This window comes from Rhopalosiphum padi, chromosome 3, assembly GCF_020882245.1.
Source record: "Rhopalosiphum padi isolate XX-2018 chromosome 3, ASM2088224v1, whole genome shotgun sequence".
In the NCBI taxonomy this organism is placed as follows: domain Eukaryota; kingdom Metazoa; phylum Arthropoda; class Insecta; order Hemiptera; family Aphididae; genus Rhopalosiphum; species Rhopalosiphum padi.
The window spans coordinates 5764390-5836478 of record NC_083599.1 but is presented as its reverse complement, the minus strand read 5'-3'; the positions used below and the strand labels follow the sequence as shown (position 1 = coordinate 5836478).

The 72089-nt window shown below is 34.1% G+C and overlaps 5 protein-coding genes across 5 annotated transcripts in view; 3 read left to right on the top strand and 2 right to left on the bottom strand.

Moving 5' to 3' along the window:
- The window catches only part of LOC132924208 (uncharacterized), an 8852-nt gene extending 7266 nt beyond the window's left edge, over positions 1-1586 (top strand). The window contains exon 3 of the mRNA XM_060988376.1: positions 990-1586. Within this exon, the coding sequence (XP_060844359.1) occupies positions 990-1586 (597 nt within the window). The remainder of the gene's footprint in view (positions 1-989) is intronic.
- A 23251-nt stretch (positions 1587-24837) lies between these two features.
- LOC132924743 (uncharacterized) lies at positions 24838-41704 on the top strand. Its single transcript, XM_060989191.1, has 8 exons — positions 24838-25397; positions 26170-26271; positions 26582-27071; positions 27151-27208; positions 27748-28929; positions 35198-35343; positions 36076-36293; positions 40858-41704. Exons 1-8 carry the CDS (start codon positions 25117-25119, stop codon positions 41702-41704), a joined length of 3324 nt encoding a protein of 1107 aa, XP_060845174.1. The 5' UTR covers positions 24838-25116.
- Positions 30324-32041, top strand: LOC132926634 (tigger transposable element-derived protein 6-like). Its single transcript, XM_060991008.1, has 2 exons — positions 30324-30473; positions 30551-32041. The coding sequence occupies exons 1-2, from the start codon at positions 30351-30353 to the stop codon at positions 31952-31954; spliced, it is 1527 nt and encodes a 508-aa protein (XP_060846991.1). The 5' UTR covers positions 30324-30350; the 3' UTR covers positions 31955-32041.
- A 226-nt stretch (positions 41705-41930) lies between the features above and the next one.
- On the bottom strand, positions 41931-42822 carry LOC132924742 (uncharacterized). Its single transcript, XM_060989190.1, has 2 exons — positions 42493-42822; positions 41931-42398 (listed from the first exon to the last, which is right to left on the bottom strand). The coding sequence occupies exons 1-2, from the start codon at positions 42820-42822 to the stop codon at positions 41931-41933; spliced, it is 798 nt and encodes a 265-aa protein (XP_060845173.1).
- Positions 42823-60119: 17297 nt separating this feature from the next.
- LOC132924740 (uncharacterized) lies at positions 60120-63717 on the bottom strand. The gene is made up of 4 exons (XM_060989189.1): positions 63597-63717; positions 63320-63496; positions 61256-62173; positions 60120-60565 (listed from the first exon to the last, which is right to left on the bottom strand). The coding sequence occupies exons 1-4, from the start codon at positions 63715-63717 to the stop codon at positions 60120-60122; spliced, it is 1662 nt and encodes a 553-aa protein (XP_060845172.1).
- Between the last annotated feature and the right edge of the window lie 8372 nt (positions 63718-72089).

Below are 72089 nucleotides of genomic sequence, written 5' to 3'. Positions count from 1 at the left end.
ATTATTGTATTTAAATGTAATACACGGACCAAGGAGGTTACATTGAATTGCTGAAATTACTTAATTTTCATTATACAATGTTTTCTCGAGTGGATTATTATATTAGATGGCGAAGTTATGCTTCATTGATGAAATTGATTACATTTCTGGATGTCTCGGAAGTGGGTGCCAGTATTTCATTAAGGGTATCCAGAAGTTCCTGTTTGATGCGTATTTCATTAAACTGTGGCGACATTCGAAGAGGACGTGTTTGACCGTAATGAGTGTTCCGCAAGTAGGGCAAAAAGGTGGGATTGCTTTGGACATGAAATTGTGGTCGTGGGTAATGCCGGTATGACCTATTTGTAGGTGGTCTAGAATAACCTTTTCCTTTCCGGACATCACGTAAGATTCGGGCCATGGTAAAGTTGTTCGCTTAATTTCTTTGAGGTTTTTATTATTGCAATTAGTCCAGAGGTTTTTCCATTGATTCGTGTGATTAAATTTTATTGAATTTAGGAAGTATCTGTTATGAAAGGACATACTTTAAAGACAGAGTCAGTAGTTTCTTTGGCTTTTAGGTTGAATTCTTCGTTATCGATTGTGCCGACATGGGTTAAGTTAGGTTTTGGATTATAATAATATATTTCATCTATACAAGTTATTCTCAATTAAGCTTAGTACTCTGTTATAGATGATGAAATTAATTTCAGTGTATATATTATTAAAAATGGAAAATTATATTATTGTACAAGCTAAATTTTGATTTTAAAATAAACGGGCATTAGTAGTGCTGGGGTAACGCTATTGTGGACATAGGGAAACAGTGTTTTCGCTTGTTTGAGAGTTAATACAAAAATACAGTGCATAATACTAAATAAATTTGAAATTCAAATTGAGTGGTTAGGTAAATTATAGCAGTGAAGCGGTAACAGACCTAATCATTTACCATTGTATTCTATCAGATAGAATCTAACTTAACCTACTTGACGAATTCGTGATTATTGTAGGTGTTGTCGCCGTTGATCAAGCGTAACGGACTGTGCCATTATGCGGACCGATTACACCTGTGTTTTAAAACTGCTGTTCATGAAGTGGACGCTGACTTGGGTGCATGGTTCGTAGATAAAGTTATAGATCACTGGTCGGCATCTACGGCTGAAGTGCCATTGTTGTGCCAAACATTAGCAGAGTTATATTTTCAAGCGTGTGGCCCGGAGGGAAGACGGCAGACTCGCCAAAATGTAGTCAGGCACATGGTTGGCTGCTTGCTAACGGCGGCCGTGATTGTTGTTGATGGTATGACAGTAGCTGCGTGTCTGGCGTACACCGAGTTCTGCGACTTGCTGATCAACGACGCCTCCGCAAACGATTGGAGAAAATGTGACAACGGTGAAGCAATAGAATGCGTTGCCAAAGGGCTAATCGCCGTTTACCGTGATCACGTTGATTACAATTGCGTCAAACATGCAGGCCATTTACTTAGGCGATTGGTCAGCGATGAACGATGCTTGGTCGACGACCCCTGTCGATTAACCATCCTGCAAGTTCTGACTGAAGACCGGCTACAGACGATGATTGAAAACCTGATCGATAACACGTTTTGAAACATTGCTTAAATTATTTGAAACGTGTTTCAAGTATAATAATAAAATCAGTGGATGTAATATGTAATATTTAAAATTGATTGTGCTTACATTAATTAATAAAATCATTACATAATTAAATTATTAGCTTTTTTTCAATTTCAAATGAATGATTAATAGCTGTAATGTATGTATTAATATATGCCATCGGTGACTCAGTGTGTCCAAAAAATTATCATTGTTATTATTTCATATTGGTATATCAGGTTACTGTGAATATCCGCAATTGGTAAATGCTGAAAATCACCTAGTGAATGTCTACATACACCTAATATATTGGTAAATGTTGAAAATTCAAAATAATATAGACATTTACTAGTGGAAGTTGACGTTTACATCAGGAATTTGGTCAATTTTGACATACACAACACAGTTTTGGTTAATATTTTCATTGGTACGTATTCGCATATATTATAGTTGAGTTTATAATAGATTATATCAAATAGATAATAAAAACCATAAATATTTAATTAAATCAACGAAAACATTATTATTATTTAACAACATAAATATATTTGTATTACTTATCATTAATATTATGATTATTTTATTATATAGGTACAAACAATTATTATTTTTAAAACTTACCAATCAATTTTAAAATGAATTTATCAAGTAGGTATCCAATTCTTATGCATACAAATATGGTAGGTATAGGTACCACATATATTTAAAATATTTAAATAAAATACATTAAAAATTACAGTAGGTAATATAAAAAGCACATTTTGATGTATTACGTATGACTTATTTTATTTTACAATTAAATATGATGGTCCTACTTGTTTTACTTAATATTCATAAATTCATAATCCAAACATTATATACTGAATTAAGATTTAAGATTACTTAATCACATTTCAGTATTTCACAAATCACAATTCATATCGAAAATATGAACGATAATAAAATATTTCAAAACATGGTAAATAGTTGAAAATACTAAAAAAAGTTTGAGGTTAACTTAAAAGTAAAATAATGTACGTACACCATAATATTAATATTATACACAATATAATACGTATAGTATGACATTTTATTTTTTCCTGTGGTATGACTGTCACTGTTTGAAACAATTCTCTTATCCAGTATTTGACATGAAATTAATTCTTGCTTTCTGTTATTAATTATTTTTATTATTAACTGTTATAGTTCTTCAATAATAATTATAGTTATATATTATATTATATTTATAATTTGACAAATTGACAATATTGACAATAAATTACCTGCCTTCCGACTAGTGGAGTAGTGACTACTATGGCTATCGTTTAACCAAGTCGAATGTACATAATTTATAACTATTGGTCTTTACGAACTAAACATTTTATAGCACCTCCAAATAAGACTTAAATTTTAAGGACCTATATCTTGTTAACTGATAATTCGAAAAAAACAATTTAAAAGGAAAATTTATAAGAAAAACACTAAACATTTTTGAAAGTTTAAACATCTGTTGCCATTTAAAAATCAAAAATTGATCGTAGTTTTACTTACAAAAATAAGGGCTAAAATAATAAGGGTACATTATAAATGTTAAATTTAATATTAAAAAAAAAAAAGTGGGTCAAGTGGGTATCCGTATCGCTCTGCTGTATAATAGAGATGGAGAGTAGGTCACTGGTCGTGTGGATGTGTTAAATTTGAATGCAATGACGGGTATCATTCTATACGAAAAACGATTCTGAACGGAGATGATTTGTCAGTCAATGATAATTAGTTGGATCTATTATATTATTACCTATATTTAAATTGTAATATATCGTTATTTTACGCGATTTCGTAAAAAATTAAATTTCATACGCTCATAAAATGTTTTCTATATTGACAATGGAATTTTTTTTACGGTTACTTGAAGGAATAACCTAGTATTGGATTTTTGAACCTTAAGTATAAATCACAAAAATTTTATGAATTTTCAACTTCAAAATTCTTCGCAAATTTTCGTGATTTTGATATATTTTGTAAACATTTGAACTTTAAACGCTTATAAACAAAAATTGTGACAAACGATTTTTGATTTTTTTTTACTACGATAAGTACAATTCATAATAAACCTTGTATTAAATTTTAAAGATTTTTTGGATAGCCAAATTTTTTTTATCGACATTTTATGAAAAAAAACTTAGAAAAGTCGAAAATTTCAATTGTCTATAAGTAGCTTAAAAAATTCTAAATATTTTGAAAATGTAATCATAAATAGATAACCATAATATAAACATTTGGTGAAAATTTCAAGTATTTAAAATGATTCGTTTTCGAGTTACAGCAAAATCAAAAATTCGATTTTATCAAAGTGGTTATGCGTAAAAATTCCCGTTTTTCCGTAATTTTTTCAGGGTTTTTCCCGACGCTTTAGAAAACTATTGGAACTTTTAACCCCCCAAAGTACCAACTAGATGAAATTTCCTTTTCAAAGAGGGGCTGAAGTCAAAAATCGAAGCATTAATACTACGTCAAAAAGTGACGACAGACACAAAAATAAAAATAAAAACACACATCATTGTAAAATCAATACATTCATCACTCCGTTCAGAATCTAATATACTACAATAGTTAATATAATGAGCACGTAAAAACATTACCAACCCAGTTCGTTTATATTATATTAAAAAGCTCAAGCAATAGCGACCCGTCGCGGGTCTCCCTTATCGTGACGTTAGCGCCAATGTCCTGAACCGTCAAGCCACATGAGCGTACCGTGCGTACGGTGTCCGAGTAGGACTTGCCCTCGGCCGGTCTGATGAGGACAGCTGGCGGCTTTTTGGACTTAGCCGGCGGTTTTGTCTTTGCTGGCAGCTTTGAGATCTCCGCGATGGCTGGGGGTCGGGGATCGGTGGCTATCTTCTGCCTCGTCGGGCCCCTCTTCACCACACTGGACCACGGGGCTTCCGCGTCGGTCTCCATGGCCGACTCGACCTCTGTGTCATTTGCTTGGACTAGGTCTTGAGAATTTCCAGCCTCTCTAGGCTTCCGCACTCTGCTTCTTTTTTTCTTCACTGGCTCTGCCACGAAGATGGCATCCCTATCCCACCAGCTAGGGGTAAGGATAGTGTCGGTGCTGGCATCGATCATGGTAGGCTTGTGAGGTGCATTGGGCTTATCTGGATCGTCGATCACCGAATCCTCTGTTTCATCACTCTTAGGCTTCTTTTGAGGCGGCTTTACCTTGTTGGTTGACAGCAGCTCGTCCAGTGTCTTAGACATGTCGGCCAGCAGGGTCGCAAGACGGTGTATACAAGGGACGTCCTTGACCAAATCAATCTTGGTCACGGAGACCGCCGATTTCAACTTTGACTTTATGAACTTGAGGCCAGCCACTAGGTCAGGGAGGTCCTGAGCGGTGGTTTTGGTTGGACTTTCCTCTTTCCCACCGTTGGTAGTATCCCACTCGTTACGAGGTACTTGGTGGTCGGGGACGCGTTTTCAACGTCGATCATCTCGACCTCTTTCTCCAAGTAGAGGTCGTTTGCGTAGTCCGGCATGCTGGTGGTTGCCGGGGGAGGGGCATAGCCCCCAGCAATTGGCGTGATTCCGGGCCGCAGCCGCGATGTTCCGTCTGCCCTAACTCCGGCCCTGGAGGGGATAGAGGGTTGGGCTTTTCGGGTGCTTGTCGGTGGTGGTCGTGGGATGTCAAGGGTCGTGAGGAAGGGGGGCAAATTTTTGCTCCCGAGCCGTTCCGGGATCTCCCTGCTAAAAAATCGGCGAAAGACCGATTCGGGGGGGATCGGCTGTCTTACCTAGAGACTGGATCCAGCGGTGCCCCACGGGGGGGTAATTTAGTCAGGCCGACTCAAAACCGACACCGGCCTGAACGCGAACTTTTTATAAGGTGCGAGTGAGGAGACGCCACTTAGCTCACTATGCGGGTGCACATCACTGTCACGGAGAGCGGGCCTCAGAGCGCGGGGCCACTTGGCTCGGTATGCAGGAGTAGTACACTAAACTGCCATTGGGGGCGGGCTTCGGAGCGGTAGGTGTGCGGACAAGTGTGTCTTGAATTACTACCGACGCGAGACGCAACCTAACTTTTTTTTTTTTTTGTGAGCAATCATGGCGTGGAAGAGTGGGTACTACACCCATAGTTGAGCTGTCCTTCCCCTCGACCTCCGTATCGTTTATTAAGAAAAATATTTTAACAAACATGTTATAATCGGTTTGGTGCGTTTTGCACTTACAATAAAAAGAGGGCTCTATCCCTCTAATATTTCGCCTTCGGCGTACATAACATACAACTTAACTATGTGTTATTTATCTTTTTTGTCTGATTCGCTCCTCTTCATCTCTGGTTGAGAGGAGTTTGTTGATGAACTTACTTATTGACTTCCACTGGTCGGGGCCGCTCATCATCATTACTACTATCGTTTCCGGTCGCAGCTCCTGGCCCAGTGTTCCCTTCAGCGTCCTGCGATCCATCCACCATCGATCACAATCAAATATTGCATGATCAACGTCATCCGTTGCTGATTGGCAGTCAATGCAACTGGGGTCCTCTAGATTTCCCATTCGGTTCAAATAATGTCTGAAACATCCATGGCCCGTTAGCATCTGGATGAGATGGAAGTCGAGTGCTCCATGTTTACGATTCATCCAGCTCTTAACGTCCCTGATCAATCTCCAGGTCCATCTTCCATTGACTTCCTCGTCCCATTCTTTCTGCTATTTATTAAGGACTTCTACAGGCGTATTTCATTCTCAATCTCCGCCTTATTAGGTTCTTTCTGATCTCATATCTCTTCGTCCTTTCCCATGCAAGGAGGTGAGTAGGTATAACTCCGGCCACTACCATATTTGCCGGTGTTGACACTGTTCTGTATGCCATAGCTGTCCTTAGCGCGATATTGCTTTGAGGCCTTAGAATGGTTTGGAATGTTTGGATGTTTCTCTCGAACTCCAGAGACGCCGACCAAATAGGTGCCGCGTATAGCAGCTTTCTCAGCACCACTGTAGTCAGTAGATATCTCTTTTGTTGGCCTAAGCCTCCTACGTTCGGCACTATTCTAGCTAGTGACTGTGATGTACTCTGCGCCCTTGAGGCTGCCGTCTCGAGGTGTGCGCGGAACCCGAGGATTCTGTGAAGTTCTACTCCTAGATATCTTATTTGCTCTTTTATCTAGACTCCCATAACCTAACCTATCCTAATCTAACCTTTTTTTATTCTGTGTGGAGTCACGGCGCTACAGGGGGGCACTTCACCCGTGTCGGGCTGTCCTTCCCCCTGCATCCGTATCATTTATTGTGTGATAACAAATAATTACATTCTGCGACATTTAAGACTGAGCTTCGCTCTACAATACTAAGAGGGCTCTATCCCTCTAACTTCCGCTTTCAGCGCACAATAAAATTAGCTTAACTAACGTTTGTTTATCTTCTATGTTACAACACTTCCACGATTCGTCTTCGCTCTTCGGCCTGTCTTTCTCGTTCTTCAGTTTCTCTCGCCGATTGGATATTTCTCGTGAATTCCTTCACCGCGTCCTACTTTGTTCTATTTTGCAACATGCAACCAACCAACGTCTCCGGTTGTAGATCGTTGTTTAAAACCACTTCCGGTGCTCGCCGCTCTCTCTACCACCTGACACACCGGAACAACACGTGTTCCGCATCGTCGACAGGTTCCCCACAGTCGAGACAAGACTGTTCGTCGATTTTCCCGAATCTTTTTAGGTAGAACCTGAAGCATCCATGTCCTGACAGGAATTGTGACATGTGGAAATCTACGGTCCCGTGTTTCCGTTCCGTCCAGGCATTCAGGTCTGCAATTAGTCTTCTGGTCCATCTGCTTTTTTCAGTCGTATTCCATTCCTTCTGCCATTTCCTCATAGTGGCCTCACGTACTTCTTTGCCAACCACTGCCTTGTCGTTCTCTCCTCTGCGCATGTACCGTTCTTGTCTCTCCGACGCCAATAGGTGTGCCGGGATGATGCTCGCTATGACCATTGCTGCTGCCGTAGAGACCGTCCTGTATGACATTGCAGCTTGAAGTGCCAGAACTCTCTGGGGCCTCTGGATTATATCGACGTTCCTCTGGTGCTTGAGAGCGCTAGCCCATATAGGCGACCCATACAGGAGCTTATTCTCGACCACCGTGGCAAGTAACCTCCTCTTTTTTGTTCCAGCGCCGCCCAGGTTAGGCATTAACCTTGATAACGCTAGGGCCGTAGTCTGCGCCTTCCTCGCTGCCGCCTCCAAGTGTGCTTTAAACCCTAACACTCTATGGAGTTCCAGACCCAGGTATTTAATCTGGTCCTTTATTTCCACTTGTTCTCCTCGTAGTACTAGGTTTGGCCTGTCGTAGCCTCTCTTGGTGGCCACCACGAAAGGCGACCATAGTTGTCGAAGACTTGCCCCTCACGTTCCCTTCGGTGTCCACTCGGAGTAGGTCGTCGTACATTAAGTTCCACAAAAGTGGTCCGTCCGTGCATGGATCCTTGTTGAACGCCGCAGGTAGTGATCCATGTTCCACCCTCGTACTCGATCGTTCTGTCTTTGAGGTAGCTCTGTATCGTGGAAATGAGGTAGCGAGGCATGCGTTTGTCATGCATCGACTCCTCGATCTTCCTCTATTTTGCGGTGTTAAATGCATTCGCCACGTCCAGAGCCACGACCACGCAGAGCTCTCTTTTGCGCAATGGCCCAGAATCCGGCTGCTTCCACCACACTCATAACCTTTCTGACGGCGTCCAGCGTGGATCGACCCTTCCTGAAGCCGAATTGCCGCTCGTTCAGGTCATCATTTCCTTCGAGGGTTTTCTCCATTCGGCTTTTTATGAGTCTCTCAAACAATTTTCCCGTGGTGTTGAGCAGACATATAGGCCTGTGGGAAGACGGGTTTTCCAGTGGCTTGTCCCCTTTCCTTAGTAAAACCAATTTGGCCACTTTCCATTTGGATGGAAAAACGCCTTCTGACACAGACAACAATTAAACACGTCCCTCAGCATCTCCGGTTTCCTAGCGGCTAGTTCCTTGATTACCATGTCTGGCATGACAGTGTATTGATCAAGTACTTTTTTTTTTTTTTTTTTTCATGTTATCGATATATGGGGTGGGACAGACCTCTCGGTCATTTCACCCCCATATATCATCGTTTATTGGAAAACAACTAAACCAATTTACAATCATTTACAAATTATAGGTATGTTAGTACATAATATGTGAGGGCCTCTAACCATCCTGTTTTTGGCCTTCGGCCTACAATATTTATAATCTTAACTAAGATAACATATTAATTAATTTTGTTGACGTCTTCGTTCTTCCTCCTCTTTCTTCCTTAGCACCTCGTTTATAAATGTCGCTCCTATTGCCCAGAATTCTTCGCTTTGAAGCATGTAGTTGACAAAATTGGACGAAGTGATGGTGGTCACATATAAGGTGTTCACCCTGGACCGTCTGCTCTCCTAGGCATCGCAAACAAATAATGTGTGATTGGCGTCATCAACGGGATGTCCACAGTACCAGCATTCTGAGGAGTTCAGCTTCCCAAATCTTTTGAGGTATGCGCTGAAGCATCCGTGCCCGCTGAGGGCCTGCGTTAAGTGGAAGTCTATAGTGCCGTGTTTCCTTTTCACCCATGTCTCTAAGTCTCCGATTAGAGAGTAGGTCCATCTTCCCTTGGAGCTGCCGTTCCATCTGTTTTGCCAGGCTTTCAGCGTGTCTTCGGCGTGCTGGGTTCTTGGATTTCCTCTGTGTTCGTATATGTTTTTCTTTCCTTAGCCATGAGGTCCAGTGGGGCAATGCATGTAAGGACTCCTACAGCATCACTGGATACCGTACGATATGCCGAAGCTACCCTCAGGCAGATCCTTCTTTGGATTTTGAGCAGTGTAGTCCAACCTGTTTTACACATATCTTGTGCCCATATAAGAGCGCCGTACAGCAAAATAGAGTGCACGACGTTGCTGAGTAGCTTCCTCTTCCGCGATTTCGCAGCGCTTATATTGGGCATTATTCTAGCCAAATTTTGCATAACTTTGCCAGCTTTTGCCGCAACTGCTTTTGCGTGTGCTGAAAATGACCACTTGCTGTCGAGCTGCAGCCCATGGTATTTCAGGTTCTTGCAAGTGGTCACTTGGTGGCCATCGATAGTGATGTGCATGACATTGTGCGTTCTGGTGTTAGTGATTATCATTGCTTCACATTTCTGAATTGCGAGTTGCAGTCCTGCATTGGCAAGCCAGACCTTGACTCTATTGGCTGAGATAGTTAGCAGTTGTTCCAGCTGGATACTGTCTCTGGCTTCGGCCACCAGGGCGACGTCGTCCGCAAATGCGAGGAACTTGACCCCAGTGGGAAGTATAGTCCTCAAGAGCCCATCGTACAGTATGTTCCACAAGGTTGGCCCGAGGACCGAACCTTGTTGGACTCCGCATGTGACTTCGATCTCTGTGGTACCCTCGTTGTCTGTTTGAATAACTAGTCTACGATTGTCTAGATAACTGCTGATCATTTGTTGCAGGTAATCAGGAATGTCTTTCTCGTGTAATGCCTTCATAATTGCATCCCAGGGGGCAAAATTGTAGGCATTTTTGATGTCCATCGTGAGGATACCTACTTTTAATCTTGTTATCTTGATAGTCGCTCTCAATGCGTTCTGGGTCCGGTCCGTTTCCTCTTTCTTTGGAAGACCCTGCGCAGATGGTTGGCTGTTTTTCGGAGTGTGCTGATTTCAGAGGTCCACCAGTGGACTGATTTTCTAGCTCTCTTACCGGCTGGGGTTACAGTACGGCAGGCGTGTATTGCTTCTGTGAGGGCCGGGCACCTTCTTCGGCTTCGTTACAGGATGTAACTTGGTTAAAACTTTCAGTGGTAAGTGTTGATTTCAGTATTTTGAAATCTATTTTCGGGAATCTAGATTTCTGTGCATCAATTTTTGCAGCGCCGAGATATACGTCGAAGACTATATAGAAATGATCACTTTACGACTCTTCGTCTAACACTCTCCATCCTGATACCTTACGGGCTAAATTGGGAGTTGCTAGTGTCAGGTCCAATATACTCCCTCTGTGAAAGGTGCTGCTATCGCCCTTATTGCAGATAACCAGCCCTAAGGTGTTTATCAGGTCGGCCAAAGCTTCTCCTCGCTGTTCACTTCTCGGCGATCCCCAATCCGTATGTTTGGCGTTGAAGTCGCCTGTTATGATAGCCTCAGTTCGTTCGCTTCTTAGGCTGTACTCCAGTCAAAAAGAAGTCCAAGTATTCAGGGAACGTGGAGTTGGGTGACCAGTAGCACGAATAGAATCTAATTCCATGCGCTGAGACCCACCTAAAACCCGCTTCCCCGGTACTTTCATATTCAAGTCTTGATCGTTTAATGTTTACGATTGCGGCTTTGCCCATTGTGTCCATGTACCAGTTTGGACCTTCGTCTCGGTTAGGTTCGCTTGCGAATATGAAGTCGGATGACTTTTCAGCTGCTACTTGATGTAGCAGAGCCTGAGCTGCTTTGCAGCAGTTCAGGTTGATTTGAATGCATTTAATCATTTGTTTGGTTTTCTAGGGTACTGCCAGTTATGACTGTATCCCTATCCTCGATTTTTGGTTTAGGCTTATGTCCGGACAAGGCCAGTTTGTAGGCCACACACTTACCGCTGCCCGGAAAGTGATCAGTAGCTTCTTTAATGTCCCGACAGGCCACACATTTTGGTAGGGCATTGCAAGTCGTTGCCTTATGTCCTTCCTTGGCGCATAGGCAGCAGGCCTCCGAGCGGTCTGGTCCTTTACATTCTTGTCTTATATGGCCGTATCCTAAGCATTTAAAGCACTTTGTGGTTTTAGCTTTAAACCTTACTCTGGCGTTTACCCACCCTATTTTTATACGACCTTTTTCGACAATTTTACGGGCATCCACTCCTTTCAGCCGGACGGTTGCTCTCTGTGTACCCATAAACGACGATTTGATGTTTCTGACTTTGACTGATTGATCAAGTACTTGCCAGTCGCGCACTGTATTACTGCTCCTTCCAGATACAAAGGTTATGTCAATATGTGACCTGGATATACCTCCGGCATATACCCTGAAGAAGGTTGGTCTGTCTCTATTGTTGCACACGGCGAGGCCCAGGCTAGCTGCCATATCACCTAGGGCGCGCCCTTTCGGTTCCTCAGTGTTGTCTCCCCAAGCCGGTGACTTAGCATTGAAGTCCGCTGCGGCTATTACAGTACCCTCTTGTTGCCTGATACTACCCTCGAGTCTGTCCAAAAACTCTACGAATAGAGTGTACACCGTATTTGGGGACCAGTAGCAGGCGTACACCGTGAGATCCTCCACTTTCACCCATCTAAATCCTCGGTTGTCTTTAGGACTAATTTTTTGTATTCGTAGGCCTGAGTTGTATATTACGATGGCTGCCTTCGCTTCGATTTCGCTAAACCATTCTTCGGCCTCTAGGCCACAGCGGTAGGGTTCGCTGAGGACTAGTATGTCGATGCCCATGTTAGACGCGGTTGCCAGTGCCAGGTCCTGCGCCGCTCTGCATACACCCACATTGATCTGCAGTACCCGGATCATTGTACTTGGACAGACCTCTCGCCTACCCGGAGCCTTAAAGCCTCTTCTGTCCTTCCGTTATCCAGTTGAGTGGCAAACTCCTTCGCGACTTTGGTTGTAGCCTCGCATTTTGCCGCTCGGTGGCCTGTAATTCCGCAGCGCCTGCAGCATTTGCTTCTATCCGGTCCTTTGCATTGGCCGGCCAAGTGGCCACGCGAGAGACACCTGAAACACCTGCCCATACCTCGGTCCTTCCAGAGGCGTACTCGTCAATTGACGTAGCCAACCCTCAATCTCCCTGCAGATATTACGCTGCTTGCTACTCCCACTGGGAGTGACGCGATAGCCCATTTTTTTCCTCTGGACATCTCCCTGATCGAGACTACTTTGACCTTCTCGATTTCTACGCCGATTTGTCTGCAGATGGCATCTTTAATCTCCTCTGGTTCTGCCTGTTCGTCGAGGTCTTGGACAACTACCCTCTGGTAGTGGACTAACTCCTTGACGACCGACCTGTCACCCATAGCCGTGCCTATCGCCTCCACCAGATGCAATGATTCGGTCCTTGGGTTTAGCCTTACCAGTAAGTCTCCAACTCTAGTCTTTGTAGGACAAACTATGCCGTCCGAAATTGCCTTGACCTGTTCGTTTAATTTTAGTTTTTTAAGCGCCTCCGAGTACGAACCGTCATCAACGCGCACTATAATAGCTGGTGGTTTTTTCCTCGAGGCCCTGGCGATATTTTTCTTCTTTGGTTGCGTCCTTCCCTCATCCACAGTACCGTCATCCTTCTGCTCCATCCTGTCCTTCTTCGCAGGGGGCTTTCTCCTCACGACTTTTGTCCACGTAGAAGCATTACTTACACCGGGTCTGCCGGCAGCAATTGCAGCCATCAGCTCTTCGTGTTCATTCAGTTTAGAACTAATAGCCCGGATTTCAGCCAGTACCGTCCCTTCCTCATCCGTAGCGATGGCCGCTACCTTAGACGTAGCCTTCCGCGGGTTTGTTGCACTGCCACACGTTGCCTTAGCAGCCGCCTCCTTGGCTCGCCCGTGGTTCACCACTTTCACGTACTGAGCCACTAGTATATTCGAATTCACGAGGGTCTCTTTAACTCCTTATGCACATTCCTGTTCGCTTGGGCGAAAGCACACATAGAGTTAATGTACACACGGATTTTTCCCAAGAGCTCGTCTTCGGAGAGGGCACCAATGTCAATGACCTTGCTAGTGGGTGGCTTGTTGACCTGCTCCGTATTTTTTGTTGCTTTCGTATTCAACTCTCCTTCTGGGGCCAGGTTCCGGTGCGTGCCACATGGCACGGCTGTCTCAGCAGTCGCAATGCCGGAGGTGGAGGCCTTGCTGGCCACCTCCCCCCCTCTGGGTTCTGGCTTGCTGATAACGACTTTTGGGGTGAACCACCCCCAACCGCCGGCTCTGGGGTTTCCGAGGTCCCAGTAGCAGTAACATCAAGTATCGTCCTTTGTGCTTTCATTGTGTTTTAATGGGTGGCTTAGCCGCCATCAACGGCGCCAGCCTCGCGCCGTCTGACTTGTTGTCCGTCCTTGAGCCTTGATCGTCCGAGACACCGGGGGTCGATCACGATCACTATCCTGGTGGTGGGCTTGTCCGCGACCGCTTATTCGTCCATCCCGAAGGTGTGGCTTATTTCGCGGCTATCCTGCATATCTACAGGACTTTCCCCTATCCGCAACCTGGGGACGCGCCCTGTGGCATGCCCATGCCTCTCCGAAGGGCCGGGAACCTAACCTAACCTAACTTACCATAGTCCGAGGTCCACCCCACCCCCTAATGTACAGCAGAGCGATACCAATTTACCCGCTTTTTTTATTTATACCTACTAAAGAATTACTGTTTTAATTAATTTGAGTATTATTTTGTTTGTAAATTTAGCATCAATAACAAAGTTTAAAAAATATAATGTTTATTAACTATTGTATTAATAATGGTATTATTCATTATTTATTATTTTAATAATTTTATTAATTATTATTTATATTTATTTATTTTAATGTTAAAAAATTAAATTAATAAAAAAAAGCAATTTTTTTGTATATATTACTATTATTTTTAAAGATATATTTTAAGCATATCACTATTCAAATTTTTAAGAGAATATATGCATCATATTTTAGCTATTTTAAGAGAATATAAATCCGTGCTCTATCACAGATATACATATTTTACTTTTTACCAATGACCAGATAGCAATACATGGAGTCATTGATGAAACAAGACTGTTTTGTCACGCAGCCTATCATATGTGGGCTGATGGATTATACTATTATACATTTTTACATTTTGTAAAATAGTACCTACTTGTAAGTTGTTTGTATATGTTAGAGGAGCTCCTCCCCAAGCCACAATACCATATTCTATTATGGACTGTGTTAGGGCAAAGTAAGTATTTTTTAACCAATGTGTATTAAGAAAAAGTTTAGCCATATTATAAAAGGCATACAGTTTTCGTAATTTTAAATTAAGTTCAGCGGTATGTGAGTTCCAACGTAGATGTTGATCGAATGTAACTCCCAAGTATTTGGTTTAATTAGTCCTTTGAATGATAGGGCAATTACATTGTATATTCTGATTACAATTTTGGGCATGAGTCTTTAAAGTAGAAAAGTTTGGTGATGTTCTTGAGGTATTTGAAAATGTTATAAAGACCGTTTTGTTATTATTAAGCGTTAAATTATGGTTTGAGAACCAAGTAACGACTTTTTTAAGGATTTTTCTGCTTTTTTTGTTACCGAGTCCCAAGTGTTATCAGATATCAGTAGAGCTGTGTCATCTGCATAAGAGTATAGGCTACCACCAATTTGTATGTTCGATAAACCTGTGACGTATATGTTACGCCGAATTCATGAAATTGCCGATTTCGTAAAATCAGCAACGTTGTCGCCGAATACGTGAAATCGGCAATTTGGCTACCAAATTCACGAAATCGGCAAATTTTGATTGCCGATTTCGTGAATTAGGCAGACTTTTTTCTGCCGATTGCATGAATTCGGTAACATATTATTATGACATAATTACAAATAATGGATTATAAATAAACAATAATTGCACGCGTGCTGATCGGAATTACTACGCCGTAATCTTTATTACCTATGATGATAGATGCTATGATACGTACAAGCATTTTATCTTGGTCATTGAGGTCTTTTTATTGCACGTACATGTCCTCAACCCCACCCATTCAAAATATTGACATTTTTTTCAAGTCAACACTTAGCAGTCATTTAGCAACAATTTGCAAGCCTATTTTTTAATCGGAAAAAATAAAAAACTTAGGGTGGGGCTGGAGACACATTTCCCCAGCCCCACCCATATCATTGAAATCATATTTTCAAATTTTTCTTGAACCATCATTTAGCAGCCAATTAGCAACGTTTGTTAGCTGGTAACTGGTATCAATATTTTTTGGTTAAAATAGGATATTATTTATGGAAATTAGTATTTTCTATTTATTTGGAATTTTTTAATCAATAAAGAATATTATTTTTTATGAATATAAACTATTAATATTACATTTAACATTCAATAACTTAACTTAACAAGATTTGTTAACTTAACTTTTTTAACTTTTGTTTAACTTCTAAACTATTTTTTATATACATATAATATTTATTATTACAATTTGATTTTATTATATTTCTGGCGTTTTATACATTTATTTAAATTAAATTATGTTTTATAATTTTTTTAAGAAGGGTCTTACCGATTTCACGCAATCGGCAGTATTATGTACTTTAAGTTGCCGATTTCACGTACTCGGTGACAACGTTGCTGATTTCATGAAATCGGCAATTTCATAAATTCGGCGTAACATATATAATATATAATAATGGGGATAGTACTGTGCCTTGCGGTACTCCTAAGGACATTGTTTTACAGGAGCTTATAACATTGTCTATTTGGACTTTGTGGGTTCTGTGTTCTAAATAAGATTTAAATAAATTTAATGCATTGTGTTTGATGCCAATTTTGTCTAGGTAGTAGATTAATTTACTATGGCAAACTGAGTCGAAGGCTTTACTTAAATCCATAAATATACTGATTACTTTTTTTTTAGAGTCCAATGCGTGATGAATTGATTGCGTTAAGCTGTTAATAGCACCTTGATTTAATTACTCTCTCAAATATCTTAGAGAAATTTGATAATAGACTTATTGGCCTATAATTTTCTGTTTTACATGGATTACCTTTTTTTATAGATTGGAGTTATTATTGCCGTTTTGAAACTAGCTGGGACTACTCCTGTAATTAATGTCTAAGTTATTGAAAAGTGGGCCGTTTACTTTTTTAGGACCGGTTAAAATCCTAAAACTCGGTGGGCTGATACCTTGCCTATCCGGCGCTGGCACTGAACCACGTTTTGCTTACGGTTGTGACTTGTGAGTGTGTGTGTGACTGATTTCAATGTGTGATTTGTAAGAAAATATTAGTTATTATTACTTATACCTATGACATACGTACTATTAATTATTTATATCGTTATTTATGTTTTTAATTATTACTACGCGTTCGGCGACGGTAATATCACTAAAAAATACTTCGTTTGTAGTACCTGTAGTAAGATATTTATCCGTTTTTGAGTAAGTACATATTATTATAATTAATAAAAATAATTTGTAGTCTTGTTACAAAGGTTTTTAGCCATTATACAATATATATTATAATCTTATTTTATTGTAATACTATAAGCATTTAAAAATCACAAATTTACTTTTTAATTATACACATCTTATGTTATGTACTTATATCTCATTACCATTATATAGATGCTACTAAATATTAAGGAATATAAGGGATAGATGGTTTACCTATTTCTAAAAGCAATTCAAACCAATTTTATCCTATACTAGCATATATGAGACCAACTTCGAGTATAGTTTTTCCAGTGGGTATGTACTTTGGAACTGAAAAACCTTCTGACAGTAATGAGTTTTTAAAAGATTTCATTAATGAAGCCAAAAATTTAGTTTCTAATGGCATTTTAATTCAGTTACGTCATGTACGCCGTCAGCGTAACATCGTTATTTCGTAGTTCCGCTTATAGTACTAGCTGTGCGAGTCAATCACCACCGAATTTTTTCGTTGAAGTGTCTAAACATTCGTATTGTCTCAACCTCAAACATAACGTCTACCTTTCTTTGATCGGACCCCTGGTTGTTCCAAAAATCGAAAATCGGTAACATATTTAATTGCTTACTCGGGCGGCGGCTGCCCGCCCGTCCCGTGCGTGTCACCGGCCGACCGGCTTATCGGTCTAATTGCCTACCGTTGCTCGCTATCTCAAGTCGACGATGCTCGATTCAAGGTCGTCCGGTAAAAATAATAATTCCGCTCGTGCTAATGTCGCGAGTCAAAATAACTCTAATCGGCCTCCCAAGCCGACCGATAAAAACGTAAATAAGAAATTAACTATCAATACTAACTTAAACAGCGACGTACGTAATCTCTCCGATGATTCCGATGACCAATCATGGTCTACTAATAAATCCAAACGTCTCGTCTCGCCAGGTCTTTCTCCTAAATCTAAAGAGCTAAAAATCGCTAAAACTAACACCTCCAAATTCTCCACGCCAAATCGCTATGAAGCACTCAGTGAAGTGGTTACCACCGAATCCATGGATACGGCTGAACAAACAAATGAACTTTCTCCTACAACTCCGCCACCTATCTTCATCACTACACCAGTCGATTTTAACGATTTTTGCAAATCCTTACTATCGATCACGGGCGAAAACGGCTTCGAATGCAAATCGTCTACCAAACACCTCAAACTCACTACGACCAAAATCGAATTCTATCGCCTTATTATACATCTGCTAAACGAAAATAAATTCGAATATTTTACTTACCAAGTCAAAGCTGATAAGCCCTATCGGGTTGTAATAAGAAATCTTCACCCAACGACGGACACAAATTCCATTAAGGATGAACTAACTTCTAAGGGCTTCGCTGTAAGAAACATCTCTAATATCCAGGCTAGACTATCTAAATCTCCTCTCCCGCTTTTTTTCGTCGATCTAGACCCGGCTCCTGAAAACCCAAATATCTTCAAACTTACCTCTCTTTGCTACACCAAAATTAAAGTCGAAGAGCCTCACTCCCGGAAGGACCTTCCCCAGTGCCATAGATGTCAGGACTACGGCCACACCAAAACTTATTGCAATCGCGATCCTCGTTGTGTCCGCTGCGGCCAAAGTCACCTCTCTGAACTCTGTGAAAAATCAAAGGACACCCCGGCTTCCTGCGCTCTCTGTGGGGAAGCACACCCTGCAAACTATAAGGGATGCATCAAACACAAAACTCTGCTGCGATCAAGAAACTCCAAACTCAAGAACCCCACTCAAACCAACTTCTATCAACACTCAAGCAACCCATCTACCACCAGCCATGTAAACCTCACCAGTTCGGACATCTCTCGGCAGACCAACCCCAACCTTGTACAAACCAGTTCGGCCACCCGACAAAACTCCTACGCCAGCGCAACAAAAGGTAAAACTCAAACCCCTATTAACGACTCCCCTCCCGAAAACCCTCTCTCAAATCAACTGACATCATTCATTCATGAGCTCCAATCACTCATCACACCTCTAATAACCCTCCTCTCCTCTCTCATCAATAAATTAGTTGTTACCAATGACTCTGAATTCTAATCTAAACTCTCCCCTGTCCATAATCTCCTGGAACGCCAATGGTCTCTCCAAACATAAGCACGAATTTCAATGCTTTCTCGAAGCTAAAAATATCGACATCGCCCTTATCTCCGAAACGCATTTTACCCCCACATCTCACTCAAAAATATTTGGATATCAAGTTTATCATACCTGCCATCCGGACGGTACTGCCCACGCTGGTACCGCTATCTACATTAAAAACAATTTATCCCATCATCAATTAGCTCCACACTCTGAACCCTACTTACAAGCCACTACAATCCAAGTCAACCTTTACAACTCTACCCCCATTGCCGTTTCTGCAATCTACTGTCCCCCTGGACCCAAAATTTTGTCTGTCGAATTTCAAACCTTTTTTTCCACCTTAGGTCAAAAATTCATAGTTGGAGGTGATTTCAACTCAAAACACCCCTACTGGGGAAACCGCTCCGCTAATACCAGAGGCCGTGCACTTAAATCTGTCTTAGACACTATGAACTACTCAGTAATTTCCCCCCCTTCTCCTACTTACTGGCCTTCTCACTGTAACAGACTTCCTGATATCCTTGATATATTCGTTTCTAAAATTCCAAACCACATACACTCAACCATATCAAACTTAAACGATCTCTCATCTGACCACACCCCAATTTATCTTGAGGTGGGTGCCTGGGCTACTAAACAAATTAAACCTTCCCTTACTTGTGGCAGAGTAAACTGGCCTAAATTCAAAAAATTAATAACCGACAATATAAACCTTAAACCCTCCCTAAAAACTACCTCTGAAATCGACAGCGCTATTCTTTCCTTAACTTCCAATATTCAAAATTCTGCCTCCGCTGCCTCGAGTAACCATCCTCCACCCCGGAATAATACAAATATTCCTGCCCATATCATGCGCTTACTCGCCGATAAACGCAGAGCCAGAACCCAATGGCATAGATTTAAATACCCATCGGACAAAGCAACTTTAAATTATCTGAAAAATAAACTAAACAAAGCTATTCTCAAACTCAAAAACGATAATTATCAAAACTACATCCAAAACCTCTCAACTAAAGACTCATCTTTATGGAAGGCCACTAAAAAATTAATCCATCTCAAGCTACCATCCCCCCCACTCCGTATGCCAAACAATTCGTGGGCCTCCTCTGACTCCGATAAAGCCAGCATTTTCGCCAAACACTTAGCAAACGTTTTCAAACCACATAATATCATCCCAAATAAAATTCATACTCTAAATATTACTAGATTTCTTGAATCCCCTCTCCCCATGGCCCTCCCTGCTAAACATACCAGCCCGGGTGAAATTAAATTCATCATCCGCAAACTCCCAACCAAAAAAGCTCCTGGGCACGACCTAATAAGCAACTTAGTTGTCAAACACCTCCCTGAAAAATCTATCATTCTTTTAGCACTAATTTTTAACTCTATGTTTCGTTTATCCTACTTTCCCACAGCCTGGAAACACTCAAACATAATCCTAATTCCAAAACCGGACAAACCCCCTGATATCCCGTCTTCCTATAGACCAATCTCTCTCCTCCCCACATTCGCAAAAATTTTTGAAAAAATACTCCTCAAAAGGCTACTTCCACTATCGGACAAATTCAACATCATCCCAAACCATCAATTTGGATTCAGGTCCAAGCACTCCACCATCCACCAACTCCACCGCACTGTCGACTTAATCTCTACCAGCATGGAATCAAAACTTTACTGTGCGGCTGTACTCCTTGACGTGGCTCAGGCCTTTGACAAGGTGTGGCATGAAGGACTTCTCTTCAAACTCAAAAAATTCCTCCCTGCCCCCTACTTCCTTCTCTTAAAATCATACCTCGAAAATCGCACCTTCTGTGTTCGCGTTAACAACAGCTACTCGTCAAACTTCCAAATACTAGCTGGAGTCCCTCAAGGAAGTGACATAGCTCCTTTCTTATATTCTATATTCGCCCACGACACTCCGACCTCTCTTCATACATCACTGGGTACATATGCTGACGACACAATAATCCTGGCTTCAAACCATGACCCCCAGGTAGTATCTCTCCGACTACAAAATCATCTCAACTCGATTCAACTATGGTCAAACCGCTGGAAGATCAAAATTAATGAAGCTAAATCATCCTTTATCACTTTCTCTCTTAGACCAGGTGACTGCCCCTCTGTATCTTTTAATAATAACCAAATCCCAATCACCCCGACAATAAGATACCTAGGTTTGATCTTTGACAGGCGCCTCACATGGGCCCAACACCTTAAAACAAAAAGAAAAACAGTCAACTCCAGACTCCATTTACTCCGCCCACTTCTTAGATCCAAGACATCATTAAAAAATAAACTATTAATATACAAAACCATCATCAGACCTGTCTGGTCCTATGGCATCCAGATTTGGGGCTCTGCCAAACCCTCAAACACGAGAACAATCCAGGCATTCCAGTCTATCTGTCTGAGGCAAATTGTCTCTGCTCCATGGTTTATCACAAATAATAATCTGCACAAAGATCTAAATATACCATTGCTCTCTCAATTAACAAAGTCTCACTACGTCTCCTTTCATTCCAAATTAATCCAACACTACAATCCATTAATAAAACGCATATCTTCTCTAACAATCCCTGATAACCCCCAGAGACGTTTAAAACGCTCCTGGCCTAGAGACCTTCTAATTTAATCTGTCGGGTGGCACTACTGAGTGCCCTCCCCCATCTGTTATTCTCGATATGTAAATACTTCATCTCAATTACTTATTGTACCAAACTGTTGTATAGATTGTAATTATATTTTAAATAAAAAAAAAAAAAAAAAAAAAAAAAAAAATGGCATTTTAATTAAAAATAAATTATATAAAGTCATTATTGATGTATTCTGTTGCGATACACCAGTAAAAGCATTTATTTTGAGAATTAAGTCTCATAATAGTTTTTTTTCCTGTTCACGTTGTGAAATTGAAGGCGAATACAAATCAAATAGAGTGTGTTTTCCATATTGTGAACCTAATAGAAGACCTAACAAGAGGACTCACGCTGGATATTTAACAAGATCACAAAATAGGCACCACCTCTCTTCCATTACTAACTCATGTGTTACTGAAATTCCTGGATTAGATATTGTTAATAATTTTTCTCTTGACTACATGCACCTGGTATGTCTTGGTGTTACAAAAAAATTGATTTTATTATGGATGAAAGGGCCATTATGTGCGAGGTTACCGTCATGGAAAATTAAAGAACTGTCAAAATTAACTTTAAACTTGAAATCAAGTTTTGCTTGTGAATTTGTTAGAAAACCCAGGCAATTAGAAGATATACTTCGCTGGAAAGCGACTGAACTTAGAACATTTTTGTTGTATATAGGCCCAGTTATTTTAAAAGGTATATTAATATTGCTATGATCATTTTTTTAAGTCCTAATTATGGTTCATTGATAGACTATGCTCAAAAACTCTTAAACTATTTTGTTCAAACCTTTGAACAGATTTATGGCCAATATTTAATGTCCCATAATATTCATGGATTACTTCATTTAGTGGAAGATTACAACAAATATGGTCCATTAGACAATTGTAGCACGTTTCCATTTGAAAATTACATGAAGGTGATAAAAAGTATGCTTAGAAAACCCGATAAGCCATTGGAACAAGTAATAATGAGGTACAATGAAGGACAATTATTAAAATCTAAAATAAAAGAAACTGATGGGCTATTAAGACAGCATAATAAAGGACCCTTGTTAAAAAATACAACAAATCCACAGTATAAGTCCTTGGTATTAGGAAATTATACAATAAAAAGTTATGTCATTGGAGATTCATATTTTTGTACTTTTAAAAATGAACACGTTAAACTTGTGAATATTGCTCATTCAAAAGATGATCCAGCAAAAGTAATTTTAATTGGAAGACAATTTGAGAAACAAGAAGATTTCTTTGCTACTCCTATTAAATCATCTTGTCTAGATATATATATTGTGAAACAATTATCAAATACCTTAAAATATTGGAACATTACAGATGTCAAAAAAAAAATTACGATTTTGTGTTGTAGTGATAAACTTATTGCTGTTCCTTTAATACATTAAACTTAGTTTTTTAAATTATGTATTTAAATATTTGTTATGTTATTATATTAAATATTAAAATAGAATATATTATGATTTAAGTTATCTTCAAAGTTATAATTATTACATAATTCAAAATTATCTTTCATTAAACATATTAATTAATTATAAATAATGATTACTTCTAATTAATAATTAGTATATTATTACCTCCAACATTTTTTTAGAATGAATACCAATTTATATTTAAACTACCTATTAACAATAATATAGGTACCTACATATAAAAAAATGTTGGTATTAGTAATAAATATTTATAATAATGTATAATATTTATATAATAAATCTATGGTAATTAATCACAATTTAGTTTAATGTGTGTAAAAATTACAAAATTCATGTAATATATGATTATAGAAAATATTGTTTTTTAATTTTAAATTTAATATATTTATATACCTATTAGAAATTTGGACAGTAGTAATTTTCACTGAAGAAAATACCATTGAAGCTATTCCCAGTCATTGGGTAAAAAAAGATAATACTTGTGCCTGGCCTAAAAAAAATATCAAAAAACATGTTGAACGCCGTACAATTCCTAACAGTTTTGATTTCAATTTTTATCCTTCAAGGGCTTTAAAAAAAAACATTGGTAATTAATTTTAACTGTTTATATTATTATTTATATAAAATATTATGTTTAAAATAACTATGTACCTAATCCTAATACTTACTTTTAAATTAATACTTTGCCTTAGATATTATTTTATTATTTATTGTTTATAGCTACATTATTAGAAGCACGAATGAAACTAAAAATAGCAGAAAATACTTCAGATTTGTCTACAGCTGAAGAATGTTACAATGTTAAAAAAACTAAAAGCATATTAAATATTCCAGGTCCACCATTATACTCCCCCAAAATTAGTACTAAAGGTAAATATTATAATTATATCTTAATTAGTTATTAATTATTATAGTCATTACTAAAAGTTGATTGTATATTACATTTCACTAGACATAATTTAATTTAATATTAATACATATATATATTTATACTGAAATATATTATAAGTGCTAAAATATATATTATTTTCATTTTAGATGACAATAAAATGTTTTGTATGAATGATACAAGTATGAAAAAAACTATAAATTCACCAAAACATAGTAGTTATTCAAAAGTTAAAAGACAACTTTATGATTTAAACTCTTTTGATGAAGCCGGTAATTTATTATTTTTTTATGAATTATTTTAAATTTATAATATAACATTCTTTCTTTATAATTAACATTTTTAAATGTCAATAGAACTATCAACATATGATATTTGTAGTCCTGCTGTAATCAAATCAAAGAGGCAATGTACGTACAAGAATATAATTAATTCTTTTTCTTATGAGAAACTATAGGTTTTTCTACTTTTAATTTACGATTTCCTCATCAACATGCCACTGCTCCTAGCAATAAATACATTTTTATTAAATATTCATTCTTATTATAAAGACTTAAACTACAGTAATTTATTATTTCCCAACAGGTCAAGTAAAAGAAATGCACCAAAAACCTGATGATCGTAATCTGCTATCATGTATGCAATCTGAAGGTATAATTAAAACAAATTATTAATTTGTCAAATGTGTAATGCCACTTTAAATATGTCTGAGTATAGAAAAAAATGTTGAAGTGTATCAAACTACATCATCTCCATTTAAAGTATCTAACATGGAGAATAGTTTAAATAGATCTGAAATTATTATTATTATTTAACACTAGTGGTCATACGTATCTTTCTCTATTTCATATTGTGCAATCTATATATTTATAGGTCTATGCCTCTATGGTAAATGGTAAAATTGTATAATATGATTTACAATTCTTATCTAAAATCAAGCAACGTTATCAAACTTCAAAAAAAGATATATTTATTTATAAATTAATACTAGCCATCATGAATATTATGTATGGATTTTCGCTACGAATTTTTCGCTCATGCATTTATCACCCTGGTTACAATTTTATGTACCCAAGTTATGAAATTATAACAGTTTATATCAATAAGACGTGACAAAATACAATTTTAAGTTTAATTAAATTAAACATTTTCACTTGTAAAACTTACACACTGCAAAAAAAGATAAAAAATATAAAACAACAAATATAACTTATCAGCTATTATATACCTATTCGGTAGGCATAATAAAATAATAATATTTTCACAGCAACATTGTAATTAGGCGTAGGTATAGCTGGAAATGATGAACATCAAATTATGGGAACGACGACGTTGTGACAATGATAACATGATGAGAACAATAAAGCGAACTGGCATGGTCACAGTTAACCGGAATTGTCTGTCTCAAATACAACATACGGCATTGCTGTCCACGCCTAAAGGGCACGTATGGACCCATTCACGTAGTTTGAATTTCATAATGGAAAAATGTCGGAAAACAAGTGGGATCACTTTGAATTACCGTCGCCGTGAGACCGGAAAACACTCATTCTTTGAAGTAAATACGACGATGTGGCCTCTGTGAGTTCGATCTTAAAATTATTACCTATCTAATTAAATAACTTAAACACAGTAACGTTTTTAATGTTCTCACGAATCAGCACTTTTTCATGCTTAAATAATACGGATAACCTAATTTAAATTCTGATTTTTTTCTGTGATGAAAAACAAAATGGTAACAAACAATTTTGAAATATACTATATTAAAATTTCGTTTAGGTATTTAAGTACTATCTTGTTACTATTAAAACTATTTGTTAAGTTTGAACTTATATATAACTATATGAACCTACGTACTTTTTCTGGAAATTTCGAACAAAAAATTACTTAAAAATACTAGTGCTCATTCCCCATTACTTCTTCCAATGAAATAAAAGTTTGAACGAGTTATTTTTGAATTGTATACTAATTTTTAAATAGGTTTTAATGGCTAAATTATAATAATAGTCGATTGATACATGAATATATTATAAATTATATTTGTTTAATTAAAATTTTAATAATATAATAAATTCATTATTCAGATGGCATTTGAGACATTAATTAATTTTTAATGTTTAAATACCTAATTAAATAATCATTAAAATAGTATACATATTAATAATTTTTAGCATACTTATTTATTAGAATATTTTTCTTCTTTTTCAAAAAAATGTATATAAATTGGTTATAAATGTTTTCTATATCATTTATTTAGAATTGTATTTAAAGGATTTTATATTTTTTAATTAATCTAGAAAGGAACTAAGCTTTATATATTGTTATTCAAAATCTTTTTTATATATACTCATAGTTTTGTAAAACAATTTCTAAAACATGGAGAATACAGTTTAGCTCCAGCTATCAGGATAATATTATCAAAAATATTACCCTCAAGAGTGAATTTTTCTGACCAGTAAGTATAAAATATAATAAAATCTACTCTTTAATAATATTAATAATATATTAGGTTCACAAAACATTGACGTACATATACTATTTTAGCTCGGTTACAAAAACCAAAAAAGTGCCTTGAATTCAGTTAAAACTCAGTATTGTTGTAATGTTGAATTTTTGCTGTATTAAACCAACCAAAAACCTTCAGCCGTATTCGCCCTATTTCTTTATTTACGCGGCTACTAAAAACTGCTACATATAATTAAATACACGTTTAGCTAACGTACATAACGTATTTTTACATATTTATCTGAGATTTATGTACGCAGGAAATGGTCTAAATACAGAAACACACAAACGGAGTTATGTCGTTTTTTGAGGAATTTGAATCCAGAATGTGATTCAATCGATTGGAAGGGCGATTTTTTCAGAACTTTGTCATCTTTGATATTTAATTATATGGTTCAAGTACTTTGTAGTGGTCAGATATCCAAAAAACGAAAAATAACACAAATGATCCTAAAAAAGATTAATGATGTTACCGACGAATACGTGTTAGTAAACTCACCAGGTAATTTTCTACAAGGGGTTCAAATATTTGTAGCAAATATGCTATCTCTGTGGCTAGAAAAACCCATAAATAATATCTGCAGTAAAGGTAATAATAATAAAGGCTTAAAAAACAGAAACACAATGAATGACATTGTGAAACAAAGAAATGGTATTAAAACAAAACATTCAAAAAACAATACAGCAGATCAAAATAAAACAAATATACTCAAATTAAAAACCGCAATAAAAGTTAAAACTAACCAAAAATCAAAAAAAGGTCAACTTAAAAAATTTAATAATATTAATAATAATCAACATTTAAATACGGATCATGAATATCAAATAGACAATAAAGATAATACATCTAACAAAGTTGAGAATCAAACAATTGATATTGAAACAAAGCATTTAAAAACCAATCAAACGAATCAAAATAAAACAAATAGTTTAAAAATAAAAACACCAAAAAAAGTTAAAACTAACCAAAAATCAAAAAAAGGTCAACTTAAAAAAATTAATAATATTAATAATAATCAACATTTAAATACGGATCATGAATATCAAATAGACAATAAAGATAATACATCTAACAAAGTTGAGAATCAAACAATTGATATTGAAACAAAGCATTTAAAAACCAATCAAACGAATCAAAATAAAACAAATAGTTTAAAAGTAAAAACACCAAAAAAAGTTAAAACTAACCAAAAATCAAAAAAAGGTCAACTTAAAAAATTTAATAATATTAATAATAATCAACATTTAAATACGGATCATGAATATCAAATAGACAATAAAGAGAATACATCTAACAAAGTTGAGAATCAAACAATTGATATTGAAACAAAACATTTAAAAACCAATCAAACGAATCAAAATAACACAAATAGTTTTAAAATAAAAACACAAAAAAAAGTTAAAATTAATCAAAAATCGAAAGTAGGTAAATTTACAAAACCCATCGTTAAAGACAACTTGTCTTCACAAAACTCAAAAAAAGCTACAAACAAAATAAAAACAAATAGAAAATCAAAAAAAGGATTAAAATCAAAGTCAATAATTGGTGCAGTAAATGATTCACAAAAAATTATTGAAAAAAATGAAATGTTATCAAATGTACTCGTAAGGCGTTCAGTCAGTAAAACTACAATCAAGAAGAAAATAAAAAATAAGTTGAATAAGTTTGGTAAAAATAACCAAAAACCCCAAAAAAATAAAATTTCAAAAACTATTGTAAAAGGTAAATTGTCTCTGCAAAACTTAAATAAAGCTACACAAAAAATAAATACAAACAAAAAATCTAAAAATGGTTTGAAATCAAAATCAATAATTAGTGCAATAAATGGATCAAAGAAATTTATTGAAAACAATGAAATGTTATCAAATTCTGTTCTCGTTAAGCCTGCAGACGATAAAAATGCTAGTGAGACGAATATAAAAAGTGAAAAGAACTCGAACATTCCCGACGATGAAAGTCATAATAACACAAATGGTCGTGACAAGTACATAAACGGGAAAAATAGTAACTATAGACCAGTGATAGGCAATAAAAAATTATCGGATTCGACAAAACAACTACATAATGAAAATACATTCGAAGCAGACAACAACGGCAATAAGGAAAATGATTTTATTAATAACGATGCTCTTGATTTTGAATCTCTTAGACCAGCTATGGATGCGGAAAAAATTCACTCGATGACCGCCATGAATCATGATGGAAGAAATGACGATGGTCATAGAAGTACAGCAATGGATGATCGTTACAAGTCGCATTATGACAGTGGTGGCAAATTATTATTAGAACACGGTGGTGAAACGACGCCTGCGATATCAAATGGAATATCAAATAGCTATAATAATAATAATGTAAATGAAGAAGGCAGAATGCTGAATGTGACGGATATTAGTGGACATACCTTGAGGGTGACCGAATATTTGTTAGAAGAAAAATATGATACTATCTTATTGAAAGATGAAGAATTATTAAAATATAATGACAACCAATCGCACAACATTGATGATGAAGGTTACAGTGATTTGAATACAGATTGTGATAATGGCTTTGACGATGATGACGGACATCATATTATAGTTATGAACGAGGATGGAAAAGAATTTGAGTGTAATATTTTTATTTTCATTACCATTTATTACAATAGTTAAATTAATAAATAAGAAATAGTTAGTTAAACATTTACATTTTAAACCAAAAATAAGTACTTACCTATTGTTTTTAGGTACATTACCCTGGCATTCTATGTCAGAATTTTCCAGTCTAAATTGTATCATTCGTTAGTAACTTATTCGTAACCATAAATTCAGAATTTGTAACTTGATTTTCATAGCGGAAAATCCATTTTTCTCCCGGGGGTGCTGCGGTAACGGTACACCAGCACCTCCCTCATAGGGAAATTAATTCCTAAAACTGATGCTATCAGCGACTGAAGTTCAGCTTGATTAATAAACTGTTACCATTTTTTAATAAGTAAATTGATGGAGAAGACTTTTGTTTATTTGAATCCAATAAATCAAAACCCGGTTGAGGAACAATTTACTAACGAGCAGAACGCGTTCTCTTTAATAATGAGCTTTGATTATTCCCTTTTCTTTTCCATTTTTCAAATGCTTTGTTTTCAGCTACTTCTGATGTTAAGTTGTCACAATTTAAACATAGTTTTCTTTCTCCACGACCCTCTTCTGTTCTAGACATCAAAACAGAACATCCAAACAAGTGAATAGATTTTTTGCATCTTACTCACTTATGCAATCCGGTAGGTAGATTTCCATTTGCACAAGGAAGACATGTCGTTATTTACGTAGATTTATTTTATTTATAATAATATAATAGCTTCTGATCTAATATGTTGTATTTCTGTATGAATTTCAGTATTATTAATTTTTTTAGTTTTTTTAATTAATTCAACTACCAAATAATCATTTTCATTGATTTTTAAATAATCTAAATCACCGTTTTCTTCTTTGTTGCGAAGTTAACCATTGCAATCATTGTCATTATTACGAATACTTATATTTTGACTATACTCGGTTTCTCTATTATCTGTATATTTGCTTATCTCGTAATTTAAATCAGCAAGATCGTAATCTCCATTTTGATTATTGTTATTGTTTTTGTTTTGATAACTATATTCATCTTCATTTCCAGTAATATTTTGAATACAGTGAAACCTCTATTAATGGACACCTCTCAATAGTGGACCCTTCCCAATAGTGGACACTTCTAAATGCCCCGGCAAAAATGTATGCGTATAATAGGAGTTATAACCTCTTAGTAGTGGACACTCCTAATAGTGGACGTGGACACAATAAACTGGTACCAAATTAAAAATTACCTCTCATAAATGGACACAATACATGTACATTTCAAAAACGTTTAATAAAAATACTATATTTATCTGTTATATATTCGTTCATATTTTATCTTATCTTAATGGTTTTCCTAATCGAAAAATTACTAATGGTTCGGTTATGTGTTCGGTCGTTAGTTGTGTGCAGCACATTGTGTGAACACGTACCTACGTTAAAATGAATAATAATAAAAGAAAAAGATTGAACTTAGAAGAAAAATTAAATATTATTAAAACCAAGGAAACAGAAAATCTAAGTGTTCGTGTTTTAGCAGAACGATTTTGCATAAGCAAGTCACAGGTAAATTTAAATATTTAATTTAAACACATACATATTTTGTTTTAATTTATCTAAAAATCATTTAATGAAAAATACAGGTGAATAACATTTTACAAGATGCGTGTAATTTGAAAAAATATTACGCTGAGAACGGCAATGAAGATATGAGGAGAAAATTTTCGAAGACATCGGATGGAGCACTTGTAGATAAAGTTACATTTGAATGGTTCTGTAGAGCCCGTTCATATAATTTACCTGTTTCTGGACCATTGCTCCAAGAGAAAGCACGAGAAGTTGCAAATGAGGTAGGTCTAGAAAACTTTAAAGCTTCAAATGGTTGGCTTCAAAAATTCCGAGAACGTCATAACATTTCTTTTAAAAATATATGTGGTGAAGGTAACTCTGTTGATACAAGTGTCGTAGAAAAGTGGTTAGAAAAATTGAAAACATTAATTTCAGATTATGAACCAAAAAATATATTCAATTGTGATGAAACAGGTTTATTTTTTCGAGCACTTCCTGATAAAACATTGTGTTTAAAAAACGAAATTTGTCGTGGAGGTAAAATAGCTAAAGATCGATTAACTGTTTTACTATGTGTAAATATGATCGGGGAATTTGAAACTCCGTTAATAATTGGAAAATCACTAAAACCACGTTGTTTCAAAAGTGTAAATGTATCAACGTTAGGTGTTAATTGGAAAGCTAACCGTAAGGCATGGATGAATCGAGATTTAATGACAGATTGGCTAATGTGTTTTAACAGAAAAATGGAGATGGAAAATAGAAAAATTATTTTATTTCTAGATAACGCTAGTTCACATCCTGATACATTAAACTTAAAAAATATAAAACTAATATTCCTACCTCCAAATACGACTTCGATTTGCCAACCACTAGATCAAGGAATTATTAAAAATTTTAAAGTTCATTATCGCCAACGATTACTTCGTCATATTTTATCTAGAGTTGATCAGAATGTAGAAAACAAATCTATAAACGTTTTAGATGCAATTTTTTGGATAAAGTCCGCATTAAAAAATATAAAACCAGAGACAGTCAAAAATTGTTTTAAAAAGTCGGGATTTTTTTCGTTCGATACAGCAGAATATGTAATGGAAAATGACAATGTTGCAAATTTGGACTTATTCTCAGAACTTGTACCGAGTACTATCGAAATTGAGGACTATGTTTCTATAGATAATAATATCCTTACAGAAGACAATACATTAATCATATCAGATATAATCAATTGTAATCTAGACAATTTTAGTGAAAAAGAAAACGAACAACTCGAAGAACAAGAAGAAGAAGATGAAGACGATTCGATATACAATCCAACGTTTGAAGAAGTTTGGAAAACAATAAATAATTTAAAAACATATTTTAAAAATAAAGAAGATGAAATCGCATTATCAATGGTAGCCAATTTACAAATTCATTTTGAAGAGCAAAAAAAATTTACACAAAAAAAAATTACAGATTTTTTTAATTTTACATAATCATTAAACATTTTTATAAGCATTTTTATACTACATAATTTTTTAATACATACATACATACATTAAATATACATACATCTACATACATATTTATATTATAATATACATACATAATAAATAATAAATTAATATTCCAATGTATATGTTCATATACAGTGTACATATAACCTGCAATTTCCTATAGTGTCTCCCTATAGTGGACATTTAGTAATTTTTTGCAAATGTCCACTAAGTAGAGGTTTTCTCAATAGTGGACAACTCTCTATAATGGACAATTTTTAATTCCCCGTGGCTGTCCACTATATAGAGGTTTCACTGTACTGTCTTATCTAATACTATTTTCATCCACACAAAACTGATTTGTTACTTCACTTTTTTTACATTGATTTTCATCACTGAAATCCAAATTTTCGTTCTTTATTTTGACCTCCCAATAAAAAATGATCACTTTTATAATATTTTAATAACATTTCCACGAGCTTATCCACTCTTAAAGGTAAATGTTCATTCTTAATTACACGGTTTTTAATATGATTAAAATTGCTTTCTATTCTACTTGAAGAAGTAGTAGGTGTCCCATATCCAAAAATGTTCATCACGATAGAAGACCAGCATAGAAACAATTTCATTGTTTTTACTATAGTTGCCTCAAGTAATTAAGAATTGTAATTTTTCTTTGTGACATTTGGAACTTTCTTCACTTGAATAACTTCTTTCATTGGAAGATTAGTGTTTTTCTTCTGGAATTATATAATATGATATACGGGGTGATTCTTTTATCATAAAACACATAAACATACAACATAAAAGCATGTTTTGAAAATATTTTTTTACATAGTTTCAAAAACAACGTTTTTATTAAAAAATTATATTTTAAATATTTTTTATCCTTATATTTTCTTAAGTTTTATTACTTTTTTGAATGAAAACATAGTTTTAATTTCTTATTCTAAAGCAGAATATTTTTCTGAGTATTTTGATACATAAAAATCGAATTTAGGGCGAGTAGTTTATGAGTTATTAGTATTTAAAGTTTTGTTGCGCGGAGTGGAGTGGTACGGGGTTACCCCGCAAAATGTTTGTCCACTACTTCGTTTGACTAAACTTTAAATAAGAATAACTCATAAAATATGAACACTTTTTGAAATAATAAGTGTTTTATGATAAAAGAATCACCCTGTATATAACTAATTAATGTATTTTACTATTTAAGAGTAACCCTCAATATAACAATTATTGCTGACGTAGATTTCTGCTGGTTAAGAGAATGTTACGTAACTATTTGACGTGTGTGAAGTTGCCCCCTCCCAAAATGTTATCATTTTGTAAATAATTTGCAAATATTGCAAATTGGTTTTCAGAATTTGCAAATAAATCCCCTGGCCGGAATAAAAAAAACAATACGGGGGCAACATCACGTAGCCTCCCCCTACTTCGTCGTACCATTATCGGACTTGTGTCAATATATGCAAAATATTAGCAACTAATTGCAATTTACTTGAAAAAAATGTATAAATGTAGCTTTAGAGTTTTGTATTCTATTTATATTTTTTTATTAAACTAGGGTTTTTTTTATCTGATTTAGATTTTTTATTAAACTAAACTTATTTTTATCTAATTCAGATTTTATTTAATATTCAATATTTTATTGATGTTTCGAAAATGTTATTAATCTTGTGAAATGGTATTATAAATATTTGGTGAAAATTTCAAGGGTCAACTGTTATTGATTTTTGAGTTACGCCAAAATAATAAAACTGATTTTTTCAAAAATTGGGTTTTCGTAAAAATTACCACTTTTTTATCACCTTCTTGACGCTTTCTAAAAGTACTTGGAATTTTATATTTTGACTAAAGTACCAATTACATTTCATAATTTGAGTTCCAATTAACGAAGATTAAATACATTTTTAAGCAGTAGAATATAATATACTGGAAAACTATTAATCGTAGGTTAAAAGTTTTTCGTACTCCGAAGATACCAAGCACTAAATGCACCTTATTTATTATTAAATTAAAACCAACTACCTTCAATTTTTATTTAAAATTATGGAACATAAAAGATTACTTACTTTTTACATCTTCACGTATTAATTCAGCTCGATATTTTTGTATTATTGCTTCAGTTGGGTATGTTTTATTGTTGTGGTTCTTCCCATATTTTTTATGAATTTGTATACAATTTAACAAACGTAAAGAACACTTATAAAGTATAAAGAATATGTAAAATATAAATCCGGTCATAATAATATTATGATTTATGATATTATATAATATTTTGAAATAAAGTTATAGGTTTCTTATTTAATTGATAATTTCTAGTCCGGAATCTGATAGCTGAATATTAGTTAAATAAAAATTAAAAGACTAACGTATTCTTAAACAATTTACCTATAGGTAAGTAGTTTTAATAATTTAAGTATAAATTCACAGTAAATTGTGTTAATATATTTTAAAATCTGAAAAATGTTTTGATTCATAAAATAAATAGTAAAGTAAAATAAAGTGAACATTTTTTTATCAATAATACGAAGTGCAATTAAGACAAAAAATTTCAGATTTTAAAATGGCCAAGAGAGTCATTGTACAATAATTTGCAGTTTATACGGTACAATTTCGAAACTCTGGCTCAATTTTTAACTGGCCAAGTAGATATTTCTAGAATACGGGTGCGGATGCTGGTGTGACGAGTGAACCCCGGGAAAAAATTGGATTTTTTGCGGTGAAAATCAAATTACAAATTCCGAATTTGTGGTTATGAACGGTTACTAAACAGTGGTTGTTACTATTTCGATTTTAATAAATGCATTTCCCTATGAGGGGAGTGCTGGTTTACCGTTACCGCAGAACGCCCAGGAGAAAAATGTTTTTTCCGCTGTGAAAATCAAGTTACGATTTCCGAATTTGTGGTTACGAACGGTTGCGAATAGGTTACTAAGTAATGATATAATTTAGAGTGGAAATTCTGACATAGGGGCGCCAGGGTAACATACCTATTATTTTTTTACTGGAACTAAAAATGTATTTATATTAATAAGAAGAATATAAATATAATTAAGACTGCTAATTTATTTTGTTATTTTGTATACTGTATACAATATGCTAATTGCTATACTAATTGTACTCAACATTTTTTTTCTATACCTATTGTAACAAAACTTTTAAATAAAAGTAAAGAATAACTAACACGCATATATTGAATAAATACATAATTTAATATTTATATACTGGTTTGTATAATAGCTCGCGTTTTGGATGATCTCGTGAACATGTTTTTGGATAGTTCATCGGATGGCTGGAGTAATAAACACGATAATGCTACCAAAGTTATAGAATCGAGAAGAGATGAATCTAAACAAAATTGTTTTCAGAGATGTGCTGATGGTTATGTACGTATATCAAATAAATATACATAGTGTATTATACCTATATAAGGTGTAACTAGACTATTTGACAAAGTTCCATTACAAATGTTACTTTATTTGTTAAATAGTTCTGTATATATATTAACTACTCATACTTAATTACTTACATTTATGTAGTTATGTACTTATTCAAATGGTAAATTTATATAAATCATATTATGGTTTTATTCGTCCTTAAATTTATATTACCCACACTAATTTATTACATATTAAAGTAAAAAAAAAAACATTTAAATTAGGTACCTATATATTTTACTTAATTATTCAATGAACAATTTTGTACATGCACTTAAATTATACTTTTTAAGGATTATTGCTAAAGCATAATTGAGAAAAGTATTAAAAAACAATTTTAATTTGTGGTAAGTGGAGATTGCTTGCATTGAATATTTTGTTATATCGCCCTTACTAAAAACAGTAAAAACCTGCCCTTGTTACTATTATTCATTAAGTATTCTGTATCAATGTTAATAACTAATTAGTACCTATTTCAGTACTTTAGTACATACGGAGGAATCAAGGTGTATTATGTTTTATGTATTAGGTTCTTATTTCTATAATGATTCAGAAAACGTAGATATACTCTTACATAGATGGATCTACTTAACTACTTAAGATATTGTAATGATAGTTATTAATGTTATTATGTAAAATATTAAGCAAGTTTTTTATATCGATTGTTTAACTACGTTTTAGACACAAAAATTAGTGAATAATTTTAGAAATAAAGAGTCAAAAAATCAGGAAGTTTGTGATCAAAGTAAAGGAGTTACCTATAACATCTGTAAAAAAGATGGCAGCAATTACAGTGTTCGCAAGACAATATTGCCAATGCGCAGAAATCAAGATCATCGATGTACAATGTGTTCATTAGATAAATCAAAATTAGTAGTTAATACATTAATTAAATTAAAGTATTAAAGAAAGTTTGAAATTATTTTCTATAAAATATCAGATTCTATTACATTTGTTGGATGATTGAATAATATTAATTTAATTGTATACTTTTAATAATAATAATAATAATTTATTAGCCATATGTAGTTGCATAACAATAGGTAGTTCAATCAAAATTGTCGAGTATAACGACCCAACTCACCACTGAAGAAATCTCTTGTTGGTGAAATCGGAGCACTAATATTCTAAGTAATTAAAATAGAACAAACATTACAAAATTAAGAATAATAATGAAAACATTAAAAGATAAGTATAAAAAAGGGTGGACAAGTGAGTATAGTAGAAATGGAGAGTACCTAGGTCACTATAATGGATGTGTTAAATTTGAATGCAATGACAGGTATCATTGTATACGACAAACCATTCTGAACGGAGATGATTTGTCATGTAGGATAATTAGTAGGATATATTGTATTATTACCTATATTTAAATTTTAATACATAGTTATTTTACGCAATTACGTGAAAAATTAAATTTCATACACTTGTAAAAATTTTTCTATATTGACGTTAGAATTTTTTTTCACAGTTACTTGAAGGAAAACTTTTGGATAACCTTGTATTAAGTTTTTTAACGTTAGGTATAAATCACAAAAATTTTACGAATTGTAACGAAACAGCCAATCAGATTATATTCACTCTGACAATGGGTACTAAAGAGGCCGTCGTCACAGTAGAAAAAATCGACTGAAACACTAAATAGTTCTTAGGCCTCGTTGATCGTAGAAACATGATTTTGGTATCAAAATAATTACGAGAAGTTGTACTAAATATTCTTGGAACAGATTTTTTAATTTTTTTTTCGTTCCAATTTTATGTGTTTGAAGTTTGTAAAATTTTTCTTTTTTTTAAAAAATTATATAAAATCGGCAAATTTAGATATCGAAAATCTGTTCCAAGAATATTTAGTACAACTTCTCGTGATTATTTTGATACCAAAACCATGTTTCTACGATCAACGAGGCCTGAGTACTATTGGAAGTACAAAAGCATGTTTTTGGCAAAAAAATTACGAATTTGCCGTCATTATGTGCTGCTAAAGCGATTACAGTGGCAGCGTTCTGAAATAGTACTTCTACCACCACCACGCTTGCATAAGCAGCCATACCGCACCATAGGTTAAAACTGACGTGTGTGAAGTTGGCCCCCCCCACGTTTTCCAATTTTCTCCAATTTTCACCAATTTTTTGAAAATAATATGAAAACATTTGAAAACCGGTTTTCAGAATTTGAAAACTATTATTTTAGCTAAAAATATTTTTTCTACTTGGGGGGGCAAAATTCACGCAGCCCCCCCCATGTTGTCCAACCGACACCAAACCTTCAACAATTTTTTGAAAACAATTTGAAAACATTTGAAAAACGGTTTTCAGAATTTGAAAACTATTATTTTAGCTAAAAATATTTTTTCTACTTGGGGGGGGCCAAATTCACGCAGCCCCCCATGTTGTCCGATCGACACCAAACCTTCACCAATATTTTGAAAATAGTTTGAAAACATTTGAAAACCTTCATTTTAGCAATACATTTTTTTTTTACTTGTGGGGGGCAAATTCACCCAGATCCTCCCCCCATGTTGACCAATCAACTCCAAACCTTCCTCAATATTTTGAAAATAGTTTGAAAACATTTGAAACCAGTTTTCAGTATTTGAAAACCACGTGCGTCAAGTTGGTACCCCGACTTTGTCGTATCGACCAACAACTAATACCAAATTTTTGCAAAATAATTGCAACACATTTTTCACTATATTTTATATATTAGAAACCTGTACGAATCTGTAAAAAAAACATAAAGCATAAACATAAAGCTCAAATTTTTTATGAGTAGGTGCCATTATTTCATCAAAAAAAAAAATGATTTTAGTAACCTAATTGTTTCTGTCATTAAAAATGTGTTAGTCTTAGGAATTTGTAATTTTTCCACATTATGCTTATTATTCATTAATTTCATGATATCCACGAACATATTATCATAATATATGCATTATAATAAAATATAACCAAATACCCAAATTTTAACATTCCCAAAAAAATTCATTTAGAGCCTGTGTTCGTCCACGTGTCCCCGTGCGCACGCCTGTGTTTTATACTAACATTACTATGTAAAATGTACGATTTCCCTACAGTGTCTGGACGTGATATCTAGCGTAACTATAGACCAATAATCTAGTATATGAGCGTAACTACTGTACATAGGACGTCGTCCTACAATAGTCATGTAAAAACGGCCACTGTGAGTAAGTCTCATTGCTAAATTAATCAATTTATACCAAGAAAAATATTTTTACTATTCATTATTAGATCTGTGAAGTTCACCCCACCCTCTACACCAATTTCAACAAGTCGATTACTTCAAGAAAGTATGTATTGGAAAAATAATATGAGTCTGAGATAGACAATACAATATGGCGTAATAAGTAATAACACTTTATATTTTGAGCACACTGTGCGCACCCTGGTAGACCGGAAAAACAAATCACATTATTTCTAATCATAGGTCATATTAGAGCATTTTGTTGGGACTGGTTGATTCCTGTCGCTGACCGACAGCAACATGTTGCGGTCGGGTGGGATTCAAATCGGCGGGATGTGTAAACAAAAGACATAATATTATCATACCGTGCTTGACACACAGTCAATTTTGGTGGTTGCGAATTGTGTTTTAATTAATTTATTTTATTCATTTTGGACGTATCAATATTATAACATTGGTTTAGTACATTGGTCATTTGCTTGCCACGTTTGGGAAATGGACAAAAAAAAGGTAAATTGTCGTTGATTATTTATAAATTATATAAATTTAATAAACTTAGAAGTAAGAAAATAATTAAAAAATTATCACAAGGATTGACTTTAATTTAATAATCAATAATATAATATATTATATGTAGGTTGTAGGTATATTGTACTTTATTTATATTGTACAATGTATGATTTTTATTTAAATTTTTTATAGGTAAGGTTAAAAAGACAAACACTTGGTTTATCGTTTATGTAATAATATTCGAACTATATACTATATACAAATTATGATTACACATTGCCTCTTACTGTTTTTAACGGTTATAGTGATTTATTATGATAGTGGTTGGGATTTTATAGCACTTAATATTGCGTAAATAATATGCAAAATTAATTTTTTAATTTCAGTTTTCTGAATCTTGAAATAAATTTCACACTTTTTTGGCCATTACTTAATCATTTTATAAGTAATATGTTAATGCTTATATAATCCTAAACCTGATTATGATTACTAGGGCTGAGAATTTCTAGTTTTTTCTTATTTATCCAGAAAGGTCGCAGAACAAGGTGAGTGATGTATAAATATGTTTCATAACGATAATAAGTTACACTGAACATTTTATTTTGCATATCAGAATCGTTTTTCATATACAATAATTGTTGAATTAAAATTTAACATAACCATTACAGTGACTCTCTAGACACCTAATGTACAACAAAGCGTAATAAATGTTAAATTGTAAATATAATCCCCGAAATTGTAAATCCAGAAAATATGAAATACTGTTTCTCTAAGATTAACCAATACGGTGATCGATTTTCACTACTTTTATGATGATTTATTTAAGTTATTATTGATGTAGCAGTTTAAAAATCTATAAATCAGCAGAAAACAGAAATAAAAAACTAGATTATATTTTAATTTTTTAAATTGTATTAATTATAATTAATTTAAAATTATTATTTTAAAAATTATATTTTCTTATTATCTTATGACTTATGAGTTAGAAAAGCCCAAAATACAAAATAACCGTAATAAACGTAAAAAATATTAATAACTGTAAAATACCATTGAAAAATAGTTTTTAAATATTTTTAAACTCAAAATAACGAAAAAATTAAAATACTTTGATAGTTACTGATTATATTATCTTAAAAATATGCTGTACATTGATGATTAATAAAATATATATTATGTAATAAAAGTAATTGTTATTTAATATATTCGTACGCTTATTCAGCCACCCTTCCCCCGGACCGTCATTTGTTTTTTAACAATTTAGATTTTTTATTTCACTAGGCTTTTTTTATAGGTGAGTTACCTTGGCCCCGTAACTTTAAATATATAACAATCAATGTCAAATTATGTAATATCATTTGTAATAATTTATAACCACCAAAAAAAAATTTGTTACTTACCCACGACCACTCAAAAGCAAGTATCTATGTGGCGGGGCCGTGTTGACGTCACTACAGCAGATCCATTTACCAGCTCAATTTCGACAGCATGTACATTTCCGATTTTTCGAATTTTTTTATATACGTTATTTTGCGGAAATAATTCGTTTGGTAATTTGTGAATATAGGTAAATAATAGAGGAAGAAAACCATGTATAGACGCAGATTTATTGTTTAACCTTCTAGTTGAAAGAAAAAACGAAGTTTTTGAAGATGAAAAATTGGTTTCTGTATCTAACACTTTGTGGTCTGACTTAGCTAAGAAACTCAACTACAAAATAAATCCAAATAGCATATATTTAATGCTATACAATAATAGGTACAATTGGCAAACCAAATTGAAAGATATTGTTGGTATTAAACAGTGTCCTGAAGAAGACGATGGCAAGTTAAACGAAAATGATTATTCATCATCATCGTCAACTTCTTCATTTTCATGCCCCAAGTCTGAACGAGAACTTTTTGAATTTGATCTTTCCTATGACGCTTATAGAAGCATTTTACCTACAGTTGTTGATTATAAACGAAAAAGTAGTTCAAGGCAGTATAATATACTTAAACCTAACGCTTGGACTGATGTTTTCAATGATACATTCATAACAAAGTTTAAATTACCATGTAACTTTATATATAAGCGTGCAAAGGTTAGTATTAATCCAAGTCAATGTGAAAATTATATTAGATTTGAAGGTAAATGTAAGGAAGATAGTTGCAATGCCCAACTCACTGGTTGGTGTAGAGATAAGCCAAATGAGGGCGAACCATTAAAAATATCAATCCTCACGAAAAATACAATAGGACAAGAAAATAAACATACAGGTAAAACGCCATTAAAAGGGGAAAAGCGTAAAGCGGTTGGTATCGAGCTTTCCAGTGATTTGGCGTGCAATTGGAGACGAAAACCCGTAGGAGATTTAGAATTTGGACGACTTTCACCGCCAAAATTATACCGTAATGAAGTATTACGTAAAACAAAACAAGAATACCGTGATCGAGAATTAGTAATTACCACGAAAAATGCCATCGAGTCACTAGTAGAGTTCAAGCATAATTCTTCATACTCAGGCTCAATTCATACGATTGGTATGGATCCATTTGTAGTTCATTACTCAAATAGGGTGGTGTCTTCTTACTGTTTAATGCTTCTGCAATCTAACCTAACCTAACCCAACCCTAACCTTTTTTTTTTTTTTCTATCGTGAACGGGGGAGGGACTGCGTTGGCATTACTTCTCCCCCGCCACATCGTTTATTTAACAAACATTGTTTAAAAGGTACCGCGGGGGGGTTCCGGAACATGCCCCGTACCCTTACCCTTACAAAAAACACGCTACATAATTGAGGGGCTCTAACCCTCGCATTTGGCTATTTCGGCCCACAGACGTAAACTTAACTACGTTATCTTAAATCTTAATCTTCTGTCGCGAGGGCCACCCTCCTTTTCTCTCTCCCGTTCAGCAACTTCCTTGGCGGAGAGAACCCTTCGTGCATACATTGCAAGAGCTTCCCACCTTTGCAGATTAAACAGCATAAACGGGACGATGTTTCCTCGATTCAGTGCCACTCCAAAATCAGACACGCTTGTCAGCTCCCTCCTATCTTCGTCCCACACTGGACATTCAAAGAGCGTGTACTCTGCCGTGTCATTCTCATCCTGGCAGTGATGACACTTGCTATACTCTTCTTTGCCGATCTTATGCAGGTACTGCCCGAAGCAGCCGTGTCCAGATAGCAACTGGGTGACATGGAAGTCCAGGCATCCGTGCCGCCTGCTACACCACGACTCAATGTCAGATATCAGGAGCTTGGTCCAGCTTCCAGTTTTAGATTCCTCTATGCGCTTGCGCCACGCCTCCGTGGTCTTCGCGCGGGGGGCATATCTTCAATACGGCCAGACCTCCTCTCGTCGAACACCGCTCTGCGCTCGATTGCCAGAAGGTCGGCTGGAGGCATGCCAGATAAGATGTTTGCTGCGGTTCTGACACCGTACGGTACGCGCATATGCTTCTAAGAAGAGCTTTGCGCTGTACACGGTTTATCTGCTCTACGTTGCTGGGTACGTATTCTAGCGTGTAGGCCCAGGAAGGGGCGCCATACAACAACACAGACTGTGTCACTGCTACATACAGCCTCCTTCTCAGCTGTTTCGGGCCACCGATATTGGACATCAGGCGCCCAAGCTGGTTCGCTGTCCTCTCTGATTTCGCGGAGGCTTCGCATATGTGCGCCTTGAACAATAACTTCCGGCCGATCAACATCCCCAAGTATTTAATTTCTTTCTTCATCTCTAACGTCTGTCCGTTAAGAGTAATGTGAGGGTTCGCGTATTTAAGATAATGAAATATGTTGTACTTGAACGAACAAAAGCATATTCTCCAGTGCAATTATTTTTTTTTATTGTAGTGATTATTATCATTATTACTATTATTATTATTATGTCTATCTATATATTATACGTTATATCTTATATGTATGGCTTGTCGTGTGTCGTGCGGACCGACCGACCGACCGATAAACCTATTTGTGTAATATTTTTGTTTGCGTCGTAGCCGTTGTCGGCATGCATCGGCCCGCCGATCCAAGCCGACCACTGCGACGACAGATTATTATTTTGTATTATTGAAAATATTTAAAATAAGTCAGTAGTTAGTCATCACCGCCCGTCGACTGTTGAGTACGGCGTGTGTTATGTGACAATAAATTAATAAAACGTATGTCTGATTCTGATTTTTTTTGGCATCACTATGTCCGATCTTTTTTTATTTTAAGTGTCCACTCGCACCATCAGTTTCAGAAGTGGGATTGAACTGAATTAATTATGAATGTAATTGTTATTGTGTAAATTTTTTTTTTTACTAAGTATTTGAAAGTGAATGTTAACCAGTATGAAAAATCAACCGAATGTTAACGCCGGAGTTGTTACACGATCCCGTAGCAATATGAATGATGAAGATAACGTTAACAACGAAGGACAGGAAAATGAATTGAATGATGCGCAAGGAAGTCACGCTAACAACGTTGACATGTTCAATGAAACGAATGATACACAGGAAGTACATGCCAACATACCGAATGGACCGAATGTCGATATAGGTAATGTGAATACAAATACACTACTTTGTACTTTAATGTCACAAAACGCCATGTTAATGGAGCTATTGAAGTCGCAGCAAGCTAGTAAATCGTCGAACGACATGACAATTGCACCGGATTTGAATAAATCTATACCAGTTTTTAATGGGCTAACAACGGGCGCGCAAGCTCGAGATTGGTTGCGGACAGTGAACGGTGTCGCTAATCTACATCGCTGGCCAGACAACTTTAAATTGCAGTCCGTGCGTGCAAATCTGGACGGTGCTGCTCGTCATTGGTTCATATCGAGGGATATCGAGGACTGGGCCGATTTTGAAAGGCAGTTTTGCAAAACGTTCGTAGGCGTAGTGTTGACAGGTGATTATTGGAAAGAAATGAGTCGTCGCGTCCAACAACGAAACGAGAATATACGCGAATATTTTCACGAAAAAGTTTACCTGTGCAAACGAGTTGGCCTATCTTTTTATGAATCGAAAATACAAGTTTTGGAAGGTCTTTTCTCAAAGGATCTAAGTATGTATTTATTGGGCCGTGATCATCGAGACGAAGACGACTTATTGAACGATATGGTCGAGTATGAACGTTTAGATACATCACGTGCGACTCGTTTTCGCCAGTCGTCAGCAAACAGTAAAGATAACGGTGTACATAAGCCTATACCACGACAGCAGAATGATACACCATCGTCTTTACCGACGAAGAAGGAAAATCCGATAAACACAACAGATTACGAAGGAAAACCGACAGTCCGATCGTGTTTTAATTGTGGATCGAGAACACATATTTCACCTCAGTGTCCTAAGCCAAAGAGAGAAAAGAGAGCCTGTTATGAGTGTGGTTCGATGTCACATCAAATAGGAAGTTGTCCAGGACGTACAAGACAGGACTAATGAACATCGACATTGCAGACGATGATGTACCACCCGTCGACCACCCGAAGCCGTAAGAAGGGCTGCATCCGAGTTGGGTCCCAAATTTATAATTACTACACTAGTTGGGTCCCGAATTATTTTAGGTACTACACTAGTTGGGTCCCGGATTTTTGTAGGTACTATACTAGTTCGGTCCCGGATTTTTATAGTTGCTACACTAGTTGGGTCCTGAATTATTTTAGCTACAATACTAGTTCTTGAATATTTTTTGGTAAGTACTACACTATAGTACTATACTAACATTTTCCTTCCCATTTTAACAGACTTAGGACTGTCTATGATCTATTTAGACCACAGGTATGGTTAAAAATGTTTTTTACAGTTTTTTTTTTAGTTTTGTTTCTTTTCTATTAAAATATAAGTAATTAGAATTTTATAAAAAAATAAATCACTTATATATTGAAAAGGTTAAAAACTAATTAGTATAAAAATACATATTATATAATATAAATATAGCCATATAGGTGTAAGTTAAAAAATATTAAAAATGTTAAAATTATTATACAATAATATTATAAATACAAAAAAAAAATATTTTTGGAAAAATCACATGTTTGTTGGTAAAAATTTATACGATATTAATTTTACAAAATCAAATCGATTGATTATTCCTGCAGTTTTTTTATTCATATTGTCAGCTATAAATTTTTCTTTTAGCAAAATGCAGTTTCTTTTTTTCATTACTTCTACACTTCTCATTTTTATATAAGTATCAATTTGTACGTTTTTTAAAATTTCTAGGAACTGATAAATATTTGGGTGTGCTGTGTAAAACATAGAATTAAAATGAGAATGGAATGATTCGCAGGAATTTGTGGTTCGCATTGTCGAGGCATTAAATTCTGACCAAATTTTTGGTGGAAATCTAGATTCTTCATTAATATAATTGTCAAAAACATAATCAGTGAATTCTCGAATTTTATTGTCGTTTGGTTGGAGACTCATTATATCTTCAATAAAACAATTTTCCACTTCTTCTGGGTGTAGAAATGGTAAGCCAAAAAAATATTTGAGATATTTACTTAATTCAGAATTACTTTTATACTCGTTTGTTAATCCCAAATTTTGAATTTTCCGCCACCAGCTCTGCCCTAAATGGAATCTACACCCTTTAATATTTATTTCCGGCCATACTGATAAAATAGAATTATGAATAGCTTCTTCAAAGTCTACATATATTGTTTGAGGTAAAAATTTTAAATTAAGTTTTTCGCATTCATTACATAACATCCGAAAAGTTTGAGTATAAATTTCTTTTTGTTTATTTGGGAGTAGACAAAAAATAAGTGGAATATAATGATTATTATGTATTGTATGTATTGTGAATATTTGCATAAATATTTTTGGGCAACTTTTGAATGTGCCATCTACGTAAAACGTGTTGTTGTTACATAAAAAATTTAAATTTTCGACTGTACAAAAAATAACTATGTTATATTGATTATCATTAATTAATAAAAAATTTTCTTGTTTGTTAGTTTTTATATTTAAATCGTTCAATACTTTGTGAACCTCGTCATAACTTTGTGGAATATTTGGTAGAATATTTTTTCTCGCGTGATGAATATTTTTTTTAATAAGTGTACAATCGTAACGTGTTAATGTATCTATATCATTGTTTTTTAATTCAGAATGTAATAATTTAGAAGGTTTCTCACATATATCATTTTGAGCTTTTCTCTTTAAATTATTATTTAATATCTGCCTATTTAATATTTTTTCGGAATCACAATTATGATTATGTGTCAAATTTTGATCAATAAATTGATTTTCGTTGTATTTAAAAAATGACTTACATGATCTATGAATACATCTCCATCGTTCAATATCATTTTTCAGAAGTTTGTGAAATGAAAATTTATATCCTTCTATAATATATATTTTTTTGCCCTTTTCACTGAACATAACGTTAGAATCTTCCATAGTGCTAGTGGTTAGAATGCAGAACACTTACTACCAACATGTAGCTATATCGATAGATAACTCGTCGAGGTTTAACCGGCATTTATCGCTGTTCCAGATAGTTTATTATAAGATATGTCAAAAATTATCAGATATTACCGATAATACTGATATTATTACACGAATGCTCGAAAAATCCATGAGAGAAAACCACTTACGTCTTTTTTTATTACGAATATCCCATAATAGTCATATTATATATGTATAAGTACTTTTCATTTACTTTTAAATTTAATAAAATTCTATTAATATTATTGTACAATATTTTTACTAACTATCAAATACTATTATATAAATTATACAATTCTTCATAAACCTATTATATGGATTTATTTAAATTAAATAATATGTATTTATATACTTGGTTTTTAGCATTTTTAATATTTTAAAAAAAAACTGTAAAAAACATTTTTAACCATACCTGTGGTCTAAATAGCTCATAGACAGTCTGTTAAAATGGGAATGAAAATGTTAGTATAGTGTAGTACTTACCAAAAAATATTCAGGAACTAGTGGAATACCTATAATAATTTGGGACCCAACTAGTATAGTACCTATAAAAATCTGGGACCTAACTAGTACACTACCTGCGATTAGCCCCTAGTATTCGGGACCCAACTCGGATGCACCGGTAAGAAGTACAATGCCACATTGGCGTTCCCGTTGCCGAACATGAAGTTTGTGAGGTCAAGTTCAACGCGGTAATCGACACAGGTAGTCCTATAAGCCTTCTGAAATGTGAGTTCATTCCAAATAATTATGTTGTAATTAAATCAGCATGTGATAGTAATTTCTACGGAATTAACGGGGCTAAGTTAAATATATTGGGGATTTTTGAAACTAATGTAATAATCAATAATAATGTTATAGATTTTATATTTTATGTTGTACCGAATAGTACCATGTCTTCTGATGCTATTCTAGGTAGGGATCTCCTGTCTAAACCCGGATTTAAAATTGAATTTATGAACGATAAAGTTAATATTATTAATCTTAATACCGATATCATTATGAAAGAAGTTGATAATAATTTCGACGAAATATTATGTATTAATTATGGTCAAGACGAAAACGACCGCAATGATAATTGTTTGTTGAACATAAATCCGGATTTGGACTCTGAGATAAGAAATAAGTTTATTGAAGTGTATAACAACGAATATCACGTTCTGTTAAAAGAAAACGTAGAGTCACGCGACGGTAATGTAGATTTTGATATGAAAATTATTTTAAAGCATGAACAACCTATTTCTTTTCGCCCTAGACGCCTGTCATACAGTGAACAAAATAAGTTGCGTGTTATTTTAGACGAGCTGTTGTCCGAAGGAGTGATAAGACCGAGTAATAGTGCATATAGCAGCCCGATCGTGCTAGTTAAAAAGAAATCTGGAGACTATAGGTTGTGTATAGACTATAGAGAGCTTAATAAAATAACGGTAAGAGATAATTTTCCGACACCCCTAATAGACGACCAGTTGGATCGACTACGTGAAAAGAAAATATTTACATTGTTAGATTTAAAGAATGGATTCCATCACGTGCGTATGTGTGAAAAATCTATCCCGTATACGTCGTTCGTAACACCGTTAGGGCAATATGAATACGTAAGAATGCCGTTTGGTTTAACCAACTCGCCCAGAGTATTCGGTCGATTTATTCAGTTTGTTTTCCACGATTTAATCCGCCGGGGCGACCTATTAGTATATTTAGATGATATGATGGTTGCAACCCAAAATTATAACGAACACTTCGCAATATTAAAAGAAGTTTTCCGCCGAGCGGCGAAACACAACTTACAATTTCGGTTGGATAAATGTTTTTTCGGTTTTAAAGAGGTCGAGTACCTCGGGTATCTAATTAATGAACATGGCGTACGTCCCAGTTCAAGACACATCGAGGCAATGCTCACCTATCCTATTCCAAAAAACCAAAAACAAGTAAGGCAATTTTTAGGGTTAGCCAGTTATTTTCACCGCTTTATTCCTAATTTCTCGACGGTCGCTAAGCCACTTTACGATCTCGTTAAGAAAAATACACATTTTATGTTCGGAGATAAGGAACAAAGTGTTTTTAGATTTTTGTGTACAACACTGACCGAGTCACCAGTATTGGCTATTTATTCACCCGACGCAGATACGGAGTTACATTGCGACGCAAGCTCGTCGGGGTTTGGTGCAATATTACTCCAAAAACAGAAAGATAACATATTAAAACCAGTATTCTATTTTAGTCAACGCACGTCCCCGAGCGAGTCCAAATTTCATAGTTTTGAATTAGAATGTCTCGCCGTATCAAACGCTATCAAACGTTTCCATGTTTATTTAGCCGGCATAACGTTCAAGGTCATGACTGATTGCGATAGTTTTCGTCTCACTTTGAGTAAAAAAGAAATAAACCCACGAATTTCCAGGTGGGCGTTATTTTTGCAAAACTATGATTTCAACATTTTTCACCGTCCGAACACAAAAATGCAGCACGTAGACGCATTTAGTAGGTGCCATGCTATCTTAGTGTTAGAATCTAACTCATTTGAACAGGTGCTCGCCCTTAGGCAAAATACAGATGATGACATTAGTAAAATTAGAGACGAGTTATTAACGAAAGATAGCAAACTATTTGAATTACGCAATGGACTGGTGTACAGAAAAGAAAACAAAAATGTTAAATTTTATGTACCACTGTCTATGGAATCTAATATCATACGAACGTGCCACGACGATATGGCACATGTTGGCTTATCTAAGGTCATCGAAAACATTTCGCGCGTATATTGGTTCCCGGACATGAAAACGAAAGTACGTAATTATATAAATAACTGCTTAAAATGTATCGAGTTCACAGTTCCTAGTGGGAAAAAAGAAGGTTTTCTTAATTGTATTCCGAAGGGAGATAAACCATTTTTAGTAATACACGTAGACCACCTGGGTCCCCTGGAGAAAACAGGAAACAAAAACAAGTTTATTTTTGTCGTGATTGACGCATTTACAAAATTCGTAAAATTATATCCCTGTCGTAGTACAAAAACGGAAGAAATAATAAAACATTTGCGTATTTATTTTCAAACATATTCGAAGCCGCGCAAAATAATCAGTGATCGTGGTACGTCATTTACGTCCTTAGCATTTAAAGAATTTCTGGAGAACGAATCTGTAAGCTTAGTGTTAGTTGCTGCAGGAACACCTAGGGCCAACGGCCAGGTGGAGATTGTCAATAAATCCGTTGTACCCATGTTAGCAAAATTATCCGAATCTACAAATAAATGGGACCGAGTATTAAATGTAGTCGAATTTGCAATTAATAATACCATACATAGGTCAACCGGTCAGAGTCCAAGCGTTCTATTATTTGGAGTAAACCAGGTCGGCATAGTGAACGACGAGATACGGCTAATATTAGATAACGAAATAAATACGAGTTCTGTAGACTTAGATGAAGCGAGAGCAATAGCCGTCGAATGTATCGACAGAGCACAAGAGAGTAACACAGCTCAATATAATTCTAAACGAAAGACCCCGACAGTTTACAAAGAAAATGATTACGTGATGATTACTAACGTAGACGTTACCGTAGGTCATAACAAAAAATTAATCCCTAAGTTCCGAGGTCCGTATGTAGTACGTAAAGTTTTGAAACACGACAGATACGTTATTGGTGATATAGATGGGTTTCAGGTAACACAACGTCCATTCGAGACTATCGTTGGTCCGGACAGAATGAAAATGTGGATTAAGGTCTAACATACTTGCTTTAGCATTTTTTTTTTTTGATGTTATGTTTTTTTCCCTTATTAATTAATTTTCTTTTTTTTCATAAGCTGGTCGATATGATAACACGTTTTCTTCCCATTTTTATTTTATTTGTATTTGTAAACATTGTTCAAATTACTACAGTCTACAACCTTGTTCGGGACGAACAAATGTCAGGATTGGCCGAACTGTAGTGATTATTATCATTATTACTATTATCATTGATTTTATAATATACAGATAAGCCATAGCAGGGGTACGAAACTCCGTGCGTTGGCCGAATCAGGCAGTTGTGACCTTGAACACGGTCTCCAGATGGGCGTGGCATACGTTATCAATTAAATATATCATATCAATATCACAATATCATTTGTACCATTTTGTAGTTTTTGTACAATACGAATACGACAATATTGTTTATTAATTTTACCAAGATTTATGTTTATGTATTAAGATTTAAAATTTACTCTAATGAAAAAATATTACAATACTTAAATTAATGACTAGTGTAATAATAGGTAATTGGATTTGGAATAAAATACTAGGCTTAAAGAACAAACACATTGGAAATTTCGTAAGAATATATTTAATTTATTCAATGAAAAATAATATATTACATTAAAAGAATACATACATTTTATTATAACAATACTAAATGGCTCGCTGTAATAAAAGAATACATCGATTTTATTATTTTTCATATGATCACAGTTGTTAGTCCTAAAAAGAACTGTTTAAGTAAAGTATTCGCTTTCTGAATCAATATAATAAAAGACTATTCAATTTTATTATTTGTTACATGACCAGAGGTTAGTCCTAAAAAGAACTGTTTAAGTCCTAAAAAGAACTGTTTAAGTCCTAAAAAGAACTGGTTAAGTAAAGTATTCGCTTTCTGAATCAATATAATAAAAGACTATTCAATTTTATTATTTGTTACATGACCAGAGGTTAGTCCTAAAAAGAACTGGTTAAGTAAAGTATTCGCTTTCTGAATCAATATAATAAAAGACTATTCAATTTTATTATTTGTTACATGACCAGAGGTTAGTCCTAAAAAGAACAATTTTAGTGAAATGTATTTGGCTAATAATACTGAAATTACTATTAATTTGTTACACATTCGTTGGTTATGAATCATTATAGGCATAAACAAAAATGAATTAATATCAACAGCTGGTTTTTTTTTTTTAAATTCAGTATTTATAAATTTGAAAGAATTTGAACTTTTCTGTTCATTTTACCAGTACGTAATGCTTGAGATTTCTTGTTGGTTCTATTTAATGAGTTATATATTCGAAATCTTAAGAATAAGTTAATTAAGAAGTCTTTAGGAAAATTATCACACGGATGATAGAAAAAAATTGTATTTAAAATTAAATCTTTAAGAGTCTTACCCACGTTGGGCTGAGGAGCTAATGAAATGAAATGTCTATCAAAAACTTGATTAATTTGAAAAATATACTGATAAAAAGTAGAATCGGGCATCATTAAATTACCAAATAATAAAGAAGGATTTGCTTCATATGATTTAAAATGGGAATAAAATGTTTCACTGGATAACGAAGTAGTTGCTTGTGCAAAACTTAAACAAGTTGTACATTGATGAACTTTTAAACATTGCCCAATTAAGTAACCACAAATATATGTCAAAGCATTCTGTTCAGGTATATTAATTTGTTTGTAATTATTAATGTTTGCAATAGGTAATGGAATTTGAATAGGATTTTTTTCAGGGAAAAGTACTTTAATTTCACTTATAGGAGTTTTTTCAAGAGTGAGTAAGACATCATCTAAATCTTGAATACAGTTAGCACCTTCAGAGTGCTCAAAATAATCAAGACAAAAAAGTTTTTTAAAAGTTCTTTTAAACTGAATACATGTAGGATTTATGCAATTTCCATTTTGAATTCTTACAGTTCCAAAAAAATTTTCTAATTTGTCCTGATTTAACCTATTAGTACATATTGAATCTATTTCAGAATCACTGCTATTAGTTAAATTTTGATGAAGACGATTTAATCCAGCGATTGATATTAACCAGCCATTAATAAATTTTATATTATAGTGTCTAGCTATATTGACCCACTCATTTTTTACAGCATCAAATTTTTGAATTTCTAAATTTTCAAAATAATTAAACATTAAATTTAAAAAATCTTTCTGATAAGAAGAGTTTGAAAATGGCAATGAATAACGTTTTGATCCATCATGATTAGAAACTTCGGTAGAATTGGGGCGGGAATTAAATATATCAAACAGTTTATCCATGGAATCTATGAAATCAATTGTATCGAAAGCACTATGTGGCAATTCATTACAAGAAACTAGGGTAGTCATCCCTGCAACCACTGTATGACTAAAAACATGACATGCAAATTTGACTTTCATTTTTTGAAAACTATTAGGATTTAAATGAACATCTGTTAATTTAGGTGCCAATTGATGTTGTTTACTTTTATCAAAATCATAAAAATTTGTAAGATGAATTTTTTCTGCTATTTTGTTTTGAGATTTGAAACGGTAATTGAAAAAGTTATTTCTAGTTGCCTTTAATAAATGAGGTGGGTCAAACATGTAAACAATTTCTTTGTCTCCAACATTAAAGTAAGGGGTCTGGGGGGTAATGCTTTGTTGATCTGCAAAGCGCTTAAAATTTGAGCCTAAATCAGAAATCATTGCTACTACATTAAAAGAAATATTGGACAACTTTTGAATAGTTTGGAAGATTATATTTTGCAGATCATATCCAGTACAAGTAGAAGCGACAAAAAAATAGCCTATAGGTTGTTTCCAAGAACTATGTAGACCACTGATCATAATGACCATAACTGATTTAGTAACATCGCAAGTTTTAATGAATCCTGTATTGTGAAAACCTATTATTTCATCTTTTTTGAAATCAAAGAAAAGAAAAGATTTAAGTGACATTTCATCTACACACAAGACACATTCTTTAGCCTTTGCTGTCATGGAGTTTGCTTTTACTGCTAGAACTTTGAACAAAAATTCATTCAAACCAGGATTAATTTCCCAATTCTCTGTAGTTTTTTGCAAAGTTCTAACAGATGGCAAACTCCAGGATTTCCGAAGAAATCTATAAACTTTAGGACCCATAAAATGTATCATGAGTGCAAACTGTTTTGTCTCATAAGAAAACCTATGCCCACGGGGATCTTGCAATGTTAGTTTGGACTGTACTTTAACAAAATTAGCAAAACCTTTATTTAGAAACTTGTCGCACATTAAATGAAAATACTCTAATGTTGAAGACTTTTTTTCTTGGTCAGAACAATGCTTTTTAAGTGCACGATATTTTTTATGAAGATCATTATATTTATTCTTTTGGATAATTAGCAGTTTGTTAAGTTTTACCTTTCGTGGTGTGTTCCTGGACAAATCTTTATGTGTTTGTGTTGTACACGTTGAAGTGTTCCCTGATGAATAAGTTAATGATCTCGATGTAGAGCTTTTAGGAGTTGAACAAAATATGTCAGATATATTTGACCAATTGATTGACGATAGAGATTCACTATTAATGTCAGCAGAATAGGCCATTGTTCCTGAAGTACTAGGAATGGACTCCTCAGGGATTGTTTCTAAACAATCAGTTTGTTTCAACTCCACATCAGACCAGCTAAATACAGAAGGCACAGCGTTATTATTCAACCGACCATTACTGTTGAAATCTGTTTTGACAAAGTGCTCTGAGCATAGTCTATAAGTAGGTTTACAAATGTTTGGACTCTTTTCTGTTAGATCAGGACGACGGCAAAGTTCAACCCACTTATAAAATCTAAAACATTATACAATTATATATAACAAAATTGTTAGATTAATAAATTATTAATATTTAATTAATTATAATATTTACCTTTCGCTATCCTTTGGAAATCTATGAAAAGTAACATTTGATAAGGATCCATACTTATTCGAACACACTAGACACTTTACAACCATTTTGAAGTGAAAATCAAACACAAAATTTGTAAAACAAAACTTAGTCGGTTTGTAAAACAATAAAAAAATTGCGTACCGGTGTGGCGATGTTACAATTTACGGTGACGCCGTGACGGGAACCAACCCAACCCCGCGCAGATACCCCGCCTACGTCTTGGAACCATTTTCATAATATCGGTAACATTGTGTCTAACATCATGTTGGTTTACGGAACCAATTCCTTGTTCAGACTTCAGATCATAGGGAACCAATTCAGCGATCAGCTGATCGAGTTTCGTTTCTATATTGTTCTAGGGCCATAGCATAGGAGTTTTCGGTGACCAAAATATTGTTTATTTTAGTTGTCGGTAGGTATCGTTAGCTGTTTGGTGTCGTATTTGTAATTTGTATACAATAATATTTTCTATGAAATCAGAATCTATTTTTACTATTTATTGACTGTGGCGTCGCGTCATGGTGAACACGAACATGCGGGTACGGGCGCACGGCAGTCGACAGCTCGTCGTAATAATGTAATATCGAGTGCATCATAGTGATTAGTGAATAAAATATGCCATATAGGCCATATGCCCATAGAGCATAAAAATATTGTTTCGTACCTTCGCTTACTGAAGTAGTTAACAATAAAAATATTAATAATTATTATAAATATTAATTTTATCTAGAATAGTATTGAGTCTTATTTTTGATATTTCAAAATACATTTAAATATTGGATTTAAAAAATATCGAAAATCGGACTCTATACGATTCTAGATAAAATTCTTCTTACAATTTTTATAATAGGTGTTTTAATTGTGAACCCCTTCAGTAAGCCGTATTCCTGGAAGTAAGAAACTACGTTTTACAGGAAAAATAGAATAACTAGGATGGAATTTGAACAATAAATAAACAGTTTAACAAATGATCATTGTTTTATAATATTATATAATAATTATAACCACAATTTAAATTAATGATAAAAACAAGTATAAATGAACATAATTAATTATACCTTAGTACAAATGTTAAAATATTGTTGTAATAAAATATCATAAAAATTAAAATTAATAAAAAAATAAAAAAATTTATATATGATTTAAAATCTTTAATTTACTTATTTTGGCTAATTGAGACGTTGTGGAATGCGTTCGAGTTTTTTTTAAATATCTTACAAATTAACAATAAGTCTATAATATATAATTTATGTTCCATACAAGATTCAAACTCATTTATCCATTTATTTATTAAGATATCATTTTTTATTTTTAATGTTAATTTGAATCGTATTTTTTTCTGGTGTTGAATTTTATCAAAATTTTTTTCAAAAATGTCCAAAACGTGATTAATTATTTTATTAAAATCAATTGATGGTGCCTTTAGGGCGATATCATTTTGATAAGAAGAATAATTTTTATTTATTAAAAGCAGTTGGTTTTTATCATTTTTTTTTTTTTTTTTTTTTTTTTTTAACATTTATTTGAAAATATACAATCTGTAAGGTTATTTACAATAGGCATATATGCGGTATTTATAATTTTAACGTGAGTTGACATGATTCTAAGGAACTACCCAACAGTAGTACTTATGGCTTGAGGGATTTTGTGTGGGTAATGAGAGTTATTATTTTTTAATTATGTTATTGCTAGGTCTCTGCACCAGTTTCTTTTCAGCCTTCTTGGAGGGTCACCAGGTATGTTGATAGAGTCGAGGGCAAGGATCAGAGGGTTTGAGTGGTTTGCTAGACGGGAGCGGAATAATTTGTAGGATGATTTTGCTACCTCTGGAACTGTTTGGATGTTTAAATCAGTGTGAAATGTGTGATTTGAGATGTAAAAAGGTGCTTTTGTAATTATTCGTAATGTTATGGATTGAAAACGTTGTATTTGATTAATATTTGACTTCTTAGCAGAACCCCATAGTTGGATTCCATATGCCCACATCGGTTTTAGCAGAGTTTTGTATAATAGGAGTTTGTTTTTAAGGCTAATTGTGGAGTTTTTGCCGAGGAGCATATGGAGGGATTTACGTCTGATGTTTAATTGGATTCGTTTTTTTTTTAAATGTTCGGCCCAGGTTAAACGTTTATCTAGTATTAGACCTAGGTAACGTACGCTAGATGTTTGAGGAATGATTTTATTGTTTAGAGTTACTGGGGGAATTGTATTTTGTTTGAGACTAAATGTGATGTGCGAGGACTTTTCATTGTTGATTTTTATTCTCCATTTGGAATACCACGGTTCCATCAAACTAAGGTGGGTTTGTAGATGTTGGGAGGCAGTTTGCGGGCTATCGTGCGAGGTGAAGATAATTTTATCGTCTGCAAATTCAGCAACATTGGTCTGAGGGGTGGTAGGTTGGTCCGCTGTGTATATATTGTATAGAATTGGAGACGAAATAGCTCCTTGTGGGACACCAGCAAGGATAGGAGATAATTTTGAGAAGACTGATCCTACCTGTGCAACGAAATTACGATTTTCTAAGTACGATTTAAAAAATAAGAAATAAGGAGGAGGGAGAATCGCTTTTAGTTTAAATAAAAGGCCGGGATGCCATACCTTATCAAATGCCTGGGCAACGTCTAATAATACGGCGGAGCAGTATAGTTTTTTTTCCAATGCATAGGAAATAGAGTCTGTTATACGGTGTATTTGGTGTAAAGTCGAATGTTTGTTTCGGAAGCCAAATTGCGTGTTGGGAATTATTTTTTTGTCGTTTATGATTTTTGAAATACGTTTAAGTATTAATTTTTCAGTTAATTTTGCAAAGAAAGGCAAAAGGCTAATAGGACGGTAGGATGATGCAATGTCTGGAGGCTTGCCTGGTTTTGGAATTAGGATTATTACTGATACTTTCCATTGAAGAGGAAAATAGGAAAGTCTTATTATGGAGTTTAATATGTGAGTTAAGTGGATCAACGCTTTTTTTGAAAGTTCTCTAGCTAGTTCTGCTGTAATTAAATCTATGCCGGGTGCTTTTTTAAATGGGAATGATTTTATTAAGTGTTGGATTTCACCTGGAGAAAAAGGTTTTGGAGCAAGATATAATGGTAAGGGAGAAGTTAATGAATTCTCTATATTTTGTGTGTGTGTATAATTTTCTAAATCAGAGTGAGGTTGGAAGACTTCTGCGAGATGAGCACAAAAAATTTCTGCTTTTTCATTATCCGATTTACACCAAGTTCCATTTGTAGTTTTCAAAGGGGTTTGCGTTATTTGTTGCTTGAGACAATTTCGAGTGGCCCTCCATAAGGATCCGTCTTTTAAGGTGAGTGATGTGATCCAATTGCTATATGAGTCATTTCTTATTTGAGATAATTTTCGTTTAAGAGTTTGTGTAAGGTTGTTGTAATAATTTTTATCCGAGGGAAGTCTGGTGCGTTGCCAGCGGGATCTAGCACGGCGTTTGTGCGCTATGAGCTCACGGATGTGGGTGGGTATCAAGAGTGAGTTGGAACTGTGTTTTTGAGTTTTGGTCGACGCATTCCATGCTGCAGATTGGATGTTTTCAGTGAAGTGTGACACCGCATCTTCGATGTCGTCTGGTGATTTTAAACGAGTGTTTAGGTTTATTTTTTGATCGATGGTTTTACGAAATTTGTCCCAGTTCATTAGGCCGTTTATTAGAGTAGGTTTAGTATTTTGGTATGAAGGTAGTGCATCGATAGATAGAAGAATTGGAGAGTGGTCGGAACATGGGTCTAGTAAATTTTGAATTTGATGATTGATGTTGTTTGGGATTTTTACTATAAATATATCTAAGATGTCTGGACGTTTTCTAGGGGATGTTGGCCAGTAGGTTGGGTTGGAAGGTGTTATTGTAGAGTAGTGGTTCGAGTTAATGATTTGGAGTAAGGCGTGTCCTTTAGGGTTTGTGGAATGGCAGCCCCAAATTTGATTTTTTGCATTTAAGTCACCTCCTACGATAAAGTAGTGGCCGAGAGAATTAAAGAATGTTTCGTATTGTGGTGGTCTGATTTTGTGTTTAGGGGGACAATAAACTGCTGCGATTTTGATTGGTACATGATTTAAGTTAATATTTATTAATGCTGCTTGGAGAAAATCCTTATTTATTTTAGGAAGAGGAGTAAATTGTAATGTTGATTTGATAAGAATTGCGGCGCCAGCGTGGGCAGTGTTATCAGGGTGGTTTGAGGAAATTAGGGTATAGCCTGGAATTTTAAATTTTGTGTTGGGAGTAAAATGTGTTTCCGAAATAAGGGCTAAGTCGATTCTTTTATCATTTAACGTAATGATTAGTTCGTTTTTGTGGTTTTGTAAGCCATTGGCGTTCCATAGTAGGATGACTAAAGATGAATTAGTGAGAGAGTTATTTGGCATTCTGGGCGAGTAGACGATCGAGAACTGTAGTGAGAAGGGATAGCAAAGGGTTTATCAGTGCTTTGAATTCATTTATGAAGTTTGAGAGAGTCGCGTTTTCATTATTATTAGACGCATTAGGATTTTGGTCAGATGTAACCTGAGCATAAGAGCGAGTTTGGTATGGATTAGGGTTTGATTGTGTTGGTTGCTGTTGGGTAGTTTTACATTCATTATTATTTATACTTACATTCCTTATGACAGTTGAGTTTGAGTTGGTGAAGTTTGGTTTGAGATTATTTGTGGTTGGTTTGCGGGAACGTTGGAGCTGCTTATACACTTGGCATCCTTTGTAGTTTGCTGGGTGGTCACATTGGCACAGGGCACATTTGGCAGGAGTCTCGTATGATTTGGTACAGTTGCTGGTTGGATGATTTTCACCGCAGCGGACACATCTAGGCTGGTATGAACAGTATTTTTTTGAGTGGCCGTAGTCCTGACAATTTTGACATTGAATGATATCTCTTCGTTTGTGTGGCTCCTCTATTTTTACTTTGGTATGGAGTAGGGATGTTACACTAAATATATCGTTATTGATTGGGGCTGGTTCTAGATCAACAAAAAACATTGGCAGTTTGTCCTTTGTTATTTTCTTGAGTACGTTAGTTACTTGTCGGACCGAAAAGCCTATTTCTTCAATAGCTATTCCTATTTCGTCTGTCGGTGTCGATGGATGTAGGTTCCGGATAACTATTCGGAAGGCTTTATCCTCTTGAGGTTGGTATGTGTGATATTGCGCATTTTTATCTTTCAGATAGTGTATTAATTTACGGTATGACTCTGGTTCGGTAGTTTGTATTTTTAGATCGTTTGTTGACGATTTGAAGGAGAAATTTTCAGAACCAATTAGCTTTATTAATTGGTTGCGAAGTTCGACAAAATCTAATACACCACGGACAAATATTGGTGGTGGGAGTTTGATCTTATTACTAGGTGAGTCATCAGTGATTTCTGTTACGTTTCTTTGGGAATAGTGTGAAGTATTTTCGTTATTTTCGTTCTCTGTAGCGAGCGGCGAATATCTGTTAGCCGTTATAAAAATAGATTTATTTTTTTTAGGTTCTGGGTTATCGGTAGATGAGAGGTTTCGTTTGGATGTAGATCCCGTGGGTAATGTAACTTGGGATTCATCCATTTCAACTGATGAATTAAATACGTCACTTGATGCACTCTGTATACGACTTTTTGTGGGGCTATTTTGAGATGTAGATAGACTGGGTATTGATTGACTTGATTTACTTGGTTTGTATTTGTTGATAGGTGGTTTCGGAGCCATTGTGTGTATGGATAGTTAATGACACTGCGACGCGATAACGGTGTAGACTAATGACCGCCGGCTGTCCGATAGCCGGTGTGGTCGTGTGAGTAGATAATTGGCAATTTAGTAATTATAAATTCTCAATTTTTTTAAATTATCGACAAAGTTTAGATTTTTCGATGTGTTTAAAAACAGTTTAATGTAGAGATTTTCATTACGCATTCAATGGTGAAAATGAAAATTTTTTTTATTTCATTTTGGTTTAAGTAACACGGATTTATACGGAGCGATGTACAGAACACGTGTGTAGTGAACGGTGTACGCGGCGCGACTGGTTTTTATCATTTAAATTTTTATTAGTTTGTAAATTATTTTGACAATGGTGGCAATTAAATTGTTTATAACATTTGTATATAAGATATCCAGCAAAATAAGTAACTGAACAATCTTCTAGGGTGACCGTGACGATGTCTGTTTGAATTTTATCTACACATTTAAACTTGTTATCGGCAGATGAACTCGAAGAAATACTTGATTCGTCATCAGAATAAGTTTCTATAGTTTCTGTGTTAGTAGATATTTTATTTACATCGATTGATATAAAATCATTTGTGTCTTGTAAAGGTTCACAGTTAGTTGCTGTCGAAGCACACAAGGAAAAAATACAGCTACTTCTAATAGAAGTCCTTATTGTCCTCGAAGTTGGATTTTTATTATAGCCTCCTTTTTGCCGAAAAATACTAAATAAATTTTCAAGCATATCTTGATTGAGTCGATTTGTAATTAAAAAAAAAATGTCATTACATTTTTCTTCTTCAAAAAATTGTAAAATAGCATTAATAGTTTGCGTAAATCCTTTAAAGCATGGTGGTTGTGAAATTTTTCCGTTTTTGATTTTTTTCAAGTTTATAAAATATGTTGAAGCATTTATTAAAAAATTTTTAACTATTCCCGTATGCGTTAGAGCAGAGTTATATGGATTATTACTATAAAGTGACCTACTATTTAAACAGTCGAATAAATTGTTCATAAATTCTACGAAATCTGCAGTATCAACTGCAGTTTTACTGCAAAGTTGACCAATCTCTGCACATGTGCGTATAGCTGATGACATAGAATGGCTTAAGACTTGTGCAGCTAACTTTACACGCATTTTTTGGAAAGACGTTGGATGGATATGTGCGTCAGTGATTTTACCAAGAGCATTACTTTTTTTACTTAATTTATCTAAATAATAAGTATTTTTAATATCTTGGTATGAAAAAATTTTATCGTTCTTTTGAAAACAAGTTTCAATGAAATTGTTACGAACGCTTTTGAGTAAATGCGGAACATCGAATAAAGAATATATTTTATGACCATTTACAAAAAAAAACGGATTTGTCTCATTAACATTTAACAATTTTAAAGCACTTTGATTTGATGTTCCTTGATCACATACAATGAGTTTTGGGCTTAAGCCAATATCAAATAGTTTATTTAAAATGTCAACAATTAAATTTTTTAAGATTTCTTTGTTTACGCCAGAATTAGAAAGATAGTATGCAATAGGAAATTTCCATTGAGAATATATACCACGAGCTAAAAACACTAATACACAATTTGCAGTTTTATTCATTCTACCGTAAGTTCCTAAATCTTGAAATCCTTCGATAAAATCATATTGTTTAGAATATTCTAAAAATTCTTTGATATACATTTCATCAAAACAAATGCTGCATTCTTTCTCTTTATAATTGGTATGCTCAAATTTTTTTTGTATATGATCAAAAAAGTAATTATTAAAACCAGGTAAAAATTTTGATTCTCCGATCCAGCGTCTAATAGTTGATGGAGCAGGTAAATTAATTTTTTGTAGGCGTATAAAATTATAGGCAGTTGGGGATTTATAAAAAAAAGTAAAAGCTAAATTTCTCTCTGCAGTTGTCCATGTACGACGTTTGGTTTTTAGCTGCATAGTTACTAATGCCCTAGAGTTACATGATGGAAATTGATATGCATTTATAAGATTTTTTAAATTATTTTGAACCTTAAATTTAGAAGCATAGTTTTTTAATTTAGAAATATGACTGTTTTTGTTATGAATTATTTTCGATTTTTTTTCAATTTTTTGTTTTAATTTTATTTTTCTAGGCGTATCGGGATCTTTATCATACGAATGTTTTCTTTTAAAACTCGGACTAGGCATATCAATTAAATCGGAAATTTTTTCTTTTTGCGGCGTAGACATAATTGAATTAGGACTAGAGAATATTAACTCTACTTCAGTACTGGTTTTGTATTTGTTATACGTTTTGGTTGGTGTCAATAATGTTAAATCATCTTCATCTGCTGTTTGATATGACGTTAAAACACCTTGAAAAATAATTGTAATACCAAATAGTTAAAAATATTCATGATTTTGACGAATTTTTGTCAATAATTGAACTTCAAATGCTAATAAAAAAAAATTGTGCCTATGTATTTTTATAATTTTTGAATGAGAGTTAGAACAAGTTATGTGGACCCTTCAATTAAATTTTCAAGTAATTTGTCCCAGCTAAATTTTTTTTATCAACATTTATAAAAAAAAAATAAAAAAAAATTGATTATTTCAAATGCCTATAAATAGCTCAAAAAAATTCAAAATATTTTGAAAATCAAATCACGTAAAGAAAATGGCAATCTTAATAACTGGTAAAATTTTCAAGTATTTACGACTTATACTGTTTGAATAACAACAAATATCAAAAATCGTTTGAGGCTAAACCGTTATTTAACGCGGTTTTGTAAAAATTTAAATTTCAAACCCCGGTAGAGTTTTTTTTACAGATATTTGAAGAAAAATTTATGGAGAACCTTGTACCAAATTTTCAAAACTTAGTTATAAAAGAAAAAATTTTACGATTTTTCAACCACAAAATTACTTGCAAATTTTCGCAATTGTGACATATTTCGTATAAATTCGAACTTTAAGCACTTATAAAAAAAAATTGTGACTAACGATTTCGGATTTTTTTTTATCACTTTAAGAACAGCTCATAAGAAACCTTGTATTAAATTTTCAAGATTTTCTGGCCGGCCAAAAAATTTTTATCGTTATTTAAAAAAAAAATACTTAGAAAAATTGAAAATTTCAATTGTCTATAAATAGATCAAAAAAAGTCAAAATTCTTTGAAAATTTAACTGTGTATGGAGAACGCTAATATAAACATTTGGTGAAAATTTCAAGTGTTTACGTCGATTAGCTTTTGAGTTATAGCAAAATAAAAAATTAAATTTTGTCGAAAACTGGTTTTGCGTAAAAATTCCCGTTTTTCTGTCACTTTTTTTTTGTTTTTCTCGATTTTTTTGAAAACTGTTGGAAAATGTTTATTTAATTTTGAATAATTTTGATTAATTTTAATTTGGAATTTCAAATTCTAGTCGGCAATTTTAAATAGTAAAATATGACTCACTGGACCCCAGTCTTATATAATAAAATAATTAATTCGTACCAGATGACATAGACGGTTGATTTTCATCTAAAGAATTAAATTTGAATGGAACTGCCTTTGGTTTTAATTTCTTTTTTTTATCGTACATATAAATAAAATCATCCGGGCTAAAATGTTCTTGGCAAATGTATCTACTGTATAGCTTTTCCACATCCAGTGATAGTAAACTAACATTTCCTATTATATAATTGGTAATAATTACTCAAGTTAGTACCTAGTTTAATATTTTAAAATGTATAATACATAATAAATAGTAACTTGTAAGTATATTATTTACCAGAATTTATTGCCCAGGTTTCAGATATTATTCTATCTTTTGGAAACCGAAACATGCTTAGCCCAGGATACTTGATTGTATTTTTATAGCAATTAAAATACTGGCATTTATTGCCAGGCATTATTAAAAACAATATAAACCACAAATTAAAAATAATAAAAATGGATGGTACACGGAAACAATATAATATTATTCTGTTTGAGACCTTATACTACGAATGTCCATTCGTAAACTGTTCAACTTTATACAGTTGTCATATTATTATAGACAATAATAGGCATTATATTATTATAATATTCAATATTGTACTGTGCCGTTAAATTTATAATAATTTATTTATAAATATCGTGAATATTGAATAACAATGCCGTCGCCGGCGCCCGCGCCCCGCCATTCAAAACCAATACTATGGCAAGGTAAGTTCCCCACCAAGCTGACAGCAACGACAACAGCGCTCTGCAGCGGCTGACAGCACGGAATCGGTTGCCACTATTTTCTACGGCATGGCTTATCTGTATATTATAAAATCAATGCTATTATTATTATTATGTCTATCTATATATTATACGTTATATCTTATATGTATGGCTTGTCGTGTGTCGTGCGGACCGACCGACCGACCGATAAACCTATTTGTGTAATATTTTTGTTTGCGTCGTAGCCGTTGTCGGCATGCATCGGCCCGCCGATCCAAGCCGACCACTGCGACGACAGATTATTATTTTGTATTATTGAAAATATTTAAAATAAGTCAGTAGTTAGTCATCACCGCCCGTCGACTGTTGAGTACGGCGTGTGTTATGTGACAATAAATTAATAATACGTATGTCTGATTCTGATTTTTTTTGGCATCACTATGTCCGATCTTTATTTATTTTAAGTGTCCACTCGCACCATCATTATTATCAATGATTTGGATAAATTTTATGAAATGAAAATTTTAGACGTTGCTGCAAATCGCCCACCTCAGTATCTAAAAAAAAGTATTTTATATCAGCTAAACAAAAAAAATCATTAGAGTATAAAGTATTAGATTTGGGAAAATCACTTTTTGTTGTAAAAAATAATATAAAAATACAACATACAATGTTGATACTGATACTGGGTTGTGTTCATGTCCACAAGGTGATACAGGTAAACCTTGCAAGCATCAAATTTATGTTGCCAAAGATCTAAAAATTGATATACCTTTATGTTAACCATCTAATGAACATACTAGAATAAAACTACATACTATTGCTACAGGATGCAGTAATTTTAAAAAAGATTGGTATACTCCATTTCTTAACACCGAAAATAATGAAAGTACTGAAATATGTATTTCCAAAAATCCAAAATAATACAATAGTATTACCCAGTAATTCTTTAAACATAAGTGAAAATCAAAGTTCACCTATCCAAATTTCACCTACTTACAATGATGTATTGGAAAAGTTTGATTTCACAGTGGATAAAATTAAAAGAGCCTTTGAGTCAGATAAAGAATATTTTTTACCAGGTATTAACGCTTTTGTAAATACATTTGATAAAAATGTAAATACTCATGCAGCTTTATTATCTGCGATGATGACTTTTGGAAAATACTCTGGCATAAACCCTAAGAGTATAAAGCCTAAACTCATTGGTAATAAACATATTGGAACCCAACCAACAGCTAGAGGAAGACGTGTTACACAAATTGGAGGTAGATGTAATTTAACTTCTGGCCGAGTTCCTAAATGGAAAAGAGTCAACAAACATGGATATAACCAAAAATTGTCTTCTAGCCAGTTGCCAAGAGGTAATAGAAAATCTTTTGATCCTTCAGTCGTTCCCAAAAAAGTTTCAAAAATGCCTCATCAGTTGTCTTATTGTGTGGATAAAAATAAGCCATTAGGATCAACTCATAATGCTAAGTAAAATAAATAAAAGACAATTTAATAATATTATTAAATTATTTTCAATATACTTAGGTATTTTAAAATCCATAAACATGTTTCATACTTAATATTATTTTTTTTATACAATTCATATTTTATAATACATCCTTGGTCTGCAATCTTTTAACATTTTTAGTAACATTTATTTTAAATTTTCAAATAAAAACAACCTAATAATGGGTTGCATACACATTTCAACATTTTTACATTACACGTCCAATATTAAACTACTAAGCCTAAGTACGATTAGATAATTGTTGTATTGTAATTTGTAGCTTGTAGCATGTCGCTTGGTAATTAGTTATATAAAATAAATGATATTGAGTCCATAGAGATCAGATTACCTTCATAGTGGCGAAAAACTCAATTGAAAATACAAATGTTTCTACAATGGTTATAAATTATAATAATCAAATAGGTAGGTACTTTTAAAAATATATACTTGTTTTTGATATTGAGAAATTAATAACATAGAAAAAATAAAGATCAACTTACAATTTTTTTATATTTTAATATTTTGCATTTTATTCTATAACTTTTTTCTTTAAATATGCGAGATTCTATTATTTGTATCATAATTTTACTATAGTGATATTTATACAAAACATTTACCCATGTAGTATTGTTTTTGTTAAAGTAATATTTTTGATGTAATAATTTACTAAATTACTGAATTTAACACTGGTATTTTAACATAACTTATATGTTTAATGTAACTATATTGTCAACAAACAAAACAAAAAAACAAAATTATAGCTTATATTTATAATTATTTTATATTTAATTTTTCTTATATTTATTATATATCCTATATATTTTTCATAACATATACATAAGGAATTTTCAATTATATACTATCTCTATATTCAAAAATAATATTTAATGTAAACCACAACTTTAAACTTTAACTTTATTTGTTAAAAACCTTGTAAAAACAAAAAAAATTAATAAATAAAAAAAAATTGTACAATGACTACTTAATCCAATAAAATTATGTTTCCCTGCAGTATCAGTCTGCCTCATGGTTGGGTTCCTGGCCAATTTTAATATTATTAAAAAAAAAATAATGATCAACAATGTTTCATATACTTTTTTTTAGAATTACACATAAAATAGAAAATAATATTCTTGATTGTAAATAAAAAATGTAATTATAATAGATAACAATAGTTAAATACATTTTTGTTTTAAACTGTTTTTTCGATGTCAAACAAAACAAATAAGTGTGAAACACGAATTAAAATATACCTTATAATTGGCTTATGTCTTAATTCGTAGGTCTGGGTCGGCTCGGTCCGTTTGCCGTTGTATGGCAGGTGGGCGAGACCATCCGACACCAGCCACCTAAGACAAGTGTCGGCGCTATAGGTGGAACCACTTAGCACAGACCAAGTGAATGGCCCCCCCACCACGACAAGGTGGGTTCCGACGGGGGAGAACCTAACCTAACCTAACCTAACCTTTTTTTTTTTTTTTTTTTTTTGGGAATCGTGGCGATACAGGGGGGGACTTTGCCCTGTGGAGGGTCAGACTTCCCCCTGCATCCACATCGTTTATTACCCTTGTCAGCTGCGTCCCATTCTTGCTGCCATTTATTGGAAGTCTCCTCTCGTGCTGAGTCTTTTGTGATTTTGTCTCTGTACCTTCTTTGTCTCTCTTGCGCCATCAGGTGGGCAGGCGGAAAGCCGGCTATTACCACTATGGCATTGGTTGAGACTGTTCGGTATGCCATAGCTACCCTTAGGGCAATGTTCCTCTGTGGTCTTGATATTATATTGACGTTCTTTTCGTGTATCAGTTCGCTTGCCCATATTGGCGCTGCATACAGCAACTGGATATGTACTACCGATGGATGAACATGCAGAAGAACTATCTTTTCCAACAATCTATGGCGGTCAGTTTCGTACATACAGGGATGGTGTCACTGTTACTCCATTCATGCAAGCTACCAGTGAACTTCAGCGTACTGATAGGCGTGCTACTGACCCACAACACCTTTTATACCTCGCTGCTAAAATCATAAGGCTACGAGTTAGTCAATGTGTCAGCGTTGCGTTTAAGCATATTGGCCAAGGTTCTTCAATTACGAAAGAGACTATTCAATCTGAAGGTTACATAAATAATTGTTTAGAGACCAATCTTGCATTTCTTCGTTGTATACCCAACTCTGTTTGGTTTTGAACAAATCGGAAAAAAGATCTTTTTGCAATGATCAGACAGTTAGGAGCACCGACTGCTTTTATGACTCTAAGCGCTAATGAAACTGGCTGGAAAGATTTGTTGAAATTATTGTGTAAATTGAAAAACGAAGGAGCGGATATTTCGGATGAGTTTTTAGAAAAAATGAGTTATGTGCACAAAGCTCAACTTGTTAATGAAGATGCTGTAACTTGTGCTATTTACTTTTATAAATTAGTGAATTGTTTAATGAAAGTTTTACAATCGAAGAAAAGGAGTGCATTCGGAAAACATAAAGTAATTCATTATTTCATCAGAATAGAATTTCAGCACCGTGGTAGTCCGCACGCTCATATTCTTCTGTGGCTGGACAATACTCCTGAAGATTTATTAAGCAATAATCCTGAAGTAATTCAATTAATCGACGAATTAGTTTCTGTGTCAGCATCAGAGGCATCCGGAAATATTAAACTAGTAACACACAAACACACATTTACGTGTTACAAAAAAATTCTTCTTCTTCTTCTTCAGCTTATCGGCCCATTAAGTGCCATCGCTGCCATCACAAAACCTCTCCATTTCTCTCTATCGTATGCGTCGTCAAAAGATGACGCTTCCTCTATGTTTTTTATATCTTGAGCTATAACGTCCACCCATCGGGTCCTTGGTCTTCCTAATGGACGTTTTTTATTTATTGTGTTAATTAAAACTTCTTTTATTACTTGTCCATCCGCTCTCCAAACATGACCGAACCATACCAGACGCTTGCTTCTTATATATGCAATAATATTTGGCCTGTTATATAACTCCTGTAGTTCTTGATTATTCCTTCTTTCATAAGTTTGCGATTCTGCATCGAATTTCGGGCCGTATATATTTCTCAGTACTTTTCTTTCGAAGGTCATTAGCCGTTTGCTGTCTCCTTTGGTCAGTGACCATGTTTCACTCGCGTATGTGATTATTGGTCGTAGATAGCTATGATACAGTAGTGTCTTTGAATTACGTGACAGTAGTTTTGATTTAAGGAGTCTCATTATGCTATAGTAGCATCGATTGCCACATGCTATTCGATCATTGATTTCTTCATGCATGTCATTGTTGCTATTTATGTTAACACCTAGGTACTTAAATACCTCCACTTTCTTGAAACTATAATCATCTACTGTTATGTGGTCTGTGTTTGGGCTTCTTCTTGCTACCATTAAGTATTTCGTCTTTTCCTCATTTACACGCAGCCCTATGGTTTTACTTGCTTTCAAGAGTTTGGACGCAGTATTCATGACTTCATCTCTAGTTTCTCCCATTACCACAATGTCATCTGCGTATGCCAATATTACTCGTTCCCCACATATTTCCATCTTTCGACCGTCCCATACTTCTCTCATTGATTTTTCTAATACTAGATTAAACAAGGTGGGTGATAGAGCATCACCTTGTCTAAGGCCTGATTTTACCTCAAAAGTTTCAGACATTTCTTGAAGGAAACGAACTCTGCACACAGTTCTGTTGTTACACCCTTTTATAAGACTTACGTACTTTTTAGGAATGCCTAGTACTTCTAGTGCTTCCATAGTTTGTCCCTATTAATGCTATCATAAGCTTGCTTATAATCTATAAATATAAGGTGCAGTTCTTTATCAAATTCATAGAACTTAGCCATTATCTGTCTCAGTGTAAAAATATGGTCCAATGTCGATTTACCTTTTCTAAAGCCGCTTTGATACTCCCCGACTATATCGTTAACATATGGGTTAATCCTTTCTAATATTAATGACGTATACACTTTGTAACACGTGTCTAAGAGAGATATACCTCTGTAGTTCTTTGTTTTGGTCGGGTCCCCCTTTTTTAATATAGGACATATTACTGCAGTATTCCAGTCCTCTGGGAGGGTTACTTTATCCCATATAATTGAGATCATTTCCATAATTTCTCTTCTTATTTCAGTACCACCTTTTTTCAGTAGCTCAGCCACTATATTGTTTTCCCCAGGTGCTCTATTGTTCTTAAGCTTATTGATTATATTGTCGATTTCTTCTCGTTCTGGTTTTTCTATCTTTGGTTCTGCTGTATGGTAATAGATCGTTTCGTTGACCATTTATGCCAACAAAAAAAACTATTACCTTGATACCTATGAAAGACACTGATCCCGATTTCTCTGAAGCACTTTTCAAAGAATATAAGAAACGTTTCAAATCAATAAAAATGAATCTCGAAAATGTTGACTTTAAGGATTTTGATGACTTTTACTCGCATAATGATATTATTTCTGATGATCATTACTATGATATTATTCGTGCGGGTATCAACAGACCAAAATTATTCTATAAAAGAACCCCAACAGAAAAATGGCATAACACTTTCAACCCATTTGTACTACATCATTTGAAATCAAACATGGATTTTCAAATTATTCAAGATGAATATGCTTGTGCAAAATATGTCAACAAGCATAATAAAGGGATCAGTAATTTACAAAGACAAATAATTGATATATTGGATGAGCACCCAGAGTTTGACATTGTTGATATTACAAAAAAAATGAGTATTGACATACTTCAGTCTGTTGAAATGCCGGCACAGGAGGCTGCTTGGTATTTATTACGCACACCTATGGCTAAGTCATCGGTAGTGACAGTCTATATTCCAACTATATTTCCTACTGAGCGTGCCAGAATAAGAAAAACTATGAAGGAACTTGAAACTTTGGATGATGATTGTACGAACATTTGGAAAGAGAATTGGTTTGATAAGTATGAAAAACGACCTGAAAAACTCCGTGATGTTACGTTAGCACAATTTGTTGCAAACTATTACATCAATAACAAGGGCATCTACACAAAACGAGATACTGCCAAAATAATAAGATACAGGAACTACGATATGGCTGACAATTACAACGATTATAGGCGTGAAATGGTTTTGTTGCATGTTCCTTTTCAGAGTGAAGAAAATGATATTATTGCAGAAAATAAGTTCATTCAAATATACGATGGTAACAAAGAAAACATTTTAGAACGTAGAAAAGAATTCGAATCTAATTTGGACGTAGAAAAAACTCTGGAAATTTGCAAAAAATTATGCAGAGAAACCGATGAAGAACAAGAAGATGAAGATTTATTAAGGGCTGTCGAAATCTTGCATGAAAGAGATCCTTATGAATTATTACTACGTGATCCAAACTCAACTGCTAACGTTGATTTACAAAATGCTACTCTGCATAAACTTGGTGCTATTGCAAAAAAAAGAGAGAATTTAATGGATTACAAACAATTCTATGACTTAATGAGAATGGCTAATGATCAACAAAGAGATTTGCTTATGACTATAATCCATCACTTACAAACTTCAATTCAAGAACCATTTCAAATTTTTTTTACCGGACCGGCTGGTACAGGAAAAACGTTCGTTATTAGTTTAACAATGGAAATTTACAACAGATTCGCTGATAATGATGGTTACTGCAATTCGTATATTACGTGTGCCTCAACTGGCAAAGCTGCGGTGGCTATTGATGGTACAACCGTCCATACTGCTCTCCGAATTTCTCTTTCAAAACTATTGCCTCTATCATCAGAGACGTTGCAATTGTATCGATCTCTCTTCAGATATATCAGAGTACTGGTCATTGATGAAATTAGCATGATTAGTGCAGAACTTCTTCATAAATTGATAATCGTTTAAAATAAATCACTGGAACATCAACAGACGTGATTATTGGCTGTAAGAATCATGAATAAGATGCTAATTTTAGAATTAAATTACATAAAAAATCGGTTATCGACACTGGTGGACTACCTTATGAAATTACTTTTGTGATAGGAAAGTATTATCTTATCACAACCAACATCGATGTGAACGATGGTTTATGCAATGGTTCTGCTGTTAATTGGTATATCTAGAATTTGATGAAAGTTACACCTTGATTAGAGTTTGGATGGAATTTTGTGGTTCAGATAAAGTTGGTAGAAAAAAAAGACAAAAAGGAGCTGCATTAGCATTGCGAAATAAAGTCAGCAATCTCGCTGTTCCCATTGAATTACGAACAGCGAATATTTCATTAACATCGGATAGGAAAGTGGTAGTCAAACGCAAACATTTTCCATTAATTGCAGCTCTTAAGTCGCAAGGTGGGACTTTTGAAGAAATAGTATATGAGTATAGTAAAACACATTCACAAGAACTCGTTTATGTTGCGCTCTCTCGTGTAACAAATATTGAAAATTTGTATATTGTGACAAGTGATGATTCTACATTTAAATTTTATCATAATCGAAGGCAAGCTACATCGACCGCTTCATTGTTGCAAGAATTAAAAAGACTATAGTTGAATTGTGTGCAGACAAAAGCTCAAAGTGTCTTAGATTTTATTAGAAATAGAAATGGCGTTTCAATA

Excerpts from the sequence above, each read along its gene's own strand:
- LOC132924740 (XM_060989189.1), bottom strand. The coding sequence starts at position 63,717 with ATGCCTGGCAATAAATGCCAGTATTTTAATTGCTATAAAAATACAATC. Across the intron at positions 62,174-63,319 it reads TCAACCGTCTATGTCATCTG|CAGATGAAGATGATTTAACA; the intron begins GTACGAATTAAT and ends CATATCAAACAG. Across the intron at positions 60,566-61,255 it reads TCAAGGAACATCAAATCAAA|GAGGCTATAATAAAAATCCA; the intron begins GTGCTTTAAAAT and ends TTCGGCAAAAAG.
- LOC132924743 (XM_060989191.1), top strand. The coding sequence starts at position 25,117 with ATGATGAACATCAAATTATGGGAACGACGACGTTGTGACAATGATAAC. Across the intron at positions 26,272-26,581 it reads AGAGTGAATTTTTCTGACCA|GAAATGGTCTAAATACAGAA; the intron begins GTAAGTATAAAA and ends TTATGTACGCAG. Across the intron at positions 36,294-40,857 it reads AATACATTAATTAAATTAAA|GTACAATTGGCAAACCAAAT; the intron begins GTATTAAAGAAA and ends ATACAATAATAG.
- LOC132926634 (XM_060991008.1), top strand. The coding sequence starts at position 30,351 with ATGAATAATAATAAAAGAAAAAGATTGAACTTAGAAGAAAAATTAAAT. Across the intron at positions 30,474-30,550 it reads TTTGCATAAGCAAGTCACAG|GTGAATAACATTTTACAAGA; the intron begins GTAAATTTAAAT and ends TGAAAAATACAG.
- LOC132924742 (XM_060989190.1), bottom strand. The coding sequence starts at position 42,822 with ATGAAGAAAGAAATTAAATACTTGGGGATGTTGATCGGCCGGAAGTTA. Across the intron at positions 42,399-42,492 it reads CGCAGCAAACATCTTATCTG|ACCACGGAGGCGTGGCGCAA; the intron begins GCATGCCTCCAG and ends CCCCGCGCGAAG.